At 36.3% G+C, this 72,089-nt stretch overlaps 3 protein-coding genes across 4 annotated transcripts in view; 2 read left to right on the top strand and 1 right to left on the bottom strand.

The window, feature by feature from the left end:
• LOC126728075 (G-type lectin S-receptor-like serine/threonine-protein kinase At1g67520) overlaps positions 1–2,024 on the top strand; it is an 11,151-nt gene extending 9,127 nt beyond the window's left edge. The window contains exons 5-10 of the mRNA XM_050433949.1: positions 1–105; positions 199–410; positions 588–798; positions 899–1,136; positions 1,251–1,401; positions 1,490–2,024. The exon at positions 1–105 is cut by the window's left edge and continues 51 nt beyond it. Coding sequence (XP_050289906.1) covers positions 1–105; positions 199–410; positions 588–798; positions 899–1,136; positions 1,251–1,401; positions 1,490–1,801 — 1,229 coding nt within the window. The 3' untranslated portion in view covers positions 1,802–2,024. The remainder of the gene's footprint in view (positions 106–198; positions 411–587; positions 799–898; positions 1,137–1,250; positions 1,402–1,489) is intronic.
• Positions 2,025–3,168: 1,144 nt separating this feature from the next.
• LOC126725725 (signal recognition particle 54 kDa protein 2) lies at positions 3,169–9,929 on the top strand. The gene is made up of 9 exons (XM_050430585.1): positions 3,169–3,557; positions 4,377–4,476; positions 4,702–4,855; positions 5,514–5,664; positions 5,747–5,895; positions 7,361–7,461; positions 7,560–7,717; positions 9,046–9,160; positions 9,277–9,929. Exons 1-9 carry the CDS (start codon positions 3,327–3,329, stop codon positions 9,603–9,605), a joined length of 1,488 nt encoding a protein of 495 aa, XP_050286542.1. The 5' UTR covers positions 3,169–3,326; the 3' UTR covers positions 9,606–9,929.
• An 18,973-nt stretch (positions 9,930–28,902) lies between these two features.
• Positions 28,903–44,512, bottom strand: LOC126725724 (PX domain-containing protein EREX). 2 transcript variants are annotated; one of them, XM_050430583.1, is made up of 10 exons: positions 44,038–44,512; positions 43,025–43,135; positions 41,951–42,049; positions 41,534–41,620; positions 39,498–39,606; positions 38,558–39,342; positions 36,585–36,749; positions 36,248–36,490; positions 31,658–31,876; positions 28,903–29,376 (listed from the first exon to the last, which is right to left on the bottom strand). In XM_050430583.1, the coding sequence occupies exons 1-10, from the start codon at positions 44,302–44,304 to the stop codon at positions 29,101–29,103; spliced, it is 2,361 nt and encodes a 786-aa protein (XP_050286540.1). In that variant the 5' UTR covers positions 44,305–44,512; the 3' UTR covers positions 28,903–29,100. The 2 variants fall into 2 exon arrangements, with proteins under 2 accessions (XP_050286540.1, XP_050286541.1); XM_050430584.1 differs by having other exon boundaries at positions 41,951–42,041; positions 44,038–44,300.
• Between the last annotated feature and the right edge of the window lie 27,577 nt (positions 44,513–72,089).

Here is a 72,089-nt window from a genome sequence, read left to right as displayed (position 1 = left end):
GGCTGAATAGGTGGTGGATATGGCTAATCATGGCAGTAGGGGCAATTATTATCTCGTTGTTGTGCCTCTTAGGCAACGCAAAATGGAAAAAATGCAGAGTGGAAGGTAATTGATGCTCCTACTATAGATTTTTAGATATATTACTAATGATCAAGAAGAAAAAAAAAAATCAACTAATATTTTATGTATGTCAATTAGGGGAGAGAAAAAAGAAACAAAAATTGCTCATACAAGAAATTGGAGGTAATGCAATACCTTCCACAGTACATGACAAAGTGAAGAAACAAAATAAAGATGGACAAGCTAGCCATGAGTTGCAAATCTTCAGCTTTGAAAGCATTTCTGAAGCTACAAATAATTTCTCAACTGAAAATAAATTAGGAGAGGGTGGCTTTGGACCAGTTTATAAGGTTAATTCTTCTCTCTCTCTCTCTCTCTTATAGCCTAGCTAATCCAATTCATCCGGTCAATAAATTAACACTTGAGGTGAGCCCAATTGCTAGGAAGAATCTCGATACAAAATTAAATAATGTAACCAGAGATTGAATTAAGATGATATGAGTATGACTAATACAATATACTTTCAGGGTAAATTATCTGATGGACCAGAAATAGCCATAAAAAGACTTTCAAGAAGTTCTGGGCAGGGATTAGTAGAGTTCAAGAATGAAGTGATTCTTATTGCCAAGCTCCAACACACTAATCTTGTTAGGCTTTTAGGGTTTTGCATTCAAGAAGAAGAAAAACTACTAATCTATGAGTACATTCCCAACAAAAGCTTAGACTTCTTCCTCTTTGGTAGGATGTGGTTATTGATTATGAAAGTTCACTTATGTGAAGATTTTTTCTTTCTTTTATATAAAGTCAAAACAACACTTAATCATTTGCTTGCTATTAGATCCTACTAAAAAGTATTTATTAAGTTGGAGGACACGCTTCAACATAATTGAAGGCATTGCTCAAGGACTTGTTTATCTCCACAAATATTCAAGACTAAGAGTAATTCATCGGGATTTAAAAGCAAGCAACATTTTGCTTGATGAGGAGATGAATCTGAAAATATCTGATTTTGGCATAGCAAAAATATTTGGGTTGAAAGGATTAGAAGAAAACACAAACAGGGTTGTTGGAACATAGTAAGTATGCATTTCATTTCAAGCAAGCATAATTTAAATATATTTTTTTTTGTATGCGCACATGTATATATTTGCTTGTTCATGCTAAAGCTCATTGGTCACTTTTTACTTCAGTGGTTATATGTCCCCAGAGTATGCAATGAATGGTGTTGTTTCGATAAAAATTGATGTATTTAGTTTTGGGGTTCTACTATTAGAAATCATGAGTGGCAAGAAAAACAACAGTCGCTATCACTTTGAGTATCCGCTCAACCTTATAGAATATGTAAGTTTCTTAGTTAACCCTTCTTAACCAATACCTGGACTTTTGAACTTAATGGTTAACATTGTATGAACAATTGGACTAGTATCAGGCATGGCAGTTATGGAATAAAGGTAAAAGTTTGGAGCTAATAGACCCAGCAATACTAGAGGAATCACACCCTCCATTTGAAGCATTGAGATGCATTCACATTGGTCTCTTATGCATACAGGATCAGGCAAAGGATAGACCCACCATGCCAGATGTTGTTTCTATGCTTTCAAATGAAACTCTTAAACTATCTTCTCCAAAACAACCTGCATTTTTTACCAACACAATTGCAGAAGACTTGGGGGTTTCAGAAATTAAGCCAGAAAACTGTTCCAGAAATAGTGTCACAATTTCTATGATGGAAGCCAGATAAATACTAAAATGCAATAGTTATGTATGAATGTGTGGTATGTACATGCCCATGTTTTTTGAGGACAAACGGCAGAATGTACATGCCCAAGTTAATAGGACTGTTCCTAAATGTAACTAGATAAACCTGTATCCATAAATGAAACCTAGTTTCATTTATCTTTTGTCTTGTTGTAGCAATTAAAGGAATTATCGATGCTTGTGTGAGTCAACTAATTTAATATTTGTCGTAAGTGTCCTAGCTCAGTTGTTTTTGGTAAAGCTAACCATCCGGGTGGTTCAAGGATTCACTGACCTCAATGTTTACCAAGCACATATAATATAGGGCAAGATTTAGATACAGTACTTAGGTACTATTCCTTAGATTCATCTCTTAAGATTTTGCTATGTGAATTTTTTCTCATAAGATAAAATTTTATTTTTTAGTTAAGTATCTACATGTCAGAATCTTAAGAGAAGAACCTAGGAACTGCATCTAAGATATTGTACCTAAGTTTTATCCTATAATATAATACTTGCAGTAATGAATATGTCAACTCTCCCACTTCTTTGGTTTCTGGTTGGACTGGTGGCATCTTGTTGGTGTTTTTATACACTAAATATGTCCCTAGGATGGAGTATGATGCAGCAAGAAACATTGAAATGGAACTCTCTAGAGTTTTAAAGGATTACAACTGGTGTTGACCCCTTGCTAGATAAGATGCTCTAGCAGAAATACAATCCGAATTAACCATGTTACAGAATAAGAACTAGGACAAACCAATTTGGCTTAAATCAATATCTGGAAATCTCTCAAAACTCGAAATGCAGTTGAATCAAGAGGGCTAGAGTAAATTAGTATAATACATTCTGGTTCTCTAAGGCAATCCCAACAACACTAGAGTTTATAATTTCATTTGCCATGCTAAATAGATCATCTACAAGAGATACGTTGATTCACTGGGTTACAAAGCTTGTATATTTTGCACAAGGCTTATGGAGAGTAGAAAACAATTGTTTTTTTAATACGCTTTTACTAAATGAATTTTTGGAAAAATTATGGACATGTTTCATTCAAACCATATAACTAAAACTACATATAAACGGTGTTTTCAATTGCTTGTTAGCCAGATAGGTAAAGTCTCTGATGATTGAAAATGGGATCTAGGGCTACGTCAAAAACTGATTACTGGTCTGATAATAAAGAGTTATCATTAAAAACATATTGAAGTATCATAGGAGTAAAAAATTAATTTAAAAAAAAAAAACCGGCCTGGAGCCAATTTTTTGGGGTTTTCCCAAAGAAAAAAAAAATGGTCTCATATATGGGCTGGGCCTTAGAAATCTGGCACATTCCAAACCCATTAATAATTTCAGTTTCAGTATTATACTAGTATACTACAATATTAATAACTCACCATCACCATCACCATCACCATCGCCACCACCAGTAACCACCACCACCACCACCACCTCCATTTCCTTCGATCCCTCTTCCCCCCAAAAAAGGACACCTAACCCTAACCCTAATCTCCAATCGTTGAGCAAAAATGGTGTTGGCTCAGTTAGGAGGGAGCATATCGCGTGCTCTTCAGCAGATGAGCAATGCGACCATCATCGACGAGAAGGTCTTGAACGAATGCTTGAACGAGATCACTCGCGCTCTTCTTCAATCCGATGTCCAATTCAAGCTCGTCCGCGACATGCAGAGCAACATCAAGAAGATCGTCAACCTCGACGACCTCGCCGCCGGTCACAACAAGCGCAAGATCATCCAGCAAGTACAACCTTTTATTATTTTCTCACATATTTTTCTTACATTTTATCATTTCTGTTTTGTTTTGTTTTTTGGTGGTGTTTGTGATTGTTATGATGGAATTCAATTGGCTGCCATGAGTTTAGAGTTTAGGGATTGCTTTGGAAAGCTTAGATAACGTTTCGAATTCGGGTTAGGGGTGGGATTGATGTCAATTAATATAGAAATCAGAGAGTGCCCAATATGATGAAAGAGAGCTTTGTTGGTTCTAGTGTCTAGATTTTAATGTTTTGTGAATAGAGGTTTTTGTACAATAATAATAAGACTTGGGCTATTGGGATTTGGTTTTCGGAATTTTGGATGAATTTTGATAAGGTTTACATCAAAGAGAGAATGCGGATAGTGGAAGCCGGTGCTGCTTTCTCTTGATGTAAAATTCTGTTAGTTGCCATGATTATGTGAGGAGTGCGAAAAAAAAATGTTTAATACTATAATTTGTTTTGTTCTTACTTACTTTTATAATTGTATTTCTCTTTTATATCAAATAAATCTATCCTTGCATGGCTACTTTGCACTTATTGTTAGCAACTAAATTCCACAACTAAGCTACCTTTTTTGTGTTGGGGGCTATTTTGTTAAGCCCTTTTTTTTGAAACCCCATTGACATACTCTTTGAAGTAATGTTATGTGTCTAGAGCGTTTTCAGTGATGATATGCAACATCAATCTTCATTGTTCATACTTACCAAAACAAAACTAAAAAAAGCGAAAATAAATCAATTCTTTATTGTATATTATGTTTTGGTATCTGCTGTGCTCTTATAGAAGGGTGGCTTACAATGTAGGCTATATTTAATGAACTCTGCAAAATGCTGGATCCTGGGAAGCCTTCTTTCACTCCAAAGAAAGGGAAAACAAGTGTTGTTATGTTTGTAGGTTTACAAGGTATGTTTTTGACCAGATCAGTTTCATGCATATTGGATCATTCTGTAGTTTTCATAGACAACCAATGAGATTTTTTTTTCGGGAAGTTGTGATCTGAACTAGCTATCTGGGCTTTATATATGCTGTGACTGATTCATGGGTCCAAAATATGTTGTACTATTTTTATTTAGAGTGTACTGTTTCCTTTTGTTTATGCACATCTTATTATTTGTTTGACAAATTCAGGGTCGGGAAAAACCACAACATGTACAAAATATGCATACTATCATCAGAAAAAGGGCTGGAGGCCTGCCCTTGTGTGTGCAGATACATTCAGAGCTGGTGCTTTTGATCAGCTGAAGCAGAATGCCACTAAAGCTAAGATTCCATTTTACGGAAGGTACTTCTTTCGTATTCTACTGCTTGTTTGTGTGTACAAGTTGTGATGTAATTGAAGCATAAGATTTTCCTTTTTTCTTGTGATTTTTTTTCCTCACTTACCCCCTCACCCTCTCTCTCTCTGTGGAAGAAAAACAAAAGAGAAAAAAAGATGAAAAGATGATGTCACAAACAGCTAGGTCTGTGCTATGATAGCTTATAAACGTTGGTAAATATACCAAAATCTCTTTTATGCCATACACTAGAGATTTTCTTTTTGATAAGTTCACTAGAGATAATTTTCAGTTGCTCAAAAGTCATTTTAGTCATGAATTCCAAAGAAAGAGCTTTAATATTGAATAATTAGTGAACCACTACTGGCTTTCTCCCCCTCCCCCACCCCCCAATTACCTGTTATCAAAATGTAATCTCTAGTTTTAGCAGATAAGCAACAGCAGTTTGACCTAGGGATGGTCAGTGGAGAAGAGAACTTTAGTGAAATGGATACACATATACCTAAAATTAAATATTCTTTTTGTTTTGTTGTTATTATTATTATTACTTCTGTTTATTACTGTTGTCATTATCACTCTCATTAATGCCTTTGCCAATTACATTTTATTAGATAATGCATTCTTCTTTATTTAAGTAATAATTAAGGTGGTTTTCAAATGATGCAGCTATACAGAATCAGATCCTGTAAAAATTGCAGTGGAAGGTGTGGAAACATTCAAGAAAGAAAATTGTGATCTGATAATTGTTGACACCAGTGGGCGTCACAAACAAGAAGCTGCTCTTTTTGAAGAAATGCGTCAAGTTTCAGAAGCAACGGTAATTTTCTGGTATTGCTTTGTTCCTATTAATTTGTTGTTGATTGCCTATATTGCTAATATATTTTATTTGCGTCTTCCAGAGACCAGATCTTGTTATCTTTGTTATGGATAGCAGCATTGGTCAGGCTGCATTTGACCAAGCTCAAGCTTTCAAGCAAAGTGTTTCAGTTGGAGCTGTAATTGTTACCAAAATGGATGGGCATGCAAAGGGAGGTGGTGCTCTTAGCGCGTAAGTTTTATTGCAAAAATTGTGGCCAAATTTCTTGTTTTTAGTTGGATCTAATGTAATATTAAAGCTTCAATGCATGCCCTTGCTTAAGCTGTGTAGTTGCTTGCTTTTCAAAATTGGTGAGTTTAGAACTTATTGACTAGACCCTATATTTCTTTGATGGTGGATGCACATTTTGTGGTGAAGAAAAAAGGATATTCATTATGGGTGGGAGTATCATTTTAGTTATATATAGTAAAGAACACCATTAAGCAGTATGGACTTGCATAGGTGATAGGCCATTAAGTTATTCATTGTGAAATGTTATTGTATTGTATATATACATGCATAAATACATACATAATGATTTCATGTTTGAGTTCACAATATGTTGGCTGCAACTTTGCAGTTTGTTATAGAAAAGGATAATCATCTAGGGTTGCTTCTTTTTGTTACAAATGTGTTATATAAGTATGCATTTATTTGCTTAATCTAGTACCTCTCACTATTTACATGATGCTCATTTTCACTCTGTAAAGCATATTACCCCATTTAATAAATGTTTGCAACAGTGAATTGTGTTAGCCAGTAGTCAGAGCATTAGGATTTTAGTTTATGGTAAGTATCCCACACACAAGCCTTCATTTCAATTCTTTAACTAATTCTAAGGTGTCTCTTCCCTTCTCTACTTTCCTGGGATTGTTAATGCACCTAATATTCCAGAATGTACCCATTGAACTACAAATTAGGCAGAAGCTTATCATTTTGTTCACTATGATGTTGCTAGAGAGTTATGGTTGCTTGTTTTGGGTTTGGAATTTAGTTGGTGATTGTGAGAACAATTTTGTCATTGTTGGAATTCTGGGGATAATGTTTTTGTACACAAAGGAGATATGTGTCATGCATTTGGGGTGAGTCTATAAGTTGGACATTAGAAAGTTGTCCAGCTTCCATGGAAAAGACAAGATGGTGCTTCTGAGATCATGCTTAGAATATGTCTATGTTGCGCTGCTGTTCCTTTTTTTTTTTTTTGGGGGGGGGAGTGGGGGGGGTGTATTTTTAAGATATCTGAAGTTTGATTCTTCCCTTTTTGTGTTCTCATTTATACTTCCCGTGCCCATGTATGGTTTTTAATAAAATAATAATACAAAGAAAAGAAAAAATGAATACTTAATTTATATGCATTGGCATGCATATTTGATATGTTTGAATACTCAACACAAAGCTTGGGGCTTCTTATGGTGTGATTTGTAAATGGCATAAAATAATTAACTTTAGGTAGACATAAGAACATAAAAAATACAGTTGGTAATGCACTAGACATCTTGTCTAACATACAGGTTCCATAATTTATGGAATTATAAGCTACCTTCATGTTTGGTTCAATTTCCTATGAAATGGAAACTTATTGCTCATTTTGATAGAAGCAATTTTAATTTGTTTTTTTTCTTTGACAACTAAATTCTCTTCCACTTTATATGTGCAGTGTTGCAGCAACAAAGAGTCCTGTTATATTTATTGGAACTGGAGAGCATATGGATGAGTTTGAAGTTTTTGATGTTAAACCATTTGTCAGCCGTCTCTTAGGTGTGCAACTCTTTTACAGTTTTGACTCTTGATTTTTGTGACTTAAATTTCTTGTGTATGTTTTAAGTACTTACTTGTTGATTATATTTTTAATCTAGGCATGGGTGATTGGTCTGGATTTATGGACAAAATTCATGAAGTTGTTCCTATGGATCAGCAGCCTGAGCTTCTGCAAAAGCTTTCAGAAGGGAACTTTACATTGAGGATTATGTACGAGCAATTTCAGAATATACTTAAAATGGGTCCAATTAACCAGGTTAGTACTTGACTTATACCATCTAATCAAAGCTTTATCAACAACAAAGTGCCTTTCACTTATATGAGAAATAATAGGTGACCTCTTGGTTGCTATGTTTAGGTGACTGATGGAGCAAGATCAATAATTGATTAGCAATATTTTACATTCACATTTTTTTAAAAGGAGTTGTGTGGGGGGGGGGGGGGAAGTGATTGGACGTTTGTCTTTGATCTTTGGGGATAGCTTTTTTAAATATAGGTAATAAGAAACTTTATTAAAAAGATAGAGAAAAATACAATCTGTTCCCAAGTACACAGGCAGTGTACTAAGGAAACCAAGCAAAACTAGTTTGAAACTAATATGAGGTATTGTTTAAGGTAAGAGTGCCCTTTTTGTGAGATTTTTTTTTTGATAGGTAAGAAAAATTATATTAAGAGAAGACTACTTCATTAGAAAAATGAAGTAGCACAAACAACAGAGACTACCTCATTATCCCCCTTTGAAAATATGCATTTGTCCTATTCAGTTTGAGACATTGTTTTACTTGTCTTATTGCAATAGCAGCTTGGTTTTTATTATTTTAAAATAAATAAATAAAGGTATTGTTTATTGTTTTTTAATTAGTGAATTATTAGCAACTTTTTTAAAACATTGATTGACATCGTCACTTGGCTTAATGGTCTACCAACTGTACCCAGAACCCCGTTCAATAGAAAAAAAAAGTGTAAACTTTATAGTTGAATACATATGTAGGTCAAATTCTGAATACTTACGATAAAAAATCAAAAATCAAATATTCCATGCACTTGGACAAAAGTTAACCTTATCAATTTAAACCTCCCAATTGAACTTCTTTATTATTATTATTTTTTTACTAGGTAATTAGGGGGATTTTGGGGGGCGGGGTGTGGGGGGGAGTTGAAATGATGGGGTATGAACCCGAGTGTCCAAGCACCACGGAGGTGTTGGAACCACTAGGATATTCCTTGAAGCCCAATCAAACCTTAAAAGTTGAGGATTTAAAATAAATACAATTTTAGAAGTTATTCAGTTTGAAACTAATGAAACTGTAATTTTTAATTTGCACCAATGTTAAACCTTAGGATTAGTTTGAAACTTTGAAACTATAGGGTAATTTGAAATTATAGGGTAATTTGAAATGACCCCTTAAAATATACGGTTTAAAATGAAATTTATCCAAAATTCTCTTTTCAAGTGGGGTTGGGAATTGTTAAGTTCCAGCTGGCATTTTGGAGTTTTTGACTGACTATGCTTCAAAATCTAAACTTTGGATCTTAGCTGGAGAGGCTGCTACTTCATGCTGATGACTGACTTGATCCGTGTAGGTTTTCTCAATGCTTCCTGGATTTAGTGCTGAGTTAATGCCAAAAGGCCGTGAAAAGGAAAGTTCAGCAAAGATCAAGCGGTACATGACCATGATGGACTCAATGACAAATGAAGGTGAGTCAAGGCCCTTTTTTTGTGGTTTTGCTCTTTATGTGCCACATGTTTATGGGATTGACTTTATACTGAATCCAGTGTTCTGATTCTAATAGTTGACTGCTAAAATGTTGCAGAGTTGGATAGTACAAATCCAAAGCTCATGAATGAATCTCGTATGATGCGGATAGCACGAGGTTCTGGTCGTCAAGTTAGAGAAGTAATGGAGATGTTGGAAGAGTACAAGCGTCTTGCCAAGATATGGAGCAAAATGAAAGGGCTGAAGATTCCTAAGAAGGGTGAAATGAGTGCCTTATCACGAAATATGAATGCACAGCACATGAGCAAAGTCCTCCCCCCCCAGATGCTGAAACAGATTGGTGGCATGGGAGGCTTACAAAACTTGATGAAGCAAATGGGATCTACAAAAGATATGATGGGAATGTTTGGAGGTGGAGACAAGTAGAATTTGCCCAGAGATCTATCGATGACTTCCTGATCTCAGTTCCAACTGTGGCTGTAAGCATTGCTTTGTTGGACTGAAAGGCACACAGGTGTCTCTATGCAGGTTGATATGACTGACCGTTCTGCTTTGTGAAATATATTTATATTTTTATAGAAGGGTCACATGTAGTTTAGTCTCAAGCATAGTGGGCATTTTGTTGTAATATGAAGAGTCAGCATTGAAATTTTCCTTGTATGTATTTACTTAAAAAGGTTAGTCACGGAATTGAAAAGAATTGAAATGATTTTGAGGTGTTGTACTTGTATGGCAAATGATCTTTCTTTTCGTTGGTGTTTAAACAAAGAAAATAATGTCATTGCAGTTTTCCATTATGAAAAAGAAAACTCTCATTCCATTTCCATGTTTTCGTTCACATGATTCTTTGGAAAATCCTTGATAATAACTTTAGGCTGTACAATGGGCATATCTGACTCCAGCAATGACCAAATTGATTCAGTACCATAATTTTTGGATTCTGTAGCTAAAATTACAGCAATGTATTACATTACATTTGACACTAACCCAAGTAAAAACATGATCACAGCACAAGAAATGATCGCCAAATTTCCACCCGAGGTTGAAAGTCTCATTCGGTTGAAGAGAGCAAGTTCGCCACACAGATTTGGCAATGGGGCAAAACCATAACACCTGCCCAAAGGTTTCATCAGAATCTACCCAGCAAACCTCGTTTGAATATATTCACATGCACAAAGTTGAAGCATTTTTCATCTTTTCTGACAAAGGAAAAAGAATGCGCTCACAGAAGCAGGCAAGACAAATTACACTAACATTCCAAGGGAACTAGCCTTAGGTAGCAAACAAATTTTAAAAAGGAAAAGGGTTTGGTTCCAATCATTTTCTCTCTCATATTCTCTCCTGAAAAAGTGGCTATTCTCTTTTTCTCTCTCTACCTCTAGATTTTTTTATTCTTTCTTGCAATTCTACTTTATGTTGATAAATCGTTGTGATTTTTAAAATTCTATTTTGGGTTCATATGCTTTGGTGTATTATTTTTTTAGTTCCATATCACAAGTAGTCTTTCTCTCTCTTATAGTTTTGGTTTGATTTTTGTTTGAGTCAATACTTAGTTATTTTAGAAGTAAGAATTTGAATTTATATCAAAACACAATCTTGGCAATGCTAATTATAGATTAGAATGTAGTCCAATTCGGTTAATTAGGCCCACTTCGGTCCACTGCAGTCTACTTCAGTCCATTCGGTCCACTCAGTGAATTCCGTCCATTTAGTCCACTTTGGTCTATTCTGTCTAGTTCGGTCCATTCAGTTCAGTCCAATTTCGGTTTACTTCGATCCATTCCGATCCAATTCGGTTTATTTTGGTACATCGAGTCCAATTCAGCGTCATTTAGTTCACTCGGTCTAATTCAGCCTGTTGACTCCATTTAGTCCACTTTTGTCTGTGGTCCATTCGGTTCATTTGGTCCTATTTGGTCTAATTTGGTCCATTTCACTCCACTTCGATCCATTTGGTCTATTTCCATCCATTTTGGTTCAATTCAGTGTATTTACTTATGAATGAAAAAAAGACAAGTTTAGATTGAGAGTACTATCAATTATTTGAAAAATATCAATTGTATTTATATTATAAGTTTTGGTTATCATAATAATCTCCTTAAAAAAATAAGAATTCGAATAATAACTTTAAAACTTAAAAATTTTATTTCTACCAAAAGAAATTAGGAAAATAAAATGCATAATAAAATTACTAAGAAGAACAGTTTTTGGTTTTAATGAAATTTCTTTATTTAACTGTGTAACAAGGTGGATAAAAGTTGTTTTTAGCTGATTCCTAGAATAGATGTAAAAAATACTATAAGGAAATGTTTAGAGAAGAGTGCATATAGTATGCCTCTCTTGAACATATAGTGAATGTACTTCCACAATCCAACATTCTCAATGTAGTGATTATATGGGTGATTTGCTTCTACTTTAGAAGGAAAGGCTAATGCCAAAGGCAGAATACACACATATTATACATGCAAACATCACTAGACAACCAAACATAACCATAAACATGAACATGAACATATATTTTTACTTTATTATTTATTTTTTTAGTGATCATTTTGGTTCGTTCAATCTCTTTTTGGTATGGTTTTGATTAGATGTTTTTTTTCTCTTTCATTTAAATTTTATGGTTTAATATCAATATTATTTCCTCTTCTTGCCTAGCAAACCTCGTTTGAATATATTCACATGTATAAAGTTGAAGCATTTTCATCTTTTCTGACAAAGGAAAAAGAAATGCGCTCACAGAAGCAGGCAAGACAAATCAGACTAACATTCCAAGGGAACTAGCCTTAGGTAGCAAACAAATTTTTAAAAGGAAAAGGTTTGGCTCCAATCATTTTCTTTAAATTTCTTATTATTCTCCCTCACATTCTCTCCTGAAAAAGTGGCTATTCTTTTTTTTACTCTCTACCTCTAGATTTTTTATTCTCTTGTAATTCTACTTTAGGTTGATAAATCATTGTGATTTTTAAAACACTATTTTTGGTTCATACATTTTGGTGTTTTATTTTTTTAGTTCCATATCACAAGTAGTCTTTCTCTCTCTTATAGTTTTGGTTTGATTTTTGTTTGAGTCAATACTTAGTTATTTTGGAAGCAAGAATTTGAATGTATATCAAAACAAAATTTTGGCAATGCTAATTATAGATTAGAATTTAGTCCACTTTGGTCTATTTCAATCCAATTCGGTTAATTCGCCCCATTTCGGTCCAATTCGGTCTACTGCAATCCACTTCGGTCCAATTAGATCCATTCAGTCCATTCGGTGAATTCCGTACATTCTATCAACTTTGGTCTATTCTATCTAGTTCGAGCAATTCAGCTTAATCCAATTCAGTCCAATTTGGACCATTTGGTCTACTTCGATCCATTCCAGTCCAATTTGGTTTACTTTGGTATATTGGGTCCAATTCAATCTAATTCGGTTCACTCAGTCTAATTCAGTACACTTTTTCTATAAGGTCCAATGTGGTCCATTCGGTTCATTTGGTCCACAATGGTCCAATTTGGTCTATTCATTCCATTTCGCTCCACTTCGATTGATTTGGTTTATTTTTGTCCATTTTGGTTCAATTCGGTGTACTTACTTAAGAATGAAAAAAGAAAAGTTTAGATTGAGAGTACTATCAATTATTGGCCTAATATCAATTGTATTTATATTATAAGTTTTGGTTATCATAATAATCTCTTTAAAAGAATGAGAATTCGAATAATAACTTTGAAATTTAAAAATTTTATTTCTACCAAAAGAAACTAGGAAAATGAAATGCATAATAAAAATAGTAAGAAGAACAGTTATTGGTTTTAATGAAAATTGTTGACGAAAAGAATTAGCTAAACAGTTGTTTTTCAGCTAATTCTTAGGATAGATTGTTGACGAAAATTGTTAACCCATGCTTAACAATAATTTTTATATTATGTTTAACAAACAATGTCAAATTATGTTTAACAAATATTGTCAAATTATGTTTAACAAGAATTGTCAAATTAGTCAAATTCATCAAACATAGTTTCACCAAAAGTCCTTTTGGCGTATGAGTTTTATTGACGTGAGTAGTGCCCATTCAAGATAATGTATCTCTTAATTACAATCTCTTGTTTTAAGGAAAGACCCTTTGCTTCCAGCCACGTCGTCTTTGTACATAAGTTTATTTATTTCCATGTTTAAGGAGATATGTGTTTTTATTTATTTGTGACTACACCTAATAATTTATTTAGGTTGTGATAGGCCAAGAATGTATTGACCCCTTTGGTAACTTAATCAATTAATTTAGCCAAGTGAAATTAATTATATTCAATTACATACAATGAGCGTAGTAGCACAAACAAATCACCAAATAACTAAATACAGTGGAAATTAAATTTGACACAGGTAATTTGTTTACAAATAAGGAAAATCACCAAGGCAAAACCCCACCGGGTGAATTTAAGGTCACCACTCACGATAATCCACTATTATAAAAAAAAACGGTTACAAGTAAAGGAGTCTCAGTACCTTATACCAACCTACAATTGAACCCTTACATCAATACCCAATTAGACTTGTAATGTAGTAACAATCTCTCCTTTCAATGCACAGCTCCCAATACGTGACTACCAATCGATGCACAAATCCCAGTACGTGACTAACACACCAACTTAAGAAGGATGTTGGTTGCAAAGTTCTTCAATTCATCCATATGATGAAAAACAAGGAGCTCCTTGGTTTCAAAACCCTTGGCGCACAAACACAGCAGTTTCTTCAAGAGAAAGATGAATTAGGGCAAATTGTCTCTGATCACAATATGCATGTAACAACAAGTACAACAACCTTTGCATCCAGTGAGACGGCCTTTAAAATAATCCTTATATATGTCTAGGGTTGTAAGAGAAGAAACCCTACACAAATAGCTTGGATATGTGTGAAAAGCAGATCTAGAAATCTGAATTTTGTAATTCTCAATAGATACAGCTGTCGATCTTCAAATATTAAATCTCGATGGATACATCTGTCGAGCTTTAATAAATAGCACTTTTTCACTTGATTCTTGGACAGATTTGCATGGCTTTAATACTTGGACTTGAACTCTTGTTCCTTGAAATATTAAACACATCCTAGATCTACCCAATTACAAGTAAAGTGTGTTTGTCAAAGGATTTGTCAATTCTAAATGACATATGTTCATAACATGTTCCACATATGTCCTAATAGGTTGCCTACATACCCTTGACGGGGATCAAGCCAATTTGTAGTTCTTAATTTGAGGTTTTTGATTTAATATCCTCAAATATGATTTTGCTCAATTTAAATGATGGACATTTAAGTCAAATACTTTGTATTTAATTAAGCATTGACTTAATTTTGTTTTTGGGTGAGATAATTGATTTTAATCTCAAAGATAAGTTAAGGACCATGTTTTTATAGAAATTGAACTAAGGATTCTCTCTTTGAGAAGTTGAATATCCAAGCAATTTTCCTTTTCTTTCATTTGCTTCTTTGTAGTAATTTTAATGATATTTTGATTGAGGTTCCCAAATTTAATTAAGGAAGAGAGAACTCCTTTGAAGCAATTTTATTTTTTTATGAACATGTTTTAGGAATTGGGAATTGGAAAAATTTCCTTAAATCAATTTTTTTATGGTCATTTTATTTTGTAAATTATTAACTTCAATCTTGATTAAGAAATTAAGAATCCCCAAAAAATTAATCATGTTGGAATTTGAAGGAATTAGAATCCCCACTTTATTTAAAATAATTTTGGGAGCCAAGGACTCCATTAGTTTGGTAGAGTCAAAGACACCATTAATTTGGTAGAGTCAAGGATGGGTAGAGTCAAGGACTCCATTATAATCTGGTAGAGTCAAGGACTTCATTAATTGGGTAGAGTCAAAGACTCCATTGATGAATTTGATTTGATAGAGTCAAGGACTCTAGTTGAAGAAAAAAAACATTGAACCAAAGCTTGAAAAAAAAATTATTTGGTAATGTTCAAATAGGATTTACGAGTTAGGGACTTGTATCTAAAGCTTCATGTATGGAGTTAGGAACTCCTCATGAAACCCAACTCTATTTGTTTTACCAAACAAAAATTTAGATTTGAAGAAGAGGGAGAGGGAGAGATTTAGAGAAGAAAGTGACTGATAAAATCTCAACCTAATGCTGATGTTGTGAGTTCCTCCTCTGTTTGTTGCTCTTTATTTTTGTTTGTGTCTCTCTTCTTTTTTCTTCTCTCTGTGTGTTTTGCTATGTTTTTTCTCTCTATCTACGTTCTTCTCTTCTTCTTCTTCTTTTTTAATCTACTGAAGCCTCTTTAATTTATAGAGGAATTGAGAAACCATTTCCCCCCCTCGTTTTTCCTCTTAACTGATCAATTAATGTGCCAAAACTGCAAAGAAAGTGCAGTACTGCACTAGCATCTTTCACGGCAGTTTGTGTAAATTGTAGCTAATTATCACTACTTTTTGCTTTTGAAAGCATTTGAGTGGTGCGTGTGGCAAGAAGTTACTCAGCCACACATCCCACTTTCATCTTATCTTTTTAAATAAAAAAATAAAATAAAAAAAACAAAGATGTGACATTGTGGCAGTAAGTTTAGGCTACCATAAACAACCTCACCTCCTTTGTCATGTGATGTGAGTGTGGGTTTTGTTTAATATATATATATTTTTTAATATCATCCTTATATTATTCATTTTTGCACTATTTTTTTTAATTAATTTTGTTAATTTGGAGGGCATTTTTTTTGGTCCTATGAACTTGTTCAAAATTTATGTTCTTGGATAAATCTTGCTTGGACATTTCTCTTAAGTAACCATTTTTTTATTGATGAAAATTTAATATTTCAACGGTGCCCCCCGAGTGTCATGTGAGATTAAGGGTGATTCTTATCTGACACTCGTATCTTGATTTTTGTTTTTGTTTGATTTTCTTTGATGTGGTTTGGAATCTCCTTTTGAATTTGAAGTCCCAAGTGGCAGATTGATTTGGCTTCAGCATTTTTTTGTCTTGATTTTTTTTTTCCTTATTTTGTGTATTAATTTGCACTTAATACTTATGCAAATTTTTGTGCATGCATAAGATTGATCACTTATTTCATGGGAAATGGTTTTTTTTTTTTTTTGGTTGACATGCGATTAAACTTAGTAAATGATACCAAGCTTCCTATGAGGGGATCAAGTCATCACGTAGTTCAAGAATAATGATTTTTTTTTTAAGATGTGACTAAACTCAGTAAATAATACTACCCAAAATGGGATCAAGTCATCACGTAGTTCAGAGGGGATTCTCAGACGAGAAAATTTTTTTTGAAAATGTGACTGAACTCAGTAAATAATACCAAGCTACCTACGTACCCAAAAGGGGGATCAAGTCATCACATAGTACAAAGGGCAGAGTTTTTATTTTTTATTATTATTATTATTATTTTTTTTTTTTTGTGCCCTAACTTTTGCCTAGGTCACCTTATAAAAATGTTTTCAACCAAGCGGGCTTTTTTTTTTTTGCACCCTAACTTTTGCCCTAGGCCGCCTTATAAAAAGGTTTTCAACCTAACGGGCTATTTTTTTAGAGCTTTTTAATGAACTTCTCGTTTACACAAGGGTAAACACATTGTCCCTCACCCTTCTTCCTTAGTATCCTTGTTTTTTGGACAGATGCATAAGCATGGTTGTTGCTTAAAATTTGGCATCAAAATAATTCACCTCTTCTCCCATGAAAGGGTTAGGATCAGTGTACACCCTTTTCACATTTACATCTTCATCACAAAGTTTAAAGCATTGATGAAGTGCAAAACTAATTATGCCATAAGTGTGTACCTAAAGGTGTCCCAACAAAACGTTGAAGGAAGTATCAACATCAATTACATGGAAAAGAGCTTCAGAATACAATTCTCATATTTCCACTTTTAATGAGATGGTTCCCATGGCTCTTTATCCAACTTGGTTGAAGCCTTGAATGGTAAGTTGGATGGGGACAATTGTTTGGACTTCATCCCCATTACTTTGAATGTCTTATAAGGGAGAAGATTTATAGTTGATCTGTAATCCAATAGGATTCTTGATAACCATGCACTCCAATTGTACCCTTGACATATAAAAACCGATTATGAAATTTTTCCCCAAGCTAGAGGTCCTCATCACTAAACATTATGCATGCCAAACATGAAATACATAGTCTAGGTGACAAAGATTCTAAGGAATTTCCTTCTTTCCCTTTAGAAGCATCATATTTTGCATTTTGGTTTAATTTTTCCTTCTATAGTAATGACAAATGTTGGCCTGAAAGTTACTTCATCTACCTCTTGTTCATTGCCATCAATTGAAACCATGCAACATTGCACAATTTCCTCTTTCATCTCATCCTCGAAATGATTTTGAAGAAATTCCTTAGGAAGATATTCAACTTGAGTTATTGGTATTCTCTCAAATTGAATATATTTTTCTTCCTCTAAAATCATGCTTCTCTTGTTGTTTTTCTTGGAATCCTTCCTTCCACAGATTTTGACTCCTAGCTTCTCAAATGGCATAATGATTGGTAATGGCCTTTTAGCCATTTTCTTGGATTTCTTACCAATATATGTTTGCCACTCTTCTTCATTTCTATCTTTCATGCTAGAGACATTTTCCCAACAGTCTAATTTTGCTTTAGTCATAAGCTGATAAAGACTTGGGAGATTGCTTGACTCAACCTTGACATTAAGAGTCTTTTTGACCTTTTCAACATTATTTGATTTTGCCCCTAGTGGGCAAGGAAATGTGGACTTTGGTTCCTCCTCAAGCAGGGAAATGCTATTTGATGCAGTACTCGAGAGGAACTATCTACCTTGATTTCACCATCACTTATCATTTTCTAAATTATATTCTTCAAGATATAGCATTCTGATAGAGGATGGCTAATGATTCGATTGTAGCAGCAATATTTAGGGTCATCTATCTTATCAACTTTATAAGGTATTTTAGGCTCAGGGAGTTGTATTGCTTTTTCTTTCATCAACTCATTAAAAATCCCTTCCACATCATCATCATGGAATGAGTATTTCGTTTTCTTTCTCTTTTCAAGAGTGAGCATTTTCAAGCCTTCCATACCTTTCCCATTTTGCCTGCCATTATTGACAAATGTAGCCATTACTTCTCCATTATTTCGGGGCTTTTTTCCTTTTGTATTTTTTCTTCTAAATTCCCTTTGTGTGGTACCGTTTTGTCGGGAAATTTTTCTTTCAACATTGCTCTCTTTAGAGACCAATGCATCAAAACTATAAGGTTCTACAGTCCTCATAAAAGTGGCAATCTTTGGTAAGAGTTTGTTTGAACACATTTGTACTACAGATTGTTCAGTCAACTTTTCAGAACATTGGAGATTTAGGCTTCTCCATCTTGTAATGAAGTCACTGACACTTTCATTCGATTTTTGTTGAGCATCAGTTAAATCAATGATTAAAACTTTCTTCTTTGAACTCACATATTGGGCAAGAAAAGGCCTTTGTAAATCATCCCAAGTATGAATTGATCCTAGTCGCAATTGAGTGTACCCAGTAAATGTAGAACCCTTGAGAGATTGAATGAATTGTATTATGAATAAGGCATCTGACAAAGTAGATTCTCCACAAGCCAAATAAAAACGTGCCAAATGTTCTTGAGGGGAACCGGTCAAGCCATCAAATTTCTCAAAATTTGGTTTTTGATAACCCGTTGGGAATGAAACAGAATCATAATGAGCCGGATAAGGTTTTCAATATCCATGAACAGGTAAATTTATAGATGCCTAAAATTCTTTGATTCCCTCAACAATGAGTGTCTTTAATTCATCTTGTGATATAGAACTAGATGATGTGTGCCCTTCTTCGGTTATAGGCACATGAGTTCTAGCCGATGTACTTGCTTGAGAAGCTACTTACACTGCCAAGGTTGCTATTTCGGCATCTTTCTCAATGAGTTTCCTTTGCAACTCTTGAAGTTGCTTTTCTAAATTTGTGGTGCTGATTACTAGAACTGGCATGTCTTCAGAATCACTTTCATTTGAGATCTTTAACACTTTGCCAAATTGATCCATTAGAATTTTTGGAAAGTTTTCCTCTTGAAAAATAGACTATGAATCTCCGTATAGTGGACTATGAAAATCACTTTGTGTTCCCATAGTGTTGAAAGAAGTGGTGGAGATTGATGAATCATCGATGATGGGTTGGGACATGAGGCGAGCCCAAGAGCGTGTGATAGGACCTGAGTAAGGCCTTGGTGGCTTATTAACCTCCTCACGAATCTCTGTCACATTTTTGTGTTTTGAACTTATCCCTAATCCAAAATTCTCTTCTTTTGCCAACAAATAGCCCGAGAAAATAGCCCATTTTTGAACCTCCAAGTTTGACTTGGCCCTTTTTGATCGTTCCGCACAAAGAGCCGTTAATGGATAGTGATCAAATAATTTAGAAGTTTGGCTTTCTTCTCTCCTTGCATTTTTTCTAGGACCTTGCTTGGTTGGTGGCAATGTTTCAAAGGAGGCATCAGTGTCTATGGCTACTTCTTTTCCCTTGACAATAGGATCACTCTTTGGTGAAGTTAGTTCAAGCACGCGAGGCCGCATTGCCTTTGGTTGAGGAGTCACCTTTTGCTTTAGTGATGCCTTCTTCGAAATCTTGATAGATTTCTTAGTGACCTTAACCTTCGGGGTTTTAGAAGGACTAGTTTCCCTTTCTTCAATTGAAGTCACCATTACTGACTCAATTGTTCCCAATGTGATTGGTATGGAGCCAATCATGATTTGAACGGAAAGAAACTTTGGGGCCATATCCATAGTGTTAGAGTCATTCACATTTGAACCCTCGGTTTGGGATCTTTTAGCATTAGTACTTTTCCTTGCCCTCCTTTTCCTTTAAGTCTTTGAAGTTGATGAAACTTGGATGTTGGTCATGTGTTCATCATTCAGTACCTCGAGCTTGACGGAAGGGTGACCAAGGGTGAATGTCATGCGACAACCAGTTGCTCTTTGTGTAGTTGCAAGAAGCTTGTGGAAGTAAACAGTCACTTGGAGAGCCATTGGTAAACCTATTTACAACACAAAAATTGATGTATAAGAAACATAGTTGGAGATTGTAGGGGCCTTTTTTGTGTATGGTGTATTGGGCTGCCTCCTGCGGTGATGGGCCCGAATATTTCTGAGTAAGGGAGTTGGGGCCGATCCAATTGTAACTCAACTTGGGCCAGTTTGTGCACAAACTTATGCCTTGTCTGCCAAGAGTGAACTTACGGCAAGCAGAACTGCTGCAGACAAGTTACGGCAGGCGGATATAATAACAACCAAAACAGAGTATTCTGACTATTTAAATAAATGGCTATGTATTCCCTACTAATAAAGCATGATTACAGTCATAATGATATCAATCACAGAGAAAAATGAAGAAAATAATACTAGCTAATCAAATGGGCATAAATCAAGTTTTAAGCTTAGTCTGCCGCAGCAAAACCAAAGAGGAGAGAACACCTCTTCTCAATGCAAATAATCCCCCAGGAAAAAAGATCTTGCCGTGGGGATTAATGGCTTTGAGGGAGTCGGACCTGAATGGTTATTGCCCAAAAAGAAAGAGTCCTTGTTTACGTTTTGGAAGAAAGTAAGATTTGAAGGAGGAGAGAGGGAAACCGATCTATTGGTGCATGCCCATTAAACTAACTCTCCTTTTTCCTTAGTTTACTTTCTATTCTTCTATATTTTCTTTCTTATCTTTTTTCTTTTCTTTTTGCTCTGTTTTTCTTTTCACTCCGTAAAAATACTCTATTTTTCGATCCCCTTTACAGGGCATAGCAAGAGCCTTTTTATAGTGCCTGCCGTGACCAAGGTTTTACCATTTTTCCCCTTAACCGCCTCTGTCTAGTCTGGGCGTACTTGCCGACCACCAGAGGTGTGTGCCACTCACTCTTGCCAGACAGAGGCAGGTTTCATTTCTCCCTCTACCGCAGCACTTCTTTCCTGCCATGGTATAAATGCTCTATCTCTCCACTCTCAAGGCATGCACCCAATGGTTCCTCCTCAAACTTGCCTCTTTTGGGTGGTCTGTCATCTCAGCAGGACGTACCTCCCAAAAGGGCTTTGGGCAAGAGTCGCAAATAGACCTTTTCCCTTCTCCCCACCACCAAACCATACCCCCTTTATCTCTTACCTCTGGCCCATGGCCCCACCATGTCCTATATTGGCTGGGTACAAGCTGGTGGTGCCTGGGCCTTGCACGTGCTTCTCTTTCATATATGTCCAAGAGTCTACCTGCTGCTCATGCGTCTGCCGTGATCTGGAGACTCTCCATCTGCGTTTCCTGACCCTTCATGTGGGCTTCTCTTTGGTTTCCCGCTCCATTTAGGAGCTGGGCTTCATATGATGATGGGCCTTACATTTCTTTGGCCTACTTTTGATTTTCTTTATCACCTGCTACGTTGAACTGTTATTCCTGCCGTAATAATTTAATCCTGCTAGACCTCTTTTCGGGTCAGTCGTTCATCCATTTTCTCAGTGGCCTGTTATGGGCACTGTTTTGTAACAGGCCACTGTTTTGCTTTTACTCATGGGCTCCTATGTCCCTTTGGGCTTTCCTTTGGGCATCCATGGCCCGATTTCTTTCTTTGGGCTTCCTCGGCCCGTTTGCTAATTCCACACTCCCATGGGCTTTTTACTAACTTCATTGGGCTTCCCCGGCCCAATAACCTTATTCTTATCTTTGGGGTTCATGGGCCTGCCATAAACCCCTTACTCTCTTAGTTTGCATTGCCTTGGGCCTGCGGTGGCCCTTTCTCACTTTTATACCTCATACACTGCCCATGGGATGCTATTTCTTTCTTTCTTTCCTGGCTTCTTTGAGCCCGCTTGCCTCTTCAAGACCCATTTATTTATTTGTTGGGCCTGTGATCCATTATTCCTGCTGCTTGGGCCTAATGGGTTTTTTGCTATTTATCTTGTCAATTCTTTGTAGCCCTCATTATTGGGCTTTTTTGTCTGCCTGGGCTTCCACAAATGGCCCTCAACGGAGATGAAAAGGAGAATGGGTCCCATCGGGCGTGCCAATAATTATGTTGACGAAAATTGTTAACCCATGCTTAACAATAATTGTTAGATTATGTATAACAAACACTGTCAAATTATGTTTAACAAACTCTGTCAAATTATGTTTAACAAATATTGTCAAATTATGTTTAAACAAAATTGTCAAATTATATTTAACAAACATTGTCAAATTATGTTTAACAAGAAGTCAAATTCATCAAACATAATTTGAACCCATAGGCCTTTTGGCATATGAGTTTTATTGATGTGAGTATTTCCCATTTAAGATAATGTATCTCTTAATTACAACCCCTTATTTCAAGGGAAGACCCTTCGATTCCAACCACGTCATCTTTGTACATAAGTTTATTTATTTCCATGTTTAAGGGGATATGTGTTTTTATTTATTTGTGGCTGCACCTAATAATTTATTTAGATTGCCTACGTACCCTTGACGGGGTTCAAGCCAATTCATAATTCTTAATTTGAGGTTTTAGATTTAAAATCCTCAAGTATGATTTTGCCCAACTCAAATGATGGACATTTAAGTCAAATACTTTGTATTTAATTAAGCATCGAGTTTTTGGGTGAGATAATTGACTTTAATCTCAAGGATAAGTCAAGGACCATGTTTTTATAGGAATTGAATTAAGGATTCTCTCTTTGAGACGTTGAATATCCAAGCAATTTTCATTTTCTTTCATTTGCTTCATTGTAGGAATTTTAATGATATTTTGATTGAGGTTCCCAAATTTAATTAAGGGAAAGAGAACTCCTTTGAAGCAATTTTTTTTTTTTTTTTTTTTTTTTTGATGAACATGTTTTAGGAATTGGGAATTGGAAAATTTCCTTAAATCAATTTTTTTATGGTCATTTTATTTTGTAAATTATTAACTCCAATCTTGATTAAGAAATTAGGAATCCCCAAAAAGTTGTTTGAATTTGAAGGAATTAGAATCCCCACTTTATTTAAAATAATTTTGGGAGCCAAGCATTCCATTGAAACGTGATAGAGTCGAGGACTCCATTAGTTTGGTAGAGTCAAGGACTCCATTGATAAATTTGATTTAGTAGAGTTAAGAACTCTAGTTGAAAAAAACACTAAACCAAAGCTTGAAAGAATTTTTATTTGGTAATGTTCAAATAGGATTTAAGAGTCAAGGACTCATATCTAAAACTTCATGTATGGAGTTAGGAACTACTCGTGAAGCCTAACCCTATTTGTTTTACCAAAAAAAAAAATTCAAATTAGAAGAAGAGGGAGAGAGAGAGATGATGATTCCTTGGAAATCAGTAGGTTGAAAGTCTCGGGCGCTGATGATCTTAGGGCTTGATCCTGAAAAAACAAATATAAAGTCAGAAGGAACCGGTGGAGACCGGCCAAAAGTCCTCCCATGGTAAAGTCAGTGGATTTGTGATTCCAAGTAAAAAGGAAGTATTCTCTGAAAAAAGTGTCTGAATGATCCTTACCTTCTCATCGATGAATGCTTATATAGCATGTGTGAAACGGTTATCTGTTTAATAACCGTTCCTATTGTCAATGAGTCCGGAGGATTCGGGGGTAACTTCCATAACCGCCATGGAAGTTACCTTATATGGACCTGTGTTCCATAATGGTTAATGCAGAACTCAGCTCATAGCAGTTCAACTCGTCCCTTACGCTCGATGGAAATCAAAGTCGTCCAAAGTCCAACATGTTGTCCAATGAACTCGTCCATCCTTTATTAAGGATGGACAAGGTTATTAGGGACGAATTTTCCTCATGCATTCACTTCTTCCTAATTCCCTTTTCAAGTGTAGATCTTGTCCGTCCAAACATTTCTAAGGACGAACAAGCTTCTCAAGGGGCCTCGTCCGTTTAAAGACAGACGAGGTCATTACTGGGACGATCACTACATGTGCTTGGTTCACCCTAGTTGGTCTTTCATTGGACGAGCCCAGGAGTTGGTGGTTTTTTGTAACACCATCAAGAGATTTTGGTAGAGTCAAGGACTCTAGTTGAGAAAATATTGAATCAAAAATTGAGAGAATTTTTATTTGATAATTTTCAAATAGGATTTACGAGTTAGGGACTCGTATTTAAAACTTCATGCATGAAGTTAGGAACTTCTCAAGAAACAAACCCTATTTGTTTTACCAAACAAAAATTTAGATTTGAAGAAGAGGGAAAGTGAGAGATTTAGAGAAGAAAGGGACTGATTAAATCTCAACCTAATGCTGATGTTGTGTGCTCCTCCTCTATTTGTTGCTCTCTATCTCTATTTATGTCTCTCTTTCTTTCTTGTTCTTTTCTCTGTGTTTTGCTATGTGTTTTCTCTCTATCTGCATACTCCTCTTCTTTTTGTGCTTGCTTTTTTTTTCTTTTTTCTTTTTTTAAATATGCTGAAGCCTCTTTAATTTATGGAGGAATTGAGAAACCGTTTCCCCCTTTTTTCCTCTTAACTGATCAATTCATGGGCCAAAACTGCAAAGAAAGTGCAGTACTGCACTAGCATCTTTCACAGCAATTTGCGTAAATTGTAGCTGATTATCAGCTACTTTTTGCCTTTGCAAAGCATTTGAATAGTGCGTGTGGCAGGAAGTTACTCAGCCACAAATCCCACTTTCATTTTATCCTTTAAAAAAAAAAAAACAAAAAACAAAAAACAAAGATGTGACATTGTGGCAGTAAGTTTAGGCTACCATAAACAACCCCACCTCCTTTGTCACATGATGTGAGTGTGGGGCTTTATTTAATATTATTTTTTTCTTTTTCTTTTTTTAATATCATCCTTATATTATTCTTTTTTGCAATTAATTTTGTTAATTTTGGAGGGCATTTTTTTTTGGTCCTATGAACTTGTCCAAAATTTATATTTTTTGATAAATCTTGCTTGGACATTTTTTTTAAGTAACCATTTTTTTGTTGTTGAAAATTTAATATTTCAACATAGATGTAAAAAAGATTATAAGGAAATGTTTAGAGAAGAGTGCATATAATATGCCTCTCTTGAACACATAGTGAATGTACTTACACAATTCAACATTCTTAACATAATGATTATATGGGTGGTATTCTGCTTCTACTTTAGAAGGAAAGGCTAATGCCAAAGGCAGAATACACACATATTATACATGCACACATCAGTAGACAACCAATCATAAACTTAAACATAAACATATATTTTTATTTTTTTAGTGATCCTTTTGGTTCGTTCAATCTCTTTTTGGTATGGGTTTTGATTATATAAATATATATATATATATATATTTATTTATTTATTTATTTTCATTCATTTAAATTTTATGGTTTAATATTATATGTGTCTTTGGCAGGTTTTCTTAATTTTGGGTATTTATAATTGTACGGCACAAGGGTCCCCAAGCTCACTTGGGCCATGAACTTCAACCCTACAGTGTGGCCCATAGTTCCAACCCCTTTGTCTGAAGTTGGGCCTTAGGCTTGTTGAGGCCATGGGCCCGAGATCCATGCCACTATGCTTGACACAAGGCCCATTGGGCGTGCAATCTTGAACTGTACACCTCATGGTTCATAGCCAGAGACCTGCCCGACCAACACATCTTAGCTGGGAACGTGATTGCTTAGGGATACTATATCTTGGCTACTCAGTATTGCCTTGGAGAATATTGCTGCCGAACATCCCTCTTAAGGTGGGAACCAATTCCAAAGCCATTACTCCCACTCCCAACTAAACACCCACTTAAAAGCAATGGAATTAGACCTCCATGCCCAATAATAACCTAGAGTAATCATAACCCCTCCACTAATCTCGAGCTATAAATAAGATATGAGAATGAGGAATAAGGGGTTGTTGAAGGGTACAAGAAAAAAGAGAGAGCAGAGAGAGCATCAGGAGAGCAGTAAGAGAGAAAGGAGAGGAATCCATAGGGTAATGTGGCATTGTTAGGTCTCTGTGCTAAGAACTAACCAAGGTAGGAAATCCAAAACCCACATCACAAATAGACTGTGAGCCCAAGTGAGGACTGGCCTATCAAAGTTGTGGTTCGACCGAGACTCACACTCGGGAAATGTCTGAAAGACGTTCAGGGAGTTATGCTGAAAATGGCTCTGGAAGGTCTTCTCAGGGATCTACCTGGCGAGAGAGGAGGCACAAAAGGCGTGAAGATAGGGATCATGAGTGAGAGGAAGAATGATCCGGCCTTAGAAAAGGGTCGTATCAAACACACCGGACAATGTCAGGAGCTTCAGGGCACAGACAATTTGACGAGAGAGACGAGGAACTCGAGCAGTTGCGTAGGCTGGTAAGAGATTTGGAGTTGGAAGCAAGAGATAGGCACCGGAGAAGAGATCGAGATGACCGAGAAGAAGGGTCTGCTAGTGGGGGAGGTCGTTACGAGGCCAGGTCCAATCAGTCCGGTTCCCATCAACACCGGAATTGTTCACATTCACGGGAGTATGCAAACCAGGACTCAAATTCCCCAAAAGAGCAGCGGCCCCGAAATGCCACCATGGATGCTATGAGCCGTGCATTATGCAGAGCTGCTCAGTCGCCACCTTAGACGACATTGAACGGGCCCCAATGCCAAGCAGATTTACGCGCCCACCGTTTAACTTTTACAATGGGAAAACGGACCTGGTAGAGTACATCAACCATTATATCCAGATGATGTGTTTGCATACTCACAATAACGCGCTAATGTGTAAGGTATTTCCCTCAAACCTCGGACCCACTACTTTGAGATGGTTTAATGGGTTACAGAAGGGCTCCATTCACAGTTTCGCCAAGTTGATCCAAGAATTTGGTGTCGGTTTGTAACCTGTAGTCGGGTCCCGCAACCAATACATGCATTACTATCCATGAAAATGAGGGTAGGGAAAACCCTTCGCAGCTATGCCAGTTGGTATTGGGAACTCTACAATGAGATCGGTAGGAGAAACGAGAAGATTGCGGTGAGCACCTTTAGAATGGGGCCGCTCGAGGACTCCGAATTGCGTGAGTCGCTAACGAGGAAGCCTCTCGAGGATATGAGGTAGCTTATGAAGGGCATTGAGGAGTACAAACACTTAGAGGATGACCGACTGCAGAACAAAGGTAAAGCCCCGATAATGAGTCATCCTTGGTAGGGTGGCTTTCAGTCAAGGTCTTGGAGGGATTTAAGGATTCAAGAACCGGAAGCACAAATGAGAGAAGTAAACGTAATGTTCAAGGAGCCGGTGCACAGGATCGTAGACCGAATCAAGAACAAGCCATACTTCCGATGGCCGAACAAGATGGGGGGTGACTCGTCCAGGAGGAACCAGAACTAGTACTATACTTACCATAGAGATAAAGGCCATACCACTGAGCAGTGTCGGGTATTGAAAAATCATCTAGGGCAGCTAGTGAAAGCGGGGTATTTGAAGGAGTTTGTGGTGGATTCAGGGAACCGAGGTACCAAGCAAGGTGCACAGCAAAGGGGAAATCCTCTCCCACCCCCATTAGGAGTGATCGAGATCATCCACGCTGCCCCAAGGGGTATTGCTGTGATTAGGAGGAAAGGGTGTTGGCTGTAGTGCCAATAGAAGACTGCTCGGGCAAGCAACTGTCCGAGAAGAAGGTGAAGTTCACACAAGAGCCCATTACTTTCAACGACGATGACTTAGAGGGAACAATTCAGCCACACAATGATGCGTTGGTGGTGACGACCCAAATAAATGGCTTCATAGTGAAGAGGGTGATAGTAGACCAAGGGAATGGGGCCGATGTGATGTATCCGGACCTGTTCAAAGGGCTCGGATTGAAGAACGAAGACCTATCAAAGTACGATACGCCCCTGGTCGGGTTTAATGGCTAGGTGGTGATTCCCGAGGGGCAAATTTCCCTTCCCGTGAACATGGAAGGAATGGAAGTAACAATAGCATTTATAGTAGTCGCCTCATTTTCTTCTTATAGGGCGATTCTGGGAAGGTTGTGGATCCATGCGATGGGGGCAGTCCCATCCACCCTGCACATGAAGGTTAAGTTTCGCACTGAGCAGGGCATTGCTGTAATAAAGGGAAGCCAGCAAATGGCCAAACAGTGTTTAGTGGCCGCAGTTGATTGAGAGCACAAGCAGGCTAAACAGAAGGAAACATTCGAGGAGGTCCCTTTATAGCAATTATAGGAGCCCCAAGAGGGAATTGGGGCTAGCTATGCCGAGGAATTAATCAAAGTAAGAATACTACCGGATATTGACAGGTATTTTCAAGTAGGGGCAAGTATGAGGGATGAGGATAGGATAGAAACGTTATTAGTTTTTATGCATAATGTAGATGTGTTTGCTTGGAGCTCGTATGAGGTGCCCGGGGTGGATCCCGAATTCATAGTTCATAAGCTTAATGTAGATCCATCATTTCCCCCTAAGAAGCAAAAGCCAAGATTATTTTTCTGTGAATTTCCTTTTAACAAACACAATCCCTATTCCACAAAAGCTTTTCCACACAAGATTCCAGATCAGGTAACAAATACAATCCCCAGCCACAATGGCTAGTTCATTTGCTTCGGCTTACACTACGCGACTTATTTTGTTTATTTTGTAGGTAGAAATTTTAAAGTTTCACTTTTTTTCACAGTACAACAGTGAGTTATGCAGCTTATTTTGTTTATTTTTGTTTTTAGGTTATTAGAAAACTGAGCAGCAGAGCACTAAAGAGGGCTTTAAGGTGGACAGTTAGATTATTTGACAAAGCTAAATAAAAAGTTTTGAGCAGTTATTTTACACAAATCAGTGAAGTTTGCAAAAAAGATATTGCTTTGTAAATTAGTCCCTCTATGCTTCTTAAATTAATATATTTGAGAAAACAATATGATACAACAATGTTATTCAAGCACAGACCTCTTATGGAACTATAAAATTAGATGACCTTCTATTGCATTTACTATGATGGTAAAGTAGAATCTTCCATACAAAGTAATAAACAAATATTAATTTACAAGTTCGACTATTTCATCTTTCTAAAAATTTGCTTAGAACAGTTTTTCTGACGGGAACTTCCTCCTCCTCCTCATCATCATCATCATCTTTCTCTGACTTCAAAGTTGTGTTTAGGGCACAACGGATGACCGAGTTCACCTGTTTTCTTAATGTAGCATTGTCAACGAATACATCCGCCAGCATTATTCTCAACTCATCATCAGTTGTCCTTTTATTATTGCCATTTACACTTTGAGTTTCGTCCAATGCTGCAACGGCATTTTCCACATCTTGGGCAAGGAGTTGTGCCTGTTCCAAATTTATGAGCCATTTGAAATCAAGTCAGAATTCAAATACGCAGTTCGATAGAAGAAATAAGATGTAGCATTAAAATAAATAATAAAGTATATTTTCAAATAACATTTGAAATCTGCACTCATTAAATTTGATTTTTTTACATTAATAACTTCTCATTTCTTTTTTCTTTTTTTACATAATAAGTTCTCGTTTTTTATCAGCCTGAAATGCGCCCAAGTGCTTTAAATAAATACAAAGACATTTAAAATATTAAGCAAGAACTGCATAGAATTTGCCATCATGGTGCTGTTCTAAAGTGTGAAAGTGATCACCCTTCTACTTGTCATGCCCACAGCATTCAAGTACACGCAATACACACAATTTGGGTTTTCTTTATAACAGAAAAGGATATAGACATATGAATAACATGTTGAGATTTTCCCATTTCTAGGCTAGAGAGAAAAAATTGAAGGAACTGCGCATTGACAGAAGAACAAGCAGAGTTTTAACTACTGTTTTATACCGAGATACTACCATCGTCTGAAAATTGTCATTAAATTCACTCAAAGACTACATCACATGTCAGATAAAGATGAAAATGGCGAGAAGGCATCAGCCATTTTAAGCCAAGTTGCCAACGACAAGAACAAACAAAACCTAGTTAGCAAAAACTGACAAACTACCCCTTTTTCTTTCACAAGCTAGTAATAATGATGTCAGTACACCAGCAAAACCAGTAAATTGTGTGTGGGGGTGGGTGGGTGCCTGGGTGGGAGAACCAGGACATTCTCAAAAAGAAACAAGTTGAACATGTAAATCACTAGCCTGTTCCCTAATAACCATTAGCATATTAAAACCAAGACTGAACCAGACATAAATTTGCTGGACAGTTATCCCAGTTTATATGTATACATACAAGGACAACACCAGTTCTGAATGTGCTAGACTTACAGTCCAGTTTCTTTAAATTTTTTTAAATAGTAAATAACCATACTTCCTCGCAGGCTTAATGCCAAATGTAGAACTTGGTGGTATTTTAGTACCGATAGAAGCAGATGAACTGTAACTCTAGTCCAAACAGAACCTCCAGTTTCTACAGAATACTGGACTGTCATAAAGGGTACCCATATACCCAGAACCTCCAGTTTCCACAGAATGCTGGACTATCGTAAAGGGGACCCATATACCCAGATGCCAAATAATTTAGACAGAAATGTATTTCTTTTTTTTTTATATAAATTAATAGTTACAATAGGGGAGGGGGGATTTGATCGCTGGATCACCAGGAGGCATCAACCAATTGGAGCTACAAGGCTCTTGGCAATTTGGTCAGAAATTTATTATCTCAGTGGACCTGAAGTCTGAATGTTGGCTAATTGATATAGCCAATAATCCAGGCTCTTTTCATTAATGAATGGCATACATGTAAGTTGAATACCCTACAATAGCAAATTCACAACCAAGTGAATATTCTGTCCCACACACCTCCCCCCCCCCCCCCCCCCCCAACCAAAACCACCCACCAAAAAAAAAAAAAAAAAAAACTTTAAAAAGAAAGTGAAACTCCAAAACAAAGAAATGTTATTTGAACCAGATCAAACTGGAATGTACAGGTGCAAACCAGCCAAGCAGAACAGATCTAAATTTATGGGGCTTGACTAGCCAGGTGAGCTGAGTAGTTTTGTAACATAGAAAATAAAACGTTTTAAGGAAGCAACAGCACATAAACGCTATGCAGCTCACCTTCATATTCCCATACATACATAGCCACCATAATACATATTTGTACATGTTCACAAGTAAATTTACATAACACATAAACACATGATGTATAACTATGTTAGATGTAAAGACAATAACATATACACCCTTCATATTAAAACAATTTATTATATATTATCATGTGGTCCAACCACCAACTTAATGGTTGAACCTGCTAGCATGCCACATGAATTAGTGATTACTTGACACTTAGCCATTAATCATGTGCTTGCAAGTACAAAATGATTTTTGTCAATAAAAATCATGTACCCTCACAGATGAGTGCAGAGACAAAAATTAGAAGAAAATTATTATAGTAAAAATAAAAAATAGCAGCCGCCTTTGTGGGGTTAATATCTAGGTTTGATCCCTCCTATTTATGCTTAGCAAAACACACACACACAAACAGAGAAGCAGAGAATGAAAAAGTTTCGCACCCAAAATAATCTCTTAACACCAGTCTTCAAAATTTAGACTGCCAAGGACATTACAACAAACAAAAGAGAGCACTGACTCAAGGTTTGAAAGATACCTCTGCTAGTAGGAGACCAATTCTATTGTCAGATGTTGTCAACAGATCTATTGCATCAGATGGTAATGAAGTGTCCACAATTAATTTATCTTCCTCTTCAACAAGAAAATTAACACTACATTCTTGAAGCCTATCACGAAGAATTCCACATTCATGCAGCAACTTTGCATTAGCAGTACTAGCAAGCTCCATTCTTTGCCTTTCCTTGTGAAGAAATCTCTGAAAGATACACAAGAAACAACAGCATGAAACAGATGGGTTTTGCAAATGTTCTGAATTAGCAACAACTGAAAGTCTAGACACAACCCAATCAGCAAGACAAAGTTATTAACCAGAAACAGTTACATCCTGATTGGGAATTAGTTTGACATATTAGGCACTAGTGAGAGATCAAATATTTGAATATCCAAAAGACTTTGTTGTCTGGTCTTTTATATGGTGCTTTTGGTGTAGTCTGTGTGGGCACCTATGTATGTGTAACCCAATCAATTGGTTGTCTCCTAATCTCAGAAAAGTAGAATTTCTATCCATTTGTTGTTTGATACATGATAAGTTTCTAAAACTAAAGAATTTGCTTAGTTGGTCTTGGTTGTTTCTAAACCTAATAAAGCAATTGTTGCCAATGAGCCCTAGCTCAACTGGCACCCCCTCTCCTTATATAGAGGTCAAGGTCGTGGGTTAAAGCCCGCCCCATTGGGTGTGTGTAACTAACTTATCAATGAATAAAACTTTAAATAAATAAATAAAATAAAATAAAATAAAAAAAAGTATGTACTTATCTATCAATCAATCAATCAATAATAATAACAAATGCAATTAAAAAAATTATTTTTAAAAAATTGCTCATTTGGTTAGTCTGTATGGTTATGACCCTTCAATCAAATACTTCTACTAAATCTTACTTCACATTTCTTCACCAAAAGCCACAGCAGACCCAACCACCAGGCAATAAACCCCTGAACATGTATTGTCTCATGTAGGGTGGTAAACAAGCCAAACTGAACTAAGGTGTTCAAGCTTGTAAAAAAGAGCTAGAGAACTCAGGCTGGACTTGTGTAGAAGTTCAAGCTTGGTTTGTTAATTTCCCGAAGGAACTTGAGAGCTTGTTCATGGGCTCTGTTAAATTGGTTAAAAAAATTAACTTCATACAAATGCTTATAAAAACTTAGCAATAGTATTTATAAAACAAGACATATATAGACACATTTTTTAACCCAAAAAAAAAAAAAATAGTAACATATAGTAACCACTGAAAGTATTATCTTTAGTGTTCATAAACATATCAAGCCAAGAATAGCCTTGAACAAGCTTATTTTGTTAACCAATTGAGATTGAGCTTGGTTCAGTTAATTAATAAATGATCCCAAATTAACATCATAAAAAGTGAAACTTGAGCTGCTCACAAGCTGCTTGGTTCATTTTATAGCCTAGTTTCAAGGAAATACGGCCATAATTTGAGAATTAAGACCATAACTCCAGCCTTGCATTCTTTTTTAAATCTAAGAAGATTATTGGTTTAATTGCACATTTAGACCTCAGACTTTACATCTTGCTTCAAACTCAACCTTATACTTTTAAATGATTCATTTAAGTCCTTACAATTTTTAAATCATTTCGAAAAAGTCCTTGCTGTTGACTCAGTAACAGAAAATGCTAATGTGTAGTTAAAAATAATTTTTAAATGACATGGTGTTGACGTGAGTTAAATAGATGACATGGAGCCTACATGTATATCTAAATAAAGCGAAGGGAAAGAAAAAGGCCAAATCAACAAAATAAGTTAACATGCTACTCGCATGAACTTAGGTGATTTGAGAGAGAGAGAGAGAGAGAGAGAGAGAAGTTGGGGAAGTAATGAAATCCCCAGCAACTCTTTCACTCTCTAACTCAATCTCGGCCTTGTGATGCTTCAATCTTGGCCTCCTCAAATCTTTGTTGGCACACTTTTAGTGTGCTGCTCAACAGCACCAGTGGCATAGCAGCCACTATCCTTTGCAGCAAAGTGGTGACAAATCCTATGGTGGTCCAACAATCAGGGTCTATCATCCAGTTGTGGATGTCCTTGCAACAAGCCTCAACTTGGTGTGAATAATCACAGATCTGATGTAGGCAAGTTGCAAGCTGGGTTGCTAGTGGCATTGTTGGCCAATAATGGATCTGAAGCTAGTTCTGGTGTGAGTGCTAGGGTTTTGGCCAAGGCAGTTGTGGCCTTGGGTTTCATTTGGGTTTGACAAAATTTGGACGGGTTTATTGGTTTGGTTGTTCTTTGGGTGTTTGGATCTTTAATATAAGTTTCGAATGGGTTAATGATTTGGCCATGGGGGAAGTTTGCAGGTATTCCGCCAGTGTGTGGTGGTTGAGAGTTGTTTAGGACCGCCAGCTCATCGCACTTGCTCCACAAACATTGGAAGGACCACCCCTCATGGAGGGTCCCTTCTTTGGGTCCTCATCAACATTGCTGTTGGTTGAGAGAGGTTTGTTAGGCTGTTTGGGCAGCAAGAAAGTTAATTATTGAGAGATTGAAGTGGATGTGAATCATAGGATAAAAGGGAAATTTTTATTAAATTGCTATTATTTACCAATTGTTGGAAAACATAGTTTTGCATCTCACACAAAACAAGCAGCGGAAAATATTGGATCTACTTCATTCAAGTGAGATAACATCGAATATCTAAATTTTAGAGACAAAGAATAGAAATGCGTACCTTGATGTGGTGAAATTTAAAACAAAGAAGAAGATTGAACTTGGGAAAACCTTCAATCTTCACCCCAATTCCACATATGCCCACGATATGTGGTCTCTCAATCAGTTCTATATGCACTTTCTCTTTCTGAAAACTTGTCTTCTTTTTCAAAAACTATTTTCTTTTGTTTCACTCATACATACTAATAACTACCTTGGAAATTATTTATTTAATAACTCTTATTAAATAACTAACTAATTATCTAATTGGGTTGACCTTTTGGGCTAGTCCAATTAGTGTTTGGGATGAGACTAAAGGGACAAATAAAGCTCTAGCTCAATGGGTTTCGGACTTTATCTGTTAACTCTTGACAAGCCCAAAATTACCATTAATTATATTTAATACCACCATATAAATATAATTGCACTCTAGGCTTTGTCAAGAGTTGATAGTTAAGCCCAAAGCCCATTGAAACTAGAGCTTTATTTGCCCCTTTGGTCCCATCCCAAACCACACACAATATCCCAATTGAGTTGTCCCAAAAGGCTAACTCAATTATATGATCAATTAATTATTTAATAATAAATAACTGCCTAGGTAATTATTAGTACATAAGAGTGAAACAAAATAAACCAATTTTTAAAAGAACACAAGTTTTTAGAAAAAGAAAGTGAGTACAGAACTAATTGAGAAACCACACACCTTGAGCATATGTGGAATTGGGGTGAAGATTGAAGGTCTTGCCAAGTTCAATCTTCTTCTTTGTCTTGAATTTCACTACAAGGTACGCCATTCTATTATGTTTCTAAAATTCAGGTATTCCATGTTATCTCACATGAATAAAGTAGATCCATTAATTTCCGCAGCTTGATTTGTATGAGACGCAAAATTATGTTTTTCAATAATGTGATCCTAGCATATTATAACCGTTAAGTTAAAAGGGAAAATTTTATAAGATTGCTATTATGCTATAAGATTAGCTATGCTCTGTGGTAGTGAATGTTGGGTTGTCATGAAGCAACATATTCATAATTTAAGTGTAGATGTAGTGAGAAAGTTAAGATGGATGAGTATATACATAGAAAGATATGATTTGAAATGAGAAAATCCTCTTATAAATAGGGGTGGCCTCATACTGATGAAAAAAATAAAGGAGAGTCACTTGAGATGGTCTAGGCATGTTCAAAAGCGAGCAACAAATGCATCAATAAGAAATTGTGAGTTGATTCAACTTGAGGAAATGAAAACAAGTATAGGAAGACAAAACATAACATTAGTAGTAGTACAACAGGACATGCCAATTAAGAAGCAACAGATAATATGCATATCAAAAATAAAAGAAGCAACAAATAATATGACTTTAGAAAGAATAGAATGGAGAAAAAGAATGCAAGTGGCTGACCTTGACTAATTTGTTGGGGATCCATAGCCAACCCCAAAATTTGGTACTAAGGCTTTGTTGTTATCGTCAACACATTTCATTTAAGAATTAATTTTAAATAAAACAAAACATTTGCCACATCAACATTTTCGTTAACAAGTTAACAGCAAAGAATTTTTTTTTTAAATGATTTTAAAAGTAAGGACTAAAATGAAACACTTAAAAGGACAAGTACGATTATGAAACAAGAGTCACAGTTTGAGGACCAACTGTGTAATTAAACCAAAAAAAAAATTCCTTTGCTGGTTATACATATAAAAACTAATAAACCTTTTTTAATAAGTAATTCACTATAAAAAGACAAACCCATAAGGGGGCAATTCTAGTGCATGGGGAAATACACCAATTACAAATTATCAATAAGAATCAGGAAATATTAAAATGAAAATGTTACATCAAGACATATGATAGAAACAGAATCTTCATTTTATAATAATGTATGTACATAAACAAAAAGGATGTTACCTCTAATTCTAATTTCTCTTTCATTACACGGCTGAGATCCTGCTTCAATTCTAACTGGGAATTTCGAAGAGATTTGACTTCTTTAATAAGCAGTTTTACATCTGCCTTTGATTTCACCTCAAACTCTTCATGCTGTTTCTGCAAGTTCTCAATCTGTTCTCTAGCATCATCTAACTCCTGCATCAACATTTTGTTTTCCTGAATGACTGCATTTTTTGTTGACTCAGCACGTACCTTTTCATCCTGCAACATTGTTCCACATTATTAACTGAAAGCCCCTCAAAAATAAAAATGACAAGGAGATCCAATTAAATGATAATGGTAGGAAATAAAATACCTGTTCAGTTTTCAATTTTAGTTCCAGCTCCAAACACTTACTCCGAAGCTCCTCCACATCCCACTGCATTTGAGTAAATCTTTCCCTTTCAGTTAAAACCGCCTGCTGCATGTTATCTATACAATTCTGTCTAGTAGTTTCAAGTTCCACTTCCAAATCTTTGACCTATAAAAGAATATCCCCATAAATTGATCTTGAAGTATGTTACATAGTCATAATTAGATTTGCATTCACTCTTTTTTTAATTAAAATCAACAAAGTTCTATTGTAACTGTGATAAAGAGAACTTCCCACAAAATCAAGGTCAATACCAAGATAAAGTAATTGCATTGACAACAATAACAACAACAAAGCCTTAGTCCCAAATCTTTTGGGGATGGCGATGGATACTCAATAGAGTAATTAGTTGGCCACATGTATTCTCTTCTTTCATTCTATTCAATTTGAAGTCATTCTTTATGTCATTTTTTATAACTTCTACTAATATTATTTTTGGCCTTCCTATACTTTTTTTTTATTCCCTCAACTAGGATCAACTCACTCTTTTTTACCGGTTTATTAACCTCTCTTCTCTAAACATGACCAAACCATCCAAAGTGGCTCTCCCTCATCTTTTCATCTACAGGGACTACCCTTATCTTTAAGCAGATTTTCTTGTTTTGAATCTCATCTTTTCGTGTATTCCTAATTATCCATTTTTAACATTCTCATTTCAACAACTCACTTTATGGATATGTTACTTCTTAATAGTAACATTCGGTACCATAAAAAATAGTTGGTCATATTACATTGAACAAACCTAAATTCTGAAAATGCATTACTAATCCCATGCCTGGTAACCTTTTTCCCTTCAGGCATTCCTTTGTATACTAGCCATGTTCTTGGGTTGTGCCCCTTTAGTGCTTTTTCAATGGATTATTTACTTTAAAAAAAAAGGAAACTAATTCCACATCTACTCATAATGACTAGGATGCGTAAAAATAAAATCTGCAATGAAGAAAGGTCCATTTAGTGAATAAGACTCATTTAAAATAATTGCCTGATGTCATGTCCAATAACCTGCAATAATATTAGTTCAGCCCATGTCCATGTTTTCTAATTCTGTAAACAGAAAATATATTTTAAGGATAAAAAAGCCACATCCACAGTTTATCTCAGATGGTCCATCAGGTGAGGCTTCACCTAATCCTTCTGGTAAGGTACAGGATAAAACTAAAAGAATGGATCAACAACCACGACGCTCATTTCACATGATCAAATAAATTTTAATCAAGCTCATGTTTCCATACACATCTAACCATATGATGTCTCTCAAGTCTCAATGTGGCTATCAAAAACAGATTAAGACAGCATTATATGAAGGACATTCTTTGTTTGCCACATTTTTTTTTTTTTTTTGATAAATAAGAAAGATGTATAATTTTTTTGTTTGCCACATTCAAGACCAAAATAAGCATTTAGAAGTTAGAAATTGATTCGTTTTAGGACTTGCAAAGATCTAAATTTACCAACATCAATAGAAAAACAGAGTACTAGGTAGAAGAAAACTTCCATCTAAATTCAAATTCTTCCAAAAAAATGAAGAGACAAGTAACATATGCTCAAACAAAATACTTGTATGGCACAACTAGATCATAATAAAACAGTCTGCTATTTTCATGCTTCTTACCAAAATAGAAATAATGGTCATACCTAGTGCACAAATGACAAAACTCCCACTTTTGTGGGCTTTGGGGGGAGTGATTGGTAGGCAGCCGTACCCCCCCCCCCCCCCCCACTTTTTTTTGGGAAGAGGAAATAAAGTTTATATTATCCCAATTTTAACGTTGAGAAACACGCTGAAGCTATTGGATAGCCCAATGCTGATTATTTGAACTAGAAAGGGGCAAAAAACTGGGAAATGAACATTGAAGAAACAGAATCACATTTTTTTTAGATAGGTAAAAAAAGTGTATAACTGTTATAATATATACCTTCGTTGTGAGGAATTTTCTAACAGTAGCTTCTTGATTCAATCTTGCTATTAGATCCTCCAAGTCTGTTTTTGCTGTGGCTAGCCTCCGCTGCATGGTAACAAGTACCCTGTTCAATTTAAGTCGTTGATCAGATGGAAGAGCAACCAGTGAATCCCTTGGAAGCTGTATATTTGGATTCTCAAAAGAATCTGTGTTTCTCAAAGCTTCAGAACCTTCAGAATGATCAAGGGTGAAATCACCAAATAAATTGGCTGCCCCAATATTTGATATTTCACTAGCTCTTAAAGAACTCAAGTCACTTCCAACACTCTCTGCTGAGAGTCTTCGAACATGGCCATCCAGCTTGTAATCCCCTAGTGCAGGAAAAAACTCAGTTCCGTCCATGCGGATAGGTTTAGCATTAGAAGTATTCTCAATTACTTCATCCCTGCCTAAAATGTTACCCTCATTCCCTGTATGCATTCTATGCCTGGAAAATCTTTGCAGACTCCCCTGAATGAACTTTCTGCTATTCATGCCATATTTGGCAGTCATTTCAGTTGGATCAATTAAGTCTTGTTCAGATATTGAATTCTCCATGCCAAGAACAGCAGAACTATCATTTCCATGCCTTGGCGATCCAACCTCAGATATCTCATAAGGAGTATCATGACCAAGATCTGATGCAACGAATGAACTATCAGCAAACAGAGAAACATCTGAGTTGGCATGGTACAGAGATGATGGAAACATTTCACTAGTGGAAGAATTATTTGGAATTTCCTGATTCTCATCATTGAAAGCTGAAAAAAAAATACAAGAATACAAATGAGTTTTGATGGATCACAGAGTATATTATCTATTAAGTTATTCTACTTTCAATATCACCATGGCTTCATTTCAAGAATTAAAAAACTAATATAATGTTGATTCCAAGATGCATTGAGGAAACACCTACAAGACCTCGCCGCAGCTTCTAGCTCAAGAAAGGTTGCCACTGGAGCACTTCTTGATAAATCAATGTCTGACAATAGTTTTTCCATCCAATCCTCCAAAGAACACCTTCGCTGCAACAAGCTAACCAATTTGAGAATATTATTACTGTTATTTCAAAGAGAAATATGCTTGATGTTTAAATTTATATACGTACATATTGAAAAATTAAATTTCATAGTTGTAGGTGCACACAATGATGCAGCCTAATATTCTACAAGTGGGCCATTGCCCTCAAATTGCAGAGTAATAATTGAATACATAAACCAAATATTTAGACATAATAATTGAAAGAAGAAACCTAGAATTTGCAAAGCCAAATCAAAACAGGCCATGCATTATCCATTTCACAAGCTGCTTGTCCAAAATTTATATAAAAATAAATAAAAAATCCCTTCAGGTATATTTCTACAATTTTCATGCTTTTAATTTAAAAACAGTCTTTCAGAAGCTTCATGGAGTAACGTGTTCAAATCCTAAACACACAAGCGAAACAAAAATAAGATTTACCCAATTAAGGAAAGTTTTAAGATCATCAAGTTCATCAAAGCCTACTATGTAACAGCAGAAATTTTCATACAATACAGGAACTAACAGCAACAAGAGTAATGACTATGACCATCAGACCAAGCCATTTTCCTGTGAAATGTAACCTCTGGATAATCCTCAGTTAGCGTTGAAAAGGCACAACCAAGCAACTTTCAGCATAGAAGTTTCAGTTTTCCAAAGGTCAGCATGTGCGACAGGTGTTCTAATAAAAGAAGGAAATATACTATAAAGTTCAACAAACAGCAATATAGCACCACTGTGAGATGTACTCAGACAATTTGAGTCGCACAGTTCTCAAACTACTATCATGTAGACCAAGAAATTCTATGTTCAAATTTTTTTTTTTTTTTTAATTTTATTTTAGTAACAATACTTCATTGAAACTAAGAAGAAAATGAAAAAGACCCCCAAGTACACAGGAAGTGCTTTAAGGAGAGCCCGTTAAATTTACATAAATCTAGAAATTCCTTTAAGGAAGAAAAGGAATGGCCACTAAAGGCAGCAGACCAATCAAACATGGTATGTAAAAGATGAAATTTTAGCGCCAAGATGAATGCTCAACCCCATCAAAAGTACAGAGGTTCCCTCCCTCAAAATGGTCCACAGAAACAGAACACAATTCGGCATGGCCCCCAATACATCAACAGCATAATGTCTTCCCAAGCCCCCCACTCCAACACTCCAACAACTCCACAACCCTTCTCGGCATGACCTATAGCACGCCAAAAAGGCAACACCATTGACCATAAGTCACACACAATCACAATGAAGTACAGGTGGTCAGTTGTCTCCCCACTAAGTTTGCACATACAGCACCAATCAAAAATGCTTATAGTCCGCTTCTAAAGATTCTCCATAGTAACGATATTTCCCCAAGCTGCTGTCCTTGATAAAAAAGGCTACCTTAGAACTTAGAAGCAATCTTTACCTTCCAAATGCTTTTCCATGGAAGGTAAGGGGAAGCCCCATGCTAAGAACCTAATAGTAATACTTTATCAAAAAATACTGCTTGTAGCAGGGATCTACAAATAATAATCTTCCAGTTTAATAAGGTTTTCAGTAGTAGTTCTGCTTTTGCAAAAGTTTAAACCAATGCTGACATTCAGATCCTTTTATAGTTTCAGGTCGATAATATCAGACAGTCAATTCCATAAACATTGATGAACTTCAGCAAAAATACTCAACTCCTAGAAAAATTAAATTTTATTGCCAGGTTTAAAGCATGTCAGGACAACAGATAACTATAGGAGAACTCAAAACTTCCACTTCTGACAATCAAGCATTCTACTTACGAAGAGATAATGAGAACCTGTTGCAAAATACAAATAATTTATAGCTAACATAATGTGTCTCAGAGGGTAGGTATACGTAATCCACAATTATTTTGAGTTCTGTAAAATCATTAAAATACACACACACACACAGAGTGACCACAGATAGCACGTAACCTACCTCTTCCAACAGAGTTCGGCTCTTCCTTCTAAAAATCCTCCTTGGAGGAGCTGGGGGCACATTTTTCATTGGAAATACCTTTTTGACCTACAAAAAAGCCAGTAAAAGAATGAAAATACTCTCCAAACACAATATTGAAATGATATGATGCTTTCAGTATAGAAGTGAACAACAAAGGTTAGAACATTTATGGATTTTTCTTTTATTTTTGGAAAATAAACAAAATGCATATAATAGGGTAGGAAAGTAATTAGGGCACTATTTAGTGTGATACATAAAAAGAAAGATAATAAAAATAAAAATAAAAAGTCACTTACTCTTTTCTTTATAAGTAAAAATAATAATTTTATTCAAAAGAGAAGATAGGTCAAATACAAACTACTCCTGAAGAATTACAAAATAATAAATTTCACTTACTTCAGAAAAAAGTTCTAAAAAATCGTTAAATCTTCGTAATATCCCTCGTGTAGTGGTGATCCCTTCTGGCGATTGTATACCAACTTGAACCCTATAAAACTGTTATCCATGAATGTTAAAATAGAAAATAACTAGAGCTGGGTACAATTAAACCAAAATTTACATAGAGCCAGATAAAGTACATTACTACTAAAAGTTGCAGAAACTTCGCTAAAGTACTCTTAACTACACACATTTTAACATTCGCAAATGAAAATCCCCATTGCTTCAATAAATTCGACAACTCAACTATCAATAAACAGAGAAACAAACTGTCTCCACAATCATTTAAAATGCCAAATTGTACCTCACGAAATTTTTGTTACATAGAAGACAAAGGAGTGGAAGAAAAATGCATAATCTAGAATATTACAGCAATGTAAACCCAACAAGCACAATTTAAAATTTAAAAAAAAAAAATGGATAAAACAAGAAGACAGCTTTTATCCAACTCTCTATTACAACAACAAAGCTTTAGGGGAACTTTGAAATCGGCTAAAGGTTGGCCACATGTATTCTTCTACTCCATTCTATCCTATCCAAAACCATAGTCTTTGTTACCTTCTAAATTAACATGTCCTCACTGGTGCATTAACCTGTTACCTATGAAACAAACTTTCATTTGATTTACATGGACATGTTATGGACAAAGATGATGGAAATAGACAAGAAAAGGCCACAAAAGTTTCTTGACATTCAAGTTGCATGACCAATAGCAACTAATCTTAGATTATTATTATAGATAGTTCTTTGAAACAAACAAGAATGATAATTTTATAGTTATTCAAAATTGAAACCATAGAACAAATAAAGATAGATGTTATCTAAGGTAAAACACTCAAAAACACAACTGTAATGTCACATGAGTAGTCAGTTGTGTATTATACCGGTGTAAGAATGACTGAACTGTCCAAGGACAAAAAAAAGAAAAGAAAAAGAAACTGCCAGGAAGAGAGATGCAGATATATAAATATAAAGGTCAAACAGAAAAGTAGCAGAGTGGTTTAAAAATTAGATAAAAAAATATATATATACCACCACAGGATCTGAACCTCTTGATTTGGAAAGGAAAACCCAAGAAGGAATTGTGACGCAAAAACTCCAACCAGAATGAAAATCAAGTGGCCAAACAGTTTCACGTCCGTCCTACATTCAAAAAGTAGGAAATATTATCACAAAAGGAAAGATTTATAACAACCTGAATTCCAAGCTCTGGAATATGTGCCTGTACAGCATTAAATCATTGACAACTGAGAAAAGCAAGAAACCTCTAAGCCGGCTGATCTAACCTCAGCCACCAAATATCAAAAGAAAACATAGAAGAAAAATTAAAATCACAAGAATGGCATCACACAATATATACCATCTTGAGATCATCCACCTTATTTACGGTTTATATTACAAGCATTATATATAGAACTCCTCTAAAGAATTACACGCGAAAATTCAAAATTCAAATACTAATCAATAAAGAGACCTTTCCAGCTGAAGTAACCATGAAGCAATTTCCATTCCATTCCTTTCCACCCCTCCGCACATTCCCCAAATGGGTCCTAAGTGATAACTCTCTAGCAATCAAGCATGAATTCACAGGCTATCAACAATCTCGCCACTACACATATTTTACTAATGATATCTCTAACAGCTATCAATTAGGCAATTCAATCATTCTGTATATAAAAACCGTAAAATGAAAAACCATGCAAATTATTCACGGTGGCAATCATGGAAACTGTTTTTTTAGACACATAAACCAAATTAGGCCACTTCAAAGCAAGAACAAACTTCCAAAAAAAAAAAAAAAAACAATAATAATAACAAAATCAATAAAAACCCCACAAACTAAAAAATTTAAAAAAAAATTCCGATATCATGAAAATCAGTCACATAAATCAAATTCAATCATAACAACAGCTCCACCAATTCAAAAACAAAACTATTTACTAACAAATTGACAAAACCCATTAATTAAAATTCAACACCACCACCAAAAAAAAAAAAAAAAAAAAGAGATTAAAAAGTGGATCAAAGAAGAAAAGAGAGAGTACCCATTTGCGAGGAGGGGGACTCCAGTCCATTCCCAAAGGGAGCGGCGACGTGCCGTCGTGGCGGTGCCGGGGAGGGCTGCGCGTGCGCACCACGCGCTGCTTGTTGATATCATTGTTTTCGTTACCGGAATTGCCCTTGTGGTTGCCAACGGAATCGTCGTCGTCGGGATAAGGGGTAGTAGCGGAATTTGAGAAGGGTTCGAGGATGGGATCGGAGAAATTGAGGTTGTAGTCCAACAGAGAAAGGTCGTGTGCGTACAGATTCATTCTCTTCGTGTTTTTTTTTTTTTCTTTTTTCGTTTTTGTGTCTATCTGAGTTTTGGTGATTTGGTTTAAAGATTTAAACGAAAGTTTAATAGTATAACAAAAACGAAAGAGAGAATCAAATATGAATGAGAATGATTCGTTGTTTTTTGTTTTATTTTTGTATTAAAAAAACTTCTTTTTATATATACATGCCAATCATCTATTTATCTTTCTTTTAACGCCAATCTGATCTGTAACTCTCAAGTCTCCACTACTTGTCTAGTTGTCTTTGGAGAGTAGGCACTACTGTTTCAACTTTCAAGTTTCACCCCAATTTTATTCTCTTTTTTTAATATCTTTTTTATAATTATAATTTCATCATGTTGAGTTACAAAATTCTTGATTTACTTGCTTATTGACTAATGCCATGCTTATGCCTCCAAAACAAAAATATTCAAAATTTGCCTTTTCAATTCATTTTACAATAAGTCCCTCCCACTTGATTCAACTTTTAAATAGGGGATGTAAAGTGGTTGGGCAAAATTGGATTATGGGTGTCTCATCTCCTCTTCACAAAGAGGAAAACCAGCGATGGACAAGATTAGGGCGGGTTATAGATGTTTTACTAATTTTAATGAGAATGATGAAATAAAGATGAAACATGAAGGGAAAGTGTGCCTGCGAGAGTACTTTGGAAATGGTAATAGAATTCATAATATAAATAAATAAATTATAACTAAAATATGTATAAAAAAGTTTGAGAAGATGTATAAAAAATATTGAATTATATGTATATATAATTTAAGTACATTAAAAAAATGCATATGTAAATTCAAGATGAAGCGAGTAAATCCTATCTTTGCCCCCCATCACCTCTTTAGGACTAGAAAAATCTGCATGGGACTAAGTGGGGTAAGGCCAAATATTTTTGCCATCCCTACTTGTAAAGTTGAACCTTTTTTTTTCTTTTCTTTTTTTTAGGAAATGCAAAGTTGGACTTGAGATCAAATTCTTGTCAAAATAATTAATATTTTCATTATATTATAAAAAGTAATTGTGCCAACATTATATATACATGTATAAATATATTTTATATTTTACCATAATGGAAATTGATTTTTTTTTTCTTTTCTCTTCATTTAAAATTAGGTTAATTAAGGTAAACTAATATATCTTATAAAAAAAATGGCATATATATAAAATTGTCATTGATTTATTTATATAACGAAATCTAGAAATTATAGGATTTGCTTATTTACATTTGACTGTAGTTTGGGTGATTTTAATTTTAGTTCTTAATCTTTGACACTATTTTGAATATCATCATTTTATTCATTTTTGTTAATAACATTACAATTAAATGTCACATAAGGACTAAAATTAAAATCATCCCAAACTTAAAGAGTGTGATTTGTATTCTAATCAAAATATATAAAATAAAAAAATCCTTTAATCTAATTAAAACATGTCACATTATTTTAAAATAGATAAATAAAAAGAAAATTTTAACCCCCAAAAAAAAATTATTATCTCTTCTCTCTTTTCCTTTCTCCTCCATGAATCTCCACCCAATCTCCCTCGTTCTCCCCCAATAGATATCAACCCAATTAAGTTTCACTCTCTTTATTATCAATAACCTTCTTGGTCTTCTGGTTGAGCTTACAACCTCTTGTGAGCCAAATTCTCAGCTTTGGCTTCTTGTTTGGTAGGAAGAGTAAAAAGACTTCGGAATGATGAAATTCAAAATGGTGTCAAACATTAGGGAAAAAAAATCAAAATTACTCTAAATTTAGAATGCGCATAAATTACCTTTTTGGGATTTATATTTTTAGAAAATAACATTTTATTATTTTATCATAAGTTTTAAGTAGGTTTTTTTTTTCCCCTTAAACTCATAAAAATTAGTTTCACTAAACAACATTTTTGTGTGGTCAAGAGACAAACTGTTTGAGTTAAAATTTCTAAAAAGTTGAAAACATAAAATATTTATCCATCTTTTTGTTTATAACAAATAAAAAGTTGTTGCTAGCTGAATCCTAATTGTACACCTGTCACCCCCCCCCCCCCCCTTTTGACTCTGTATTCTGTAAATATGTGAAGATGACAAGCAATATATATATATATAGGGAAGTATATTAAAATAAAATAAATAAATAAATAAACTTTTTTAATTAAAAATAAGAAGGATTGATGACAAGTATTCATCAAAAAAAAAAAAAAAGAAAGATGACAAGCAATAAACACCATTTGATTATATACGACAAAAGAGCCTGTCATTTTTAAACTCCGAAAATCGTTTTCATATCATGGAGTCATGAAATAATACCATGAAAGCATGTATAAGAGTATATGATCTTTCCTTTTTATAAATATAAAGTGTGTGTGATATATTTTCAATAAAAAATAATTAAAAAAAGGTTTATTTGATCTATCAAAATTTATCAAGATGGAAGATGAAGGATATGGATGGAATGGATGAAAAGTGGCCAGAGTAAGCAGTAACTTTCTAGCCTTTACAAATTGAAGAGCACCAGCATTAGACACATAAAATAAAATAAAATAAATTGAAAAAGGGTCCAAGACCAAAAGCAATAACCTCGTGTTATCAACATTACTTTATTTTTCAATTTCAACCAAAGGTGCTAAGCTGTTTTACCTTTGGCATCCAGTAAAACCTTGCTGGATCAAAAGAATTTTTTGAATCCATTTCTCATGTTTTTTAGATTTCCTTAACAAAAGGGGTCTTTTCATTCAATCAAATTCATTGAATTGTTGGAGACGCCATTACACCATAATAAGGACATTAAGACATGACAATTGACAAATCAAATTCATTGGTTTGTCGTTTCATATAATTAAATTTATTATACTTTAATGAAAGATATTAATAAAAGATTTGATTTCTTATAAACATACATGATTAAATTTGTTATTTTTAATGGAAAATATTAACAAAATGCTTGATTTGTCATAAACTTAATATTTAAATAGTTAGTTGTTCAAATGGTAATTTAATTGACTAAATTGACACCCACATCAAAATTCAAGGATGATGCTTGAAAAATCATCCCAGAAGGTTTTATGTGATAAGATTCTTTTTATTCTCAAAAAATTCTAATTGAGAAACATCAAGTATGAATTATCTAAAATCTTTAAATCTCATAATACTATTGTGGATTTAAAATCTCCTAAGACTCATGCATTAGGGGTGGCAATTTAGTGTTTGCGTTTCGGATTTGTGTCATGTTGACTTATTAGTATTCGACTATATGAGTCAACTCTAACCCAACATGTTTATTAAACAGGTAAGGATTTCTCAATCCTAACACAACTCATTTATTAAACAAATTAATTGTGTCAACCTGTTTATCAGATTTTATCAAAATGAAAAGAAAAGAAAAACTAATTTTAGTTTTTACCAAATTGATATGAATTATGAAAAACCAAACAAATAAATATTTTTAATATAAAATTCAAAACTAAAGCATATCTCAAGATCACAAATAATCATTCAAAGCTAAAACATATCTTAATATCACAAATAATCAATCATAATATGTTAAAGAAAATAAACCATAACAACTAATAAGTTTATTTACCTAGGGTTTGAAGGGTATATTGGTAAAATGTCATTTAATTAAACGGGTTAGACAAGTCAAACGGATTCCAAGTGATGGATACTAACCCAACCCAACCCATTTATTAAACGAGTCAATCATGTCAACTCGAATATGACACAAACCCATTAAGCCTCAACCCATAACCTACTAATTTTATGTCGAGTTTGTGGACCATGTCTAATCTTAGCAGTCCTAATGGGGATGTGGCTATTGTCATAGTAGACACTATGGTGGTGGCCCATGGTTAACACTTGGTCTTTAGCCCAAAACTTTACTTACTCTCATTCCATTGCAAAAGAGTATGAATTGTCTTTTGAATTAGATATCATTTACTAATGCATTGTAGGAACTAGGAAATAAGAAATTAGGATTATACCATATAATGACTCTTACATCTTCATAAAGTTAGATTTATATGTTAGAAAATTAATGTTCATAATTCATCCCCTCCTCACATGAAACAACTTTTTTCTCCACCTGTTATCGACTTTAAAAAAATAAAAAATAAAATAAAAAAAACACTCACACACACACCCTCTCCTAGTGAGCTATGGCAAACATAAATAAGCTAACTATTGTTAAACATAAGAGAGACGTAGAGAGAAGAAATGTAAAGGAAGATGGAGAAATTGCAGCTTCCTTTTGAATAACATCTTCCCCAATTTAATAGTCATCACTTTTTCCCTCTTTTTTCTTCTCCCTTTCTTGATGTCATCAAAAAACTTATGTTGGCCTAGGCACTAGGCAAAGCCAGATATATATATATATATATATATATATTTATATATATATATATTTTTTTTTGATAGGGTAGTTTTGGTAGACTATATAAGAGTATTCACATTAATTCATACAAAAATTTGTCTATTTTAGTATAAGAACTTACTTTTTTCTATTTTACACAACCACTTTTCAAAAAACTCACGCCAGATTATATATTCTACATTCTAGTTCAATATAATATTCATTCTTCATTCATTTTTTTACTATTATTTCTGTCTTCTTCTTTTTCCTCTAGTTTTCCTTTATTTTCTCATCAAACCGTAAACTTCAAATTTTAGAGTTTTGTATATGGGCAACAATCCTTAAAAGAATCACATTGAACTAATGATAAGCAAAAAATGCACATAACAGAAAACAACTGTAGGAAACATGGCTCCATTTGCTTTGTTGTAAGCTCGCATTCAATTAAGAACTTGACTCCTATTTTCAACCAAACCAAGACTTTATTTCTTGTCGTAGGCTTGCATGTAATTGAGAACTTTTCTCCACAACCTCTTACAATGGTGGAACCAAATTAAACCTTTAAACCCATCAAACCGAAGCATAAAACTGAAACCTAGAACCCCAAAACAAACCCTAGAATTAAAGTACTAGTACTCCTTCAATAACGAAACCAAATCAAGCTTGAAACCCATCAAATTGAAGCTCAAACTAAAACCCAAAACCCCAAAACAAACCCACTTCCCTCACTTTCTCTACCTCACATCCTCACTGATTTTGAACCAAATCCAAATCTAGATTTTTGTCTCACCAATTTTTAACCAATTTGAACCCATTTCAAAACCCAGTTAACTGATCCAAACCCAATTAACATGATGTGACAGTGGGATGGTTAGATATGTTTCTAGGCGGGGGACATATCCAAAAGTGAGAAAGAGATATTAATTTATGGTTTTGGAGACAAATATGAGAGAGAGAGAGAGAGAGAGAGAGAGAGAGAGAGAGAGAGAGAGAAAATATGGGACAATAGGTAATTTATCATGATATTAGAGTAAATAGTTGCCCCACTTTTTAAGGGGAAGTTTCCTAACAACTTAAGTTTTTGGAATAATTTATCGTACACATCCCCACACTATGTGTGAAACCATAAAATTAGGCTTAAATTCTGCTTGTTTATAAATAAGTGACATAAACAAGCTTTGTACTGAATTGAGCTTTTGTTTGTATGTCAATTTTAATAGTTTTGCGGGAGTAATATCAAGTAAAAATTTATATTTTCATTCAAAGATTGTTGTACCACACAACCATGGATTCTGAATAGAACAAAATTGTGTACCTCTCTTAGCAACCCAAGCATATTGCCTCCTAAGATATTCACGTCTCTCTCTCTATTTCTTTTTGGGTTTTCAAATGACTATAGTATCATTTAGTAGTTCTGATGGCCAACTCCTTATGTAAAATTAAAAACCTTAATTTTTAAGACTTTTATAAAACCCAAGAGAGAGATAAGACATAGGATCCTTAGGGATCTGTGAGAGACCGTGCCCCCTAACCCGTTTTGAATTGACTGGTTTGGAACAAACCCTCATGAGTGGGTTGAGTCGTGTTATTGTCTCTCAAAATGGAGATTTGACTGATTGCATTTTCCCTTTAAAATAAGAGTTTTACAATTGTTGAGGTACAAATTTTCGGGCCTTGATTTTACTAGCCCACTAACAAAATACCCACATAAGCCCACACATTATTCTAAACCCACATAAATATTCCCATATATATATTACCCAAATATTCTCTACGCTATCGGGCCCTCACAAAATACTCCGTACACAAGCCCATAAATTGCCATGGGCCCTCTCACAAATATTACCCATTATATCCCACATATCATCCAACTTAAATTCTCCACAAATAATGCTCATCATACCACTACTAAAATTGGGCCGCAAAATTATACTATCCCCACACAAAGCCCAACATCATTTGGCTTGTGGGCAAAACTCAAAGAAAGCCCAAAATTCCAAAAGTCCCACTACGATGTGGCTAATTTCAAAGTCCCACTACGAGATGACTAATTCCAAAGTCTTACTACGATGTGGCTACTTCCAAAAGTCCCACTACGATGTGGCTAATTCTAAAGTCCCACTACGATGTGGCTAATTCAATGTCTCACTACGATGTGAAAAATTTAAAGCCCGCTACGATGCGGCACTATTTACAAAGTTCATTGCTACATGGCACCTTAAAGCCCGTTGCTACACGGTAATACTTTACAAAATGTCAAAATCATTTTCACAAAACCCAAATACTTGTTTGGCATCTATTTTCACAAAGCCCAAATACTAATTTGGCACTATTTTACAAAGCCCAAATTCTTATTTGGCATCTATTTTTACAAAGTTCAAATGCTAATTTGACACTATTTTACAAAGCCCAAATTCTAAGTCGGCATTATTTTACAAAGCCCAAATACTAATTTGGCACTATTTTTACAAAGTCCAAATACTAATTTGGCACTATTTTATAAACCCCAAATATTATTTTGGCAACTCTTTCATAAAGCCCAAAGTACAAATTTGGCAATTATCTTTACACTATTTTTATAAAAGCCCAAATGCTAATTTGCCATCCATTTTACAAAGCCCAAAACCATTCTAGCAATTATCTTACAAAGCCCAAAATAACATTTTGGCAAAAATAATTACTTTATACTCAAAGCCTAAATGTTAATTTGGCACTTATCTTGCAAAGCCCAAATAATCTTTTGGCAATTATTTCATGAAGCCCAAATGCTACTTTGGCACATATTTACTAAATTTAAATATTATTTAACATTTGTTAAATCCCTAACTCATGGGAACTACAAATTACTCATCTCTCAAAAGAATATCACTTTCACAAAATTTTATGGGAACTATGTCTATTATTTCCATAATCAACTAACTATAAAGCCCATGAATATCACCCATGGCAAAACTACTCATCTTGTAGGGTTAACCAAGCCCAAGCAAGCTTATTAACAAAGCCCAGCTGGGTCAGGCCAGCCCACACACAGATCTCAACAATTGAAGAATACGTGAACTGGTCAGCCAAATTTCAGCAATAATTGAACAGTTGGAGCCCCTTCCCATCAGGTCCCAACTTGTCTAAATCAGATCAGAAAACAGACACGTGTCCACCAGGGGATGAATCCTTTCTCCACAAGCTGAAATCTCATCATTTCTCAAGTGACATAAAGCTGAAGGTGATGTGACAAAAAGCTGGGAAAGCTTCAGCCAACTGTTACTTCTTTCTCCTTTAGCTCATTCAGTCAAGAAACCAAAGCTACCATGACCAGACCAGTGAAGCTCCTAAAATGACACAAAATCAGCTCATTTTCATACTAAAAATATGTATTTTCTGGTTCATGAACCAAGCACATGAACCCTAAATGGGGAAATTTAGGGAAATGTAGTTTGGAGAGCACCAAAGGGGATCCCAGCAGAGTTCTTAGCAAAGGCTCCAAGGTTAACACCTGGCTTGGGGTGGTCCAATTTGCCTTAGGGAACTCTGATTCTAGTTGCAACATAACCAAGATTATTAGCCTAAAGCATGCTCTAATCCCATTAGTCAAGGCGAATCAGCATTCAATGCTAAAACCAAAAACCCAGTTGTTATTACCCAAAACAACAGGAACTTTCTAAAATTGAGCTTACTACTCTTAGTTAAAAATCTTAAGAACGATTCTCTAAGGATTTTCTGGAGATTGAGGAAGATTTAGCAAAGATTATTTTCTAATCACCCCTTGAAAACCCTAATATAAATGGAACTTTTTATTAATGCTTCAACAACTAACAACACACTAAGACTTACACCAGAAAAGTTTTTGCCTTAACCTCTCTGCTTAAGCTTTCTCTAAACTCTGAGAAAGCCTCTGAACTCTTGGTTTCAAGCATAGAAACTAAGTTCCCCAGCTCCTAACTCACAAATATTTTCTCATAGCTCTACTCTAAAACACTTACTTGCCCCAACAGAACATTCCATCAGTACTACTATACACTCTCACTCATTACTCATACTTCTCACAAATGATTCTCTCTACTCACTACATATATCATATTCATGAGCATGCCATGGCACCATAATGATCTTGCTGCGCTAGCTGGGATCTCTCTCTCTCCCTTCATCTCACACTAAGTCTTCTCCATTATTTATTATTATGGAACGCATGATATTTACTTATTCATTTACTATCAATGGTTATGATGTAATTGTTACTATAGAGTTTTTCCCTCATATTGTTGTATTAAGAGCTAACAGATGATAAGTCTGAAAACATAGATATTTTCCTTAGTCTGTAAAGTAACTAACGGTTGGAGACTTATCTTGTGTTGTTTTACTTTATTGTTGGGCTATTTTCTGCAGGAATCCCTTATCGCTGGGCCTTTTTTGCTGCAGAAACTTTTTTACCGCTGGGCTATTTTATGCAGAAATACTTTACTGTTAGGTTATTTCTTACAGTATGTTTTTCAATCGTGCTAACATGTTCACTGTAGGAATTGTTCATGGGCCACTCTTGACAGTTCCAATCTAAGCCTAAGGCATTAAATATAGTGGACTTCTTGGATCTTCACCGATAGCTTTTGGACCGTGCATCGAGCTTATCGTCGAGTTTCGGTTTAAATCCCCCGACCCAACATAAATCTTATTTGTTGGGAAGGAAACTTTTTCTCCCCCGACATTTTGGCGACTCCACTGGGGAGTCTACTGAAGCCAAGAGTTCACCATGCCTCCTAGGTTGCGGAACAGCCGGCAAGAGGGGACTAAGAACACCAGTCTCCCAGCGGCACAAAGCCATCACAGCCAAGCTCCACAAGGAGAACAAGCTGACCAACATGAGGTCAACCAGGAAGATTCTGATCGCCGATTCTCTTTCCTCTTGGAAAAAATACAAGGAATGCAACAAGCTCAGTTCGAATTTGCTGAATCTTTAAAGGTCTTGAGAGAGACTCAAAGGCCAACGCCTCAACCATTACATGAAGAACCAGATCCTAGAACACAGTAAGAAAGGGGATCAACTGCTGGGAATCCTTAGCCTGGTCAGCAAAATGCCTCTCTTCTTCAATTTGTTACATTATCTGATCTTACTACTTTGTTGGAAAGGGAAAGGCTTAGCCAGCCAATAGAACCAAGGCACTTTGTTCGTAGGCCACCTTATCCAACTGAGTTGCTAAGCAAGCCATATCCAAAGAAATATGAGACTCCCACCTTCTCCCTTTATGATGGGAGGAAAGGAAATGCAATCGAGCATGTCAACAAGTTCCTTGATTCTATGGGACCTTTTGCTGGAAATGGTGATCTTTGCTTGAGGGAATTCTCAAAATCTCTTATCGATCGTGCTTACACATGGTACTCCATTTTACAGCCAGGTTCCATTGCTACATGGGATGACATGGTTGAAAGTTTCTGCTCAAAGTTTTTTCATGGGGAGGAAAAGGTTACCATCATCACTCTTCACAATACCAAGTAAAAGTCCTCCGAAGGACTCCTTGACTTCATTTGGCGGTTCCGAGATGTTACTCTTGATTGTTATGGGCAGTTCAAGGAGTAAGAATTGGTTGAGATTTGCATTGACAACATGTCTCATGAGTACCGAGCTCATTTAGTGAATCTTGATATTATTCAGTTTGCCCAGCTGCTCCAGAAGGCTCGTAAGACGGCGGTATCAGTCAAACATTTCACAGCTGAAAGGCCCAAGTTAGAAAAGAAAAATGCTCCTCAAGCTCTTAAAGTCTCCACCAATTAGCCAATAATTAAGGAGAAGCGGAAAAGGGAAGAAGAGGAAGAGTATCCTCCCATACCATGCACCGATGAAGAAATGAACGCCGTCATTGACAAATGGATGGTTGATGGAGTACTTAGGCCCTTCAAGCCTATCCGTGAGCCTACTTAGGAAGATATGCGAAAACCCCTTTATTATCGGTATCATCGATATGTGGGTTATGGAACTAGAGATTGTAGAACAATCCGGATAACATTTCACAAGAAAATTTTAGATGGCACTTTGAACCTCACTCGTGAACAAGAGGTCCAGCGGAACCCACTGCCTCAGCATCACAGAGGATAAGCTACAGCCACCTTACTTTTTCATAATGGGGCTGATGAAAATGAAACAGCCAGCTGTACAAGCATACCTCCAGCAGCTATCTCTGCTCTTCAAAGAAGCCCTACCTTTCGGACTTTGTTCAATCAGTTAGGGCTCAATGAGGAGTCAAGAAAATCAGCAATCGAAACTCTTGTATCCATCGCTGCCAGCTTTGGAATACACTGTCTCACAGTTGAAGCTCATGCTAGCCATGCCTTCTTAGAGACTACTAATGTCATCACCTTCACCGACGAGGATATGGAGGTACAACACTCTAATCATAGCAAACGATTATATATTGCTACTCAGATTAACGATGTTCACATAAAAAGAGCACTAGTCAACACTAGTGTATCACTTAATCTTATTCCAGCCAGCACACTCAAAGCAGCTGGGATCCCACTTAGCAGAATAGCTGGGGCTCCTATTGAGGTTTTTGGTTTTGTTGGAATTCATGAATGTACTATTGGGAGTATACAGCTAGTTCTTAAAGTGGGTCCCATTGTCGCTCTCACCAGATTTCATGTTATCGACTCACCCGTTTCTTATCATGCTTTACTTGGGAGGCCATGGCTCCACAAACACAAGCTTGTGCCATCTACTTACCACCAATGTGTCAAGGGAAGATTTAATGGTAAGCCTATACGCATCACTGCTAATCCTACACCATTTGATCTATCCGAAGCACACTACTTTGAGGCTACTTTCTATGATGAGCTCACCCCAAGTGGGGAAGACTCTACTTCAAGGCATGTTGGGGTTCCTTTACCCAGCTGGCAAGACATTGAGAATAATCCTAAAATAGACATGAGGTCTTTCCTTGATCAAAGGAAAAAGAAAAGAGAACGTAAGGAAACCTCTAGTGATGCCTCACAGCCGCATTGTGTACAAGTCTAACTGCCGAATGGTCATTTGGGGTATCGTTTATGACGGTACACGAGGCCTAGCTATCTCAAACAGAAGGATCTCGGACAGAATGAAGCAAGCACTACGCCAACATGTTGTTATACTTAAGAAAAAGATTCACCAGCGATAGAAGAAAATCTGCCCAACAATCTGGCAGAACTGTCTGAAGAGCCCCCAGCGGTAACTAATTTCTCACCTGATGTGGAGCTGGAGACCATTAATCTCAATGATGATCCCAATGTCCAGCGACCAACTTTAGCAAATGTAACCTTGCCATCGTTGGAAAAGGCTTAGCTCATTTCACTATTAAAAGAGTACATTGATGTCTTCACTTAGGAGTACCATGAGATGCCCGGTTTGGATCCTAACCTAGTAACACATGCTCTCAATGTGGAACCAGGGGCAAAGCCAGTGGTATAGCCCATGTAGACCTTCCATCTTGATGTTGAAGCTCAAATCATTCAAGAAATCTAGAAGCTTCTCACAGCTGGGTTCATCAAGCCTATCAGGCACCCAAAGTGGCTTTCCAATATTGTACCGGTCAAGAAAAAGAATGGGCAAATATGATGCTGTGTTGACTTTCAGAATCTTAATAAAGCATGCCCCAAAGATGAATTTCCACTTCCCAACATGGATATGCTCATTGATTCAGCTACTGGGCATGCTATGTTTTCATTCATGGATGGCTTCAGTGGCTATAATCAGAGCAGAATGTCATCTAAAGATGCAGCCAAAACAGCCTTTTGAGCTCCTATTGGTAACTTTTATTACACTATCATGCCCTTCGGTCTCAAAAATGCCGGAGCCACATATCAAAGGGCTATGACCGCAATCTTTCATGATATGATGCACAAAGAGATCGAGGACTATGTGGATGACATTGTTGTGAAGTCAAAAACTAGAGAAGATCATCTTGCTATCTTACGAAAGGTCTTTGAAAGATGTTGACTCTACAAGCTCCACATGAATCCACTCATATGTGCCTTCGGAGTTATGGCTGGGAAATTTCTGGGATTTCTTGTCCATTAAAGAGGCATAGATGTTGATCCTAACAAAGTGCAAGCCATTGCCACCATGAAGCCACCTGCAACACTCACACAGCTCAAAAGTTTCCTTGGTAAACTCTCATACATCCGGCGGTTTATTCCGGGTCTCGTTGCCCTCACAACTGCCTTTGCACCACTGCTGAAGAAAGGAAAACCCTTCCGCTGGAATTCTAGATATCAGCAGGCATTTCTCCAGCTGCAGCAACTCATGACCAAACTACCAACCGTATGTGCGCCTGTACTAGGGAAACCACTCAAGCCGTATTTGGCTACCAATAACGAAGCAATAGGGGCACTCATAGCCTAAGATGATCAAGAAGAGATTGAGCGAAGCAGAAAGTTAAAGGATGCAGAAACCCGCTATTCAAGGGCTGAAAGGGCTTGTCTTGCTCTAATATATGCTGCCCAGCGATTGTGCCATTATTTGCTAGCTCACAGGATACAACTCTTAACAAAATCTCATCCAATCCACTCACTCTTAAGGCGACCGGTTCTTTCCAGAAGGCTAGCACAATGGCTCTTACAATTATCTGAATTTGAGATAATAGTAATCACTCCAACAGCTATAAGAGGTCAAGCTATCGCTGATTTATTAGCAAACTTTCCCGACGAAGACAGCTGGGACATTACTGATGATGTACCTTGAGAACTGCCAGCAGTTGCACTGGTGGAAACAACTAGGGCGACTTGGACTTTACATTTTGATGGATCCTTTACTACTTCTGAAGGAGGGGCTAGAATAGTCTTATCCAAGAGCACCGGAGAAACAGTGAGTATGTCATTCAAGATTGATTTTCCATGCACTAACAATATGGCTAAATATGAAGCATATCTCACATGTCTAGCGGTAGCTCGTGAAATGGGCATCAAATGTCTTCGAGTAATTGGAGACTCAAATTTGGTTGTCTGCCAAGCTAGAGGAGATTTTGCACTCAAGGAACCATCTTTAGCTCCATATAGAGCTATGGCCCAAAGGTTGGAGAACTCTTTTGAAGGATTCAATATTGAACACTCCCTAAGGTCCGATAATCGCTTTGCCGATGCTCTAGCCACATTGGGATCAAAAATCAGATTTGAAAGTGCAACTACAGATGTTACTATTGTAAAAAGGCCAATCCCAGTGGTACAAATGCTAAAGGAATAATTCTCTAATCAACTGCTGGGAAATACAGACTGGCGGTCTTCCATTAAAGAAGCACTATTATCATCGGATGAGAAAGATCATTTGAAGATACTCAAAGATTATGCTCTAATGGGAAGGGAATTATACAAGAAGCTACCTGGAGGAGTTCTAGCTAGATGCTTGAGCCCTGGTGAGTCCACTAAGCGATTAAAAGAAGTTCATGAAAAATCTTGTAGCCTCAGCGGTTTTGTCAGTCTATACAGACATCTCCAGCGGTTAGGCTATTACTAGCCAGAAATGGGCAAATAAGCTGCCACTACCCAAAAGCAATGTACCAATTGCCAAAATCCTCTTGATAAGATGGAATCATGTGCAGCCTTTACCACCAACGATTGGCGTGTACCTTTCCTTGAGTATCTCATAGAGGGCATCTTACCCGACAATCATGAAGAGGCCTACCGCTTGAGAAAGTTGGCCGCTCGCTATTTTGTGGAAGGAGGTATTCTTTTCAGGAAAGGGTTCAATGGGGAGCCTTTGAGATGCCTAGGGATCCCCGAAGCACAATCAATCATGTAAGAGGTGCATGTGGGTGAGTATGGTGACCATCAAGGCAAAAGGCGACTTCTCCAGCAGCTGCTCAATCTGGGGTATTTCTAGCCCACAATGAAACAAGGTGCAGCTGAACATGTGAAAACATGCCATACTTGCCAAGTCCATGGGAATCTCATACATACTCACCTCACCAACCTTCAAAACATGATGACTCCTTGGCCGTTTCATACTTGGGGGCTTGACCTAATAGGCCCAATCAATCCACCATCCAAGGGTCATATTTGGATATTAATGGCCACCGAATACTTTACAAAGTGGGTTGAAGCCATCTCCCTAAAGAAGGCTACAGGCCCAACTGTTGCCAATTTTATCTGAGAACACATAATTTGCAGGTTTGGCATTCCTCACAAGATTGTTATTTATAATGGCACTCCTTTTGTCAACAAAGATGTCCAAAAATTACTTGACCATCGCCACATCAAGCACCACGAGTCCACTCCTTATTATCCACAAGGCAATGGTCAAGCGGAAGCCACTAACCAAGTGCTATTGAGAATTCTCAGCAAGATGGTGCATGAATATAAGTGTGGCTGGACAAAACACCTGCTGGAAACCCTGTGGGCATACCGAAGCTCAAGCAAAATAGCCACCGGACTATCACCATTCTCTCTTGTATATGGTACCAAGGCTATATCTCCCGTTGAGTTATTGGTTCTTACTCCAAGGGTTGTTCACGAACAAGAAATAGACATGGATGCTGCCACTTGCGCAAAGATCAGAACTATAGACCTTGAAACCTTGGAAGAGACGCGACATATTGCCTATAACCACACCTAACGGTACCAGCAGCAGATGGCCAATGCTTACAACAAGGCCACGAAATTCAGGGTTTTTGTCAAAGGACAAATGGTTTTGAAGGTAGCAGATCACATCAAGAGGAATCTTTCAGCACCTTCTAAGTTTGGCCTAAGTTGGGAAGGGCCCTATCTTATAAGGGAAGCCAGTGCCAGCGGTTATTATTGTCTAGCAAAAGTCTTATAGAACCTATCAATGGCAAATGGCTTAAGTTGCATTATGCTCACCTTTCAAGTATGTACCGAGTAACTCTCTTTTGCATGGTCTTAAACTACTACCATGCGAATAAGAATTAAGCATTACCTTTTGCCTTAAACATGAATGTCTTATACTTACAAGTATTCTAATACTGTTTTCCATACATAAATATGCTTACTCTAAACTGTGAATAAGATTACAGCCCTAATAGCTGGGCATTTTGAACCAAAATAGTCATAAACAATAAGTATTTTCAAAACTATGTATATGATTTCCATGACTATATTTTAGCTTGAACATACTATTCTTTGATAGATAAAATTACTTTTCACAAAATAAATTCATGTACTTGTTCATAAATAAAGACATAGCTTGCAAAGCTGGGAAAATATCAGAATACCTCATAAAGTTTATATGGCTGGTGCACCTCTGCACAAAACACAGCCTACATTGTCAAATAAACCTAAAGCACATAACATGTCTCATTACATCATATTCCAAAAACAAACTGTTCAAAATACCAAACTACTAATAATGATGAAAAAGCTAGTCAAATAAGCCATCGCAATAAGCCATCGCCAAAGGTCTCCGCTGAGGGGGAAGCACCTCCAGCTGACGATGACTGCATCAATGCATCTCTTTGACTCAGCAAAAGTGCAAGTTCAACTTTCTTTGCTGCTATTTCTCTCTCAAGATCAGCTATTTTCCTTGAGAACTCATCATCAAGAACAATACAAGTCTTGGCACCAGCCCGAATCTTATCAAGGATGAATTGAACTCCAAACTTCATGAATGACAAGTCCTTAAGGGCATTTTTCCACTCAAGTACTTTCTGCAAGTTTGAACTCTCAAGCTTTGTGTGCTGCATGTCTAGCAGCACTGCAACAAGCAATTGAAGTCCGGATTTCCTCAATAAAACACCTAGCTTGCATCCAGTCATAAAGTGTGGATGTTTCCTTATAATTGCTGCCAGCAGTGGCTAACCTTCTACAGGAATTTCAGACCGCTGGAACATGACAGTATTACTTGAAAGAGGATGAAAGTTAGTTGCCACTTTTTCATTCTCTTCATCTTCTGCAAATTTCTCCAAGAATTCTTCAAGGCTCATTTCTTTGATAGTAGCACCAGAAGACTCAACCCGTAGCTCTACCAAAAAGAGGCATGATTATGTCCCCAGTAGTAACAGAAAAGTATTCACACAGCTAAGTGTTATTGAACAAGAAGCTTGCTCTACTATTTACATGAATAACTCAAATACATCATACTGGGAAGTTCTTTGCTTTGGTGAACATCATGAACAGTTGAAGAAACAACATGTCTTTGGCTAGGCACACTAGCAACAGCTTTCCCAACAGTAACAGGAAAGTATTCATACAGCCAAGTGTTATTGAACAAGAAGCTTGCTTTACTATTTACAGAAGCTCTTTTCGCTGAAACCACAAGTCTAATATGCCAAAAGCAACCGAAACCCACGCTGTCTCATGACTGGGGGCTTCACCTTTCAAAATCCACTTCTTTGGCACCCCGGGTGGGCTGATCTCAAGAGCCCTAATTGCTAGGAACGAAGAAGATGAACAATACCAAGGGTCCTGTAGTGGCAGCAAGGGCTCCCCTAGTCTAACCTCAACATTGTCACCCCCAGCAGCTGCCTCAGCTACGCCCCTAGCTGTAGCCTCTCTTTCTGGCATAACCACCCCAGCAATGCTGACATCACCAAAACCTAGCGGTTCTTCTCCTTCAGCCATGATTCACAGAACCATAAATATTGTTTCTCAAAGAAAAGAGAAAAAGAGCAGAAAAATACTCACGGCCACCACAGGAAGCAAGAGAAGTTATGGGTTTTTCTCTCACTTCTTTTAAATCAGCAAAGAAAGAAAGAAAAACTCAGTTTGCCCCTTAACCATGGCCGAAGCTCTCTATCTCTCTCACTCTGGGTCGAAGACAAGAAAAAGGGAAAAGAAAAAGCTCTGTTTCTCTCTGTTTTGCCAAAAATCTCAGTCACTCACTCTCTGCCTTGGTTGAAGCTGATGTTCCTCTCTCACCCTTGGCTGAAAATAGGAAAAGGAAGAAGAAAAGATGCTCCCTCTACCTTTCTCCCTCTGTTTTTCGGTCCAAGCAAAAAAATAAAAGAAGAAACAGCCAAGGCCAACCTTTTACTAGTTAACATGAAGGGTGCAGGTGACAAGACATGGGGAAGTTGCAGAAGCCCACTATTCATAACTGCCACCAAATTTCAAACTCGCAAGTGTGACCAAGCAGAAACTACTCGCACGTGACTCGAGGGGCTAAATGTTGAGGTACAAACTTTCGAGCCTTAATTTTACTAGCCCACTCACAAAATACACACATAAGCCCACACATTATACTAAACCCACATAAATATTCCCATATATATATTACCCAAATATTCTCTACGCTATCGGGCCTTCACAAAATACTTCATATACAAGCCCATATATTGCCATGGGCCCTCTCACAAATATTACCCATTATATCCCACATATCATCCAACTTAAATTCTCCACAAATAATGCTCATCATATCACTACCAAAATTAGGCCGCAAAATTACACTATCCCCACACAAAGCCCAACATCATTTGGCTTATGGGCAAAACTCAAAGAAAGCCAAAATTCCAAAAGTCCCACTACGATGTGGCTAATTCCAAAGCCCCACTACGATGTGGCTAATTCCCAAAAGTCCCACTACGATATAGCTAATTCCAAAGTCCCACACTACGATGTGGCTAATTCCAAAGTCCCACTACGATGTGGCTAATTCAAAAGTCCCACACTACGATGTGGCTAATTCCAAAGTCCCACTACGATGTGGCTAATTCAAAAGTCCCACTACGATGTGGCTAATTCAATGTCCCACTACGATGTGGCAAATTCAAAGCCCGCTACAATGCGGCACTATTTACAAAACCCGCTACGATACGGAACTATTTACAAAGTCCGTTGCTACACGGCACCTTAAAGCCCATTGCTACACGGCAATACTTTACAAAATCTCAAAATCATTTTCACAAAGCCCAAATACTTGTTTGGCATCTATTTTCACAAAGCCCAAATACTTATTTGGCATCTATTTTACAAAGCTCAAATTATAATTTGGCACTATTTTACAAAGCCCAAATTCTTATTTGGCATCTATCTTTACAAAGTCCAAATGCTAATTTGGCACTATTTTACAAAGCCCAAATACTAATTTGGCACTATTCTATAAAGTCCAAATATTATTTTGACAACTCTTTTATAAAACCCAAAGTACTAATTTGGCAATTATCTTTACACTATTTTTATAAAAGCCCAAATACTAATTTGACATCCATTTTACAAAGCCCAAAACCATTCTAGCAATTATCTTACAAAGCCCAAAATAATCTTTTGGCAAAAACAATTACTTTATACTCAAAGCCCAAATGTTTATTTGACACTTATCTTGCAAAGCCTAAATAATCTTTTGGCAACTATTTCATGAAGCCCAAATGCTACTTTGGCACATATTTACTAAATTTAAATATTATTTTAACATATGTTTATTCTCTAACTCATGGGAAATACAAATTACTCATCTCTCAAAAGAATATCCCTTTCACAAAATTTTATGGGAACTATGTCTATTATTTCCATAATCAACTAACTATAAAGCCCATGAATATCACCCATGGCAAAACTACTCATCTTGTAGGGCTAACCCAGCCCAAGCAAGCTTATCAACAAAGCCCAGCTGGGTCAGGCCAATCCACACATAGATTTCAGCAATTGAAGAACACGTGAACTGGTCAGCCAAATTTTAGCAATAATTGAACAGTTGGAGCCCCTTCCCATCAGGTCCCAACTTGTCTAAATCAGATTAGAAAACAAACACATTTCCACCAGGGGATGAATCCTTTCTCCACAAGCTGAAATCCCATCATTTCTTAAGTGACATAAAGCTGAAGGTGATGTGACAAAAAGTTGGGAAAGTTGGGAAAGCTTCAGCCAGCTGTTACTTCTTTCTCATTCAGTCAAGAAATCAAAGCTGCCATAACCAGACCAGTAAAGCTCCTAAAACGACACAAAATCAGCTCATTTTCATACTAAAAATATGTATTTTCTGGTTCATGAACTAAGCACCTGAACCTCAAATGAGGAAACTTAGGGAAATGTGGTTTAGAGGGCACCAAAGGGGATCCTAGCAGAGTTCTCAACAAGGGCTCCAAGGTTGACACCTAGCTTGGGGTGGTCTAATTTGCCCTAAAGAACTCTAATTCTAGTTGTAGCAAAACCAAGATCATTAGCCTAAAGCATGCTCTAATCCCATCAGCCAAGACTAATCAACATTCAATGCTAAAACCAGAAACCCAACTGTTATTACCCAAAACAGCAGGAACCTTCTAAAATTAAGCTTACTACTCTTAGCTAAAAATCTCAAGAACGATTCTCTAAGAATTTTTTGGAGATTGAGGAAGATTTAGCAAAGATTATTTTCTAATCATCCCCTGAAAACCCTAATATAAATGGAACTCTCCATTAATGCTTCAACAACCAACAACACACTAAGACTTACACCAGAAAAGTTTCTACCTTAACCTCTCTGCTTAAGCTTTCTCTAAGCTCTGAAAAAGCCTTTGAATTCTTGGTTTCAAGCATAGAAACTAAGTTCCCCAGCTCCTAACTCACAAACATTTTCTCATAGCTCTACTCTAAAACACTTACTTGCCCCAGCAGAACATTCCAGCAGTACTACTATACACTCTCACTCATTACTCATACTTCTCACAAATGATTCTCTCTACTCACTACATATATCATATTCACGAGCATGCCATGGCACCATAATGATCTTGTTGCGCTAGATGGGATCTCTCTCTCTCCCTTCATCTCACACTAAGTCTTCTCCATTATTTGTTATTATGGAATGGAACCCATGATATTTACTTATTCATTTACTATCGGTGGTTATGATGTAACTGTTACTATAGAGTTTTTCCCTCATATTGTTGTATTAGAAGACTCCTCCCCAGGGCTAACGGATGATGAGTTCGAAAACATAGATATTTCCCTTAGTCTGTAAAGTAACTAACAATTGGAGACTTATCTTGTGTTGTTTTACTTTACTGTTGGGCTATTTTCTGCAGGAATACCTTACCACTGGGCCCTTTTTGCTGCGGAAACATTTTTACCACTAGGCTGTTTTCTGCAAAAATACTTTACTGCTGGGTTATTTCTTATATTATGTTTTTCAACCGTGCTGATGTGTTTGCTATAGAGATTGTTCATGGGCCAGTCTTGATAGTTCCAATCTAAGCCCAAGGCATAAAATATAGTGGACTTCTTGGATCTTCACCGATAGCCTTGGGGCTATGCATCGAGCCCATTGTCGAGTTTCGATTTAGACCCCCCGACCCAACATAAATCTCATTTGTCGGGAAGGAAACTTTTTTGCCCCCGACAACAATGGAGTCATTACTTATTTAATTATTGGAAAAATAAGAAAACCATAATTAAAAAATTTATCATTTTATTGATTTAAAAATTAATGTACATTGTTCATAGGAAATTACATGTCTTTGATCTTAGATACAATCTAAGATAAAGTAAATAACTTTGTTTCCTAGTTACAATCTAGAGATTAAAATTACAAGCTTTGTTTACTAGTTACAACCTAGAGATTGAAAATTACAAGGATAAGTATTTGATCTATTAACCCTTGATCTAAACTTGGAGGCTATGTTATAAGATGGGAAGGTGTTAGACACCCACATTGCCTAGTGAAACTAGTCTTCTAGACTATGGTGACCAATATTTATGTCACATCATTTAACATATTATCAATCAATTACATGTTCATTTCTTTGCTTGAATTTAATGTGGGTGCATGTGATAAACCTTAATTCCATTTATTTATCATTACATTTGAATTGAAAAATAAATTCTAGTGAACGTGTGCAAATAACGATATCCTAAATTCAAGTATTTAGAAAAATTATGAAATTAACATGTTTTTCATATTTTGGATGTGGATTTAAGACCAAAGCTATTGTCATGCATGAACATGTGTTAAACAATCAAGAACATGTGAAAAATGCATATGAACAACATCCAAGCATACCAAGAACATCCAATGAATTTAAATAATCAACTAGCATGCTTTAATCTTAAATTAACATTATAGAAAAATAAAAACCAAGTTTGGGAAAGAGATTATACATGCATACAAGATCCACATGGTGGAGGAGGAGGCTTTTGGTTGAGGTTCTTAAGGTTAGAGAAGTAGAACTAGGAGAGGGAGAGTGAATCTCACTTAATATCTTGAGTCTTAGGAAGACCAAGATATGACAACACTAACTCTACTTAACTAGAACTCAAGAGGGGAGAAGAGATGATGTTTCTTTGTGTTTTGGAATGAAGGAGAGGGGGCTTTATATATTAGTAGGCTAGTAGTGGAGAAAATATGAATGAAATGGCATTTAATGGGGGTTGACAAAAGATCAAAGAGAATCATGAACTTAGACTCAATTTCAGAGTTTAGGGAAGGCTGGTGCATTAAATTCGGAGATTGGTGGAAGTGAGGAGCAACCAAAATTACTAAAAATTCGGTTTTTTCCCATAGCTCCTCAACAATTCTTAGAGCTAACTTTGAAAAATTATATCTTTCTCAATTCTGATCAGAATCACCTCATTCTTGTGCTCAAATTGAAGCCCCCAGATAATTTCTAAAAAAATTAACCTCACTCACAAATTCAAAATGGTCTGAGATATATCAACGAAATAGTGAGCATAGGTCATTTTTTGGAAAATGGTTTCAGTGTTGTGAAATAAGAGATAATATATAAAACTTTTTTTTTTTGAGAAGAAAACAAGAAATATATATTGATGAATTCTTATATTCAAGTGGTCATCCACAATCTTTTTATTTTTTAGTTTTTATTTTTTTGTATCTCTTAGATCTGTGTAATTATAGTAAAACAATCCCACATATATACATAGCCTTAAGATGTCTCTTAAGGGATAAGACATAAGGCTGTAATAATGAACACAACTATGGATATACATCTCCCATGGATATACATCATTACATATTTCAAACTGTCCACATTCCAAGTAAACATTTCATTCTCCAAACTTTACACATTCCAATCAGATTTTATTTCTAACATTTAGCATAATTAACATTATTAGGCTCCAAATTAGTTTCCAATTAATATTAATAGGCCCCAATTACTTTCATTTAAAAAATAATCAGCTCCAAATCATGACCTATTTATTCCAATTAAAAAAATAATTACACAAATTACTCATTGAATAATTAATGTTTGACTATCCAATAAACAAGTGTGCACAACATTACCATAAACTTAGTCCAAGCCAATCGAATTATGACACGTCACTAATTTCAAATTGATTATAATTATAACCAATCGGCATTAACTTTTCATAATCATAGATAGTCGGACTTAATTTGTAAGAGTGCATCTTGGCCATTAAAACTTGATTCGATGATAACTTTCGATCCGATGGTCTAACTAAGGCTTATGACCAATCAATTTGATTGTTTCAACATCAAGATTAGTTTGATGAAATGAAATTAAGGTTCCAATGACCACAATTAAAATATCTCTAAGGTGAAATTGCTCTTTTATCCTTCATGTGAGGTTAAATGCGGGTTATAAAATGGGGTATCAATAGGATCCAAATCTTCACCTGTAAGATCAATCAATAGCTTTTTGAATGTTATTAACTCAGGTTGAAACCCTTTAAAAAATTATTTCTTAATTTTATCAATCATATCAAGAAAATATTTGAGCTTCTACAAATTGCAATAATGTCCATCAACATATTGCAATTGACCCCTGAAGATTATAGAATTTCATATGAGGTCTCATTACTTACAATTTTATATATATTTGTCCTTCTACTACACTATATTCCCATAAGCCACTTGGACTGGATTAATATCACCGTCATGTACCTAGCTTATGTAAACCCCAATTTCTTGATTTCATAATTTCGTTTAGACTCCAAAATATCCTTGAAAGACCCTTTAAATATATATACAAATATTACATATATAAAAATATTTTTTTAAAAAAAGACACTGGCCAGTTTTGTCTCGAGTCCAACTCCAATATGAAAATCAACTGGATATACTATCTTCTTTAGAGACTGGTGGATTCATTGTTGAACATTTACATATTTTAATCATTACACACAACCATACGTATCTGTATATAGCCTTTAAAAGAGCATCACTAGTTGACATCGACAAAGCTATATGTATAATAAATAAATATACACAAACCTCTCATATTTGAGGATAATAGGAAAATTGTGATAGAACAACCTTTTACCTAATAGTGATTACTCCTTAAGGTGTTCTTGATTGGATCCAATTCAGTGTATGTATTTGTTACATTATATCCAATTGTCTGCTTAAAGTCACTACCTTAATAATGGAGTAAATCATCCTATCTTATAGTATTACAAAAAGTGTAGAGTCCAGTGGTACTCTATATATAGCGGCGGTTTCAAAAATGCTGTAATAGGTTATTTAAAAAAAAAAAAAAAAGGTTCTCAATGTAAAATCTATAGCAGCGGTTTTAAAAACCGATGTAATAGGTCTTCAATATGAACAAACCTATAGTGATGGCTCTAATACAGGCATAATAGGTCATTTAAAATACAAATAATAATAATAATAATAATAATTTCAAATCTATAGCAGCGGTTGAAAACCGTTGCAATAGCTCTACCTGTTGTGGTAGTTTTTTAAAGCGCCACAGTAGGGTATCTATAGTGGCGGTTTAAAAAGCGTCAGCTTTAAACTGTCGTAATAAGTAGTGGCAGGTCTAAGAATTTCTTTTAGGATGGTCACTAAGAAATTTAAATTATACAAAATCTAATAAAGTGATAACTTGAATATTTGCTACAATTGTGTGTTGAGTCACTAAGGAGAGAAATTGTTGTGATTTCAATGCCAAAAAGAATATAACTATCATTACCATCAAAGAAAATTGACAACCACAATATTTTTTTTGGTACCATTTTTTAGGGAAAAATGAAATTATAGATTATTTTTATTGAATAGATTGAACGAACTACAAATTTGAATGTTTAGCAATTTTTATCTTTTTGTCTTATGGTATGTTTTTTGTTGAATAATTAGATCACTTGTTGTTTGGTCTTATCTTGTTTTTGTTTGGTTTATATTTGTTGTTATTTGGGCTAATATTTATCGTTGTTATTTAAGGTTTTTTTTTTATTTTATTTTTTTATTTTTAAATTTTATAGAAGGGATTAAGGATTATATTTGGAGGGCAGAATTAATTTTGGAGTAATGTTATGCCCACAATATTTTTACAATAAATCTTATGCAAAAAGCTATTATTGGTGGGTAAAAAAATAATATCAGTATTAAGTTCAAATTAGAATCAGTAGTAGCTTATTACATTGGATTTGTTGTAAAATTATTATGAAAATGTTGTAAATATAGTATTATTTTTATTTTTGTTAAACCTAACTTTTTATAATTCTTAAGTCAGGATGTTTAACATTTTTATTATGGTGGTCACAATAGGTTAGTTTAACATATAATTTTTGTTTTGGTAAGTATATACATGCCATTTTTTGCAAGTCGGGTTGGTCCAATGACCACTTTGGCTTGCATGTAGAGCCATCGGTGGTAATAAGGCAACCTATCATGGCAGTTTCTAAAAACGCTGTATTAGGACACTTATAGTGGCTGCTTTGAAAACCGCTAGAAAAAAAATGCGGTTGTAAAACCCCCTTTTTTTTTTGGTAATATATTCAATTAATATCCACAACTTAGAACAATTTAATGATCTATGAAAAATTATCACTCCCTGTCTTTGGTTCCATAATCATTAACATGATTTTTCTACACAAGTGATGTCACATGCTATATTTAAAAAATGGAAAATACCTATAATAACCGTGTATGTGAAAATATAATTTATTATCAAATAAAAAAACGTAATATTGCTTTTGAGGGGACATCATTCTAACAGGTTTTTGTTTATAGTTCTAACAAGAGGATTTTTTTTTTTTTTTTTACTTTTTAATTTAATTTAGAAGCAACCATTGTTTCCCACTATTATTCTCAAGTGTCGCCAATCAAATAACTAATATATAGAGAATAAAAAATCTTTAAAAAAAAATCTTTGTCCATTATAAGTCATTTTCTGTTTTTTCTAGTCACTTCAGCATAAAGTTTTTGATGATGCCGGAGATTTGCCCACCAGTGAGTCACACGTCCCTCGTACGATCGCGAATGGCACCTGCACAATGAAAAGGAGTAACCTAGCGGGGGGTACCGGTGTGGTACCGGCCAAACACCCTCCGAAGGTCAAGTTAGAATTATTCTCACTGCTCTAGAGTGCTAGAGAGGGTAAATTATGCGTACCTTGGTTTGTGAGGATGCTTGGGTTTTTATAGTAGAGAGGGCTGACCCTCTTTTCCTTGGAGTAGAAGTCTTTTCCTTATCGAAGTCTTCTTGGGCGTATTTTACGGGATCCTTTCCATGTAGGAGTCCTTAGGTTCCATGAAACGTGGGGAGCAAGTTATTTATTTGTACATGTAAACGTGTAGAATAGGCGTTTCATAGACTGACGCCGTCAGTCTATGTTATCCCGTCAGTCTACACTTATCCCGTGACCTTCAGGATGTTCGGCTTTATGTGTTCTTTTGCCTTAGGTCACCGTCAGCCTCGAAGGTACGCTGACGGCAAGACCGTCTCGTCACCCTTGCAAGGCATTCACCGTCGCCCTTGTTAAGTATGCGCCGTCACCCTTTTTAGGTCTTCACCGTCGCTCTTGTCAGTTATGTACCGTCACGCTGGCCAGCATAATTTTATCCTCATCATTTGCCCCCTACTCCATAACTCCGTCACCCTCTGTACTGACGGGCTATGGAGTTTGTTTTCAAAAGAGGCAGAAACATCGTTTGCGTGGATCTGAGCATTTAATGCCTTGGACAGGTGGCTCGTTCCCATTGGCCTCACTTCTGACGAGACGTCGCTTCGTCTTCTGCGCCATTTTTTCCATATATAAACAGCGTTTCCAATCATTTTTTCACTATTTCATCCTTGCCGAACTTGTGGAGAGACAGACCGTCGCTCACCTTCCGTCAGCTTAACTTCCGTCAGCTTATCCGTTGCTGTAGCCGTCCAGAAGGCTTCCATACCGGTAAGTTTTCATCCTTTCTCCTTCCTTCTCCTTTTTATTTTTGCCTCATTAGTGAGGCCGTCAGCCTAGGTACTTAGTTTGAACCCGTCACTTGTAGGTAGTCAGATGTCAAGTGACGCGTCTTGTGATGAGTCGTCAGTCCGCGAAGGAGCGGGCTACGACGAGACCTTTGGTTCCGGAAACGAGTCAGACTTCTCCCTCCCGTCAGAGAGAGAGTCGTCAGCCCAATCTCCTGACGGCAATGAGAGTTTTGCTGAGGGAGATGATGAGGGAAGAGGGGATGAAAATGACGGGGGTGGAATGGATATTGGCGGAGAGAATAGTGACGGGGAGGAGAGATCCAGTGAAGGAACCTCGGAGGGTACCGTAGATAACCGTCCCTTCATTCTTCCTGAGGATTGGGCCGTCAACAGATTTTTGCCTGGGATGAATGGTAAAGTTTTTAGGGAGTTACGGATCCGTTATCAAATCCCAGACCACATCCCCCTCCGTCTCCCTAGAGAGGGTGAGAGGTGTTACTCCGGGCAGACAGCGGACGTCGGCATGTATGACGCCATGTTTGCTGCCGGCCTGAGGTTACCGTTGACGGCTCTTCACCGTCAACTAGCTGACTTCCTTGGAATATCCGTCACCCAGGTTGCCCCAAACGCCTGGAGGACTTTTATAGGAGCTGAAATCCTGTGGGGCAGCTTTAGTGGAGGGCACCGTCAGCTTACACTCGGAGAATTTTTTTATTGCTATAGGCCTCATCACATTGCCTCGTCTAAGGGGACTTATCATTTTAATGCCCGAGAGAAAGGGCTACGGTTAGTGTCAGATATTCCTGACTCAAATAGGAACTGGAAGAGTAGGTATTTTTTCGTTGAAGGGACGGACTGGGTGTGCCGTCAGGAGGAGTGGGCGACGATGCCCAGTGGTTACTTTGACAATACCTGGGCCTTTGTCAAGGATTCAGGTTAATCCCGTCACCCATGAGGCTCGTGCGTTTTTTTTTTGAAGTGACGGTGCTAACACTTGTTATTTTTTTCTTTTTCCAGCTTATACCCGTCCGCATATAACTGACGAGCAGGAGGAGTTCATCCATCGGATTCTAGAAATTCCTTTGGAGGACCGTAAGTGCAGGGATTTGATCACCCTTGACACCCTCCATTTATACTGTGGGGGCCCAGATCCGTCAGCGGAAGCTCGTAGGTTGGAGGAGTTTGCGCGACGTCGTAAGTATACTTTTATTTTGCCGTCAGTTTCATTCTTTCCGTCACTTTTCCTAAAGTGTTTTCTTTGTGTTGTAGAGATGGATTCTGCGAAGCAAAGGATACGGGCTGCCGCAGCTCGTCAGAAGGAGGAGAGGAAGGCCAAGGAAGCAGGGGGGGAAGCCTCGTCAACCCCCACGGCCGTCGCCAAAGTGGTGAAGAGGAAACCTGACGGGAGTGACGGCCGTCCCTCAAAAAAGCCTGCCGTCACTCCGTCAGTC

Source organism: Quercus robur, chromosome 5 (assembly GCF_932294415.1).
Source record: "Quercus robur chromosome 5, dhQueRobu3.1, whole genome shotgun sequence".
Classification (NCBI taxonomy): domain Eukaryota; kingdom Viridiplantae; phylum Streptophyta; class Magnoliopsida; order Fagales; family Fagaceae; genus Quercus; species Quercus robur.
The sequence above is the reverse complement of the archived record's forward strand: the minus strand, read 5'-3'. Positions and strand labels throughout refer to the sequence as shown.

What these genes read in the sequence shown, in the direction of transcription:
- LOC126725725 (XM_050430585.1), top strand. Translation starts at nt 3,327, where the DNA reads ATGGTGTTGGCTCAGTTAGGAGGGAGCATATCGCGTGCTCTTCAGCAG. An exon ending in GGAGGTGGTGCTCTTAGCGC is followed by an intron (nt 5,896 to 7,360) that starts GTAAGTTTTATT and finishes TTATATGTGCAG; the next exon opens with TGTTGCAGCAACAAAGAGTC. An exon ending in GGACTCAATGACAAATGAAG is followed by an intron (nt 9,161 to 9,276) that starts GTGAGTCAAGGC and finishes AAAATGTTGCAG; the next exon opens with AGTTGGATAGTACAAATCCA.
- LOC126725724 (XM_050430583.1), bottom strand. Translation starts at nt 44,304, where the DNA reads ATGAATCTGTACGCACACGACCTTTCTCTGTTGGACTACAACCTCAAT. An exon ending in TTTTAGAACTTTTTTCTGAA is followed by an intron (nt 41,621 to 41,950) that starts GTAAGTGAAATT and finishes GCTTTTTTGTAG; the next exon opens with GTCAAAAAGGTATTTCCAAT. An exon ending in TTGGTCTCCTACTAGCAGAG is followed by an intron (nt 29,377 to 31,657) that starts GTATCTTTCAAA and finishes AATTTGGAACAG; the next exon opens with GCACAACTCCTTGCCCAAGA.